Source organism: Mauremys reevesii, linkage group 2 (genome assembly GCF_016161935.1).
Source record: "Mauremys reevesii isolate NIE-2019 linkage group 2, ASM1616193v1, whole genome shotgun sequence".
Classification (NCBI taxonomy): domain Eukaryota; kingdom Metazoa; phylum Chordata; order Testudines; family Geoemydidae; genus Mauremys; species Mauremys reevesii.
In genome coordinates, this window is record NC_052624.1 from 10,087,620 (window position 1) to 10,148,567 (window position 60,948).

At 46.8% G+C, this 60,948-nt stretch overlaps 1 protein-coding gene across 1 annotated transcript; it reads left to right on the top strand.

The window, feature by feature from the left end:
- Nucleotides 1-15,139: 15,139 nt before the first annotated feature.
- LOC120398382 (pituitary adenylate cyclase-activating polypeptide type I receptor-like) lies at nt 15,140-54,006 on the top strand. The gene is made up of 13 exons (XM_039525781.1): nt 15,140-15,189; nt 28,794-28,893; nt 30,891-30,998; nt 33,427-33,536; nt 37,123-37,220; nt 38,424-38,556; nt 39,387-39,540; nt 41,752-41,812; nt 45,023-45,095; nt 46,400-46,491; nt 47,633-47,762; nt 49,724-49,765; nt 53,672-54,006. The coding sequence occupies exons 1-13, from the start codon at nt 15,157-15,159 to the stop codon at nt 53,858-53,860; spliced, it is 1,323 nt and encodes a 440-aa protein (XP_039381715.1). The 5' UTR covers nt 15,140-15,156; the 3' UTR covers nt 53,861-54,006.
- Nucleotides 54,007-60,948: the final 6,942 nt, after the last annotated feature.

Sequence of the window (60,948 nt, forward strand, 5' to 3'; positions counted from 1 at the left end):
AATAAAAGATATTTCCTCACCCAGTTTGTCTCTCTAAAGTCAACAGGAGTCTTTCCAGTCATTTCAGTGGGCTTTGGGTTGGGTCTTTCAGATGTCTATGGCACATGTGAAAGGTAAACCATCTTTTCTGCTGCTGCCTGTACCCATCAGGGCCATTTTATATGACTACGGTTAGGGGGAGATTTTCAAAGGCACAAGGAGAGTTAGGCACCAACTCTCAATAGGCACAGCATAGCTAACTGCTTTGGACCTCTGGAAATCTTCCCCTTCTGTTGTAGTACCTAGAGGTCTCAGCCAGGCCAGAACCTCATGGTGCTAGGCACTGTACAGTCATACAGTAACTGACGGGCCCTGCCCAAATGTCTTGCAGCCTAGGAAAGTCATAGATTCCAAGGCCAGAAGGGACCATTGTGATCACCTGGTCTGACCTTCTGTATAACACAGGCCTTAGGGCGTCTCCAAAACAATTCTTAAAGCAGATCTCTTAGAAAAACACCCAATCTGGATTTAAAAATTGTCAGTGATGGAGAAGCTACCACGACCCTTGGTAAATTGTTCCAAGGGGTAATGACCCTCGCTGTTAAACATTTGTGCCTTATTTCCAGTCTGACAAAAGAAGACATAACAGGTGGATGAGACCAACAAATGGATGGAGGGAAGGTAAGGACAGCATAGCAAAAATCAACAGGATGGCTTAGCACAGATTGGCTAAGAATTGTGCCCAGAGGAGCCAATCCATAACAATAAGAACAACTTGCCACCTGCCCAGCCGATACCTTGTCTTCCATATATGATCCTGTATCTGATTAAGGAATTACTTGATTCCTCAAACTCATAGGTTGGGGTTTTAAGTCACTCACAGGCATCGCCTGACTTACATGCCCCTGGATGATGAAGGAAAAGAAATGTCTCTCAGAAGTAACATTTTTTTTCTCAGGGGCATTATCGCATTACATCTTACAAGTAGCACATCTTTTCATCGTCCTCTTCTTCCCATGAATATATACTGGTGTAACTCTCCATTGAGCGTGTGGCTGACATTAACCCATACACTTGTAACTGTGCTGGCTTCACAAGGCAGCAGCTGCCTTTCCGTAGACATGCAGTGAAATTGGAGGCAGGAATTGCTCCATCTCCTGTTCCATCTCATTTCACTGAGGTAAATGTGAGTGTCTGCCCTTACGTCTGCTACTGTTTTGGCTGGGAACACTTATAAAATATCAGGGCTGGAAGGGATCTCAGGAGGTCATCTAGTCCAACCCCCAGCTCAAAGCAGGACCAACTCCCAAAGATCCCTAAATGATTGAACTTACACTGCTGGATTTAGTAAGCCAATGCTCAAACCACTGAGCTATCCCTCCCCTTTACTGGCAGAGCTGGGATAACAGGATGGAACTAATAGCTCATGGTGATGTTTCCATTGGCTTCAGATCAGGCTGCATGGGACTATCTTCACAGCCAGGGGTGAAACTGGGCTGGTACGGCATGGTAAGAAGTGGTCACCAGTATGGGCCCGCATGCAGCCAATATTAAAGCACTGCCATGGCAGTGTCTAAGGACCCTCTAACATTACTGCCCCTTTTGCCCCCCCTCTGTCAGTGGCCCTGCCAGGAGGGACCCTACCAGCAGGGCCACCAATGGGGGACGGAGCAGCTGCCCCGGGGGCCTGGTGATTTAAAAGGGCCCAAGCTCCCAGCAGCCAGAACCCAGGGCCCTTTAAATTGCCACCAGAGCCCTGGGTGGTATGGACTGGGCAGCGTGGAAGGGCTGTATGGGAGAGGCTGCCTCACCCCTTCCACCCGAGGTCCTGCCCCTTCCACACAAGGCCCTGTACCAGTAAGTGTGTTATGTTACTTTCACCCCCTTTCACGGCACAGAGGTCAGAAGAGCAACTCTTCTGTGCACATCGCTCATGGCAGGGACTGTCCCTTTCAGTGGGTTTGGATGACACCGCCTCCTTGTAAAGGCAAAGGACAACACGGGAGGCCACAGCATCAACAGGGGTTTCGGTTTCAGTGCTCCATGCGGAGGGGCACTCCTGGAGGTACTGTGCCTCTCTGGGACACAGTGCCCTCAGCCCAATGACAGGCAGTGCTCAGAAAGCACAACTCTGCTAACTATATACCAAATCACCCACTGCTGTGGAACCTGGGACAGGCCCCTGACCACCCATGCCTCAGAAACCCTCTTTCAAGTAGGCTTAATACATTCTGTTAACATTTGCATCCTTACGCATATGCAGCAATACCTCCCATTTGAGCAAAGTAAACAACGCATTGAATGATGTTCGAAATCTTTTTCAGAGGTTACTATTAATACGAGTTCATTTATAGCTTTAAACAAATCAGAGGCTCAATTCACCCACGTACAGATATTTTTGCCTTGCATGATATGCATCACAATAAAATGTGCTTTCACCTGGTTATTAAAGGTAGAGGAAGCTGAACTGTGTGAGTGAGTGTGTGTGTGTGTGTGTGTACATATGCTTCTATTTAAGGAAATCATTGACTGAAACCTCTTCTTCAGTCCAAAGATAATTAAAAAAAAATTGGGGAAAATAATGAGACTAGTCGTAAGCAGTTACCCATGGAGCCAGCTACAAATGCCTCACAGAGCTGTGTTGTCAACAAAAGGTTGAATGTGATTGTCAGGAAAGCTATAAACGGGCTGCTTAAGACAGGGGGTTTCCCATTGGAAGTGGGTTCCTCCGTGCAGATGTCACTGTACTTGTGTTTGCAAACGCTGCCTATGATCGATGCTTAGCATGTCAGGGAGAGGCAGTTTGATGGGGTCAGTCTGGGATTTTCAAGGAAGCGGTAGATGCTCAGCTCTCATTGTAATTCAATAAGATATGTGGGTGCCTAACTCCCTTAGTCTCCTAAGTAAATCACAGCCTTGAAGGCTTTGGGTCAGATTCTCTCCTGAGCATCTGGCTCTTTGCTATTCTCTTCCTCCTAACTAGTTTTTTTCTCTGTTTCTTTTTCTGCTTAGAGAACTATAGCCCCAATCAAACAAAAAGGATAAAGTGGTGTCCCAAGGATAAAGATGTGGCAAGCATGGTACTAACAGGTGCTATCACAGACACCAAGACAAGCAAGTTAGAGATAAATTGGCACCATAGGCAGGACAACCCAAGATTTCCCCCTTCAATCCATCCAAAACATAGCTGCAAAGCTCATGTGTCTTGCCAGTTGCTCTGAACAGGTCTAGCCCATACTCATATCCCTTCATCTTCTGTATCACGTTCAGAATCCTGCCCAGTGTATCCCCTCCTGCTTCACCGGACCCAGAACTGATCCCTGCAGACCCCACACATTATGCCCTTCCAGCATAACTGTGAACTACTGATAATTACTCTCTAGGAATGGTTTTCCAACCAGTTATGCACCCACCTTATAGTAGCTCCAGCTAGGTGGCATTTCCCTAGTTTGTTTATGAGGAGGTCATATGAGACAGTATCAAAAGGTTTACTAAAGTCAAGATATACAACATATACTGCTTCTCCCCATCCACAAGGCTTCTTACCCTGTCAGAGAAAGCTGTCAGGTTGGTATGACATGATTTGTTCTTGACAAATCCATGCTGACTGTTACTTAACACCTTATTATCTTCTAGATGTTTTCAAATTGATTGCTTAATTATTTGCTCCATAATCTTTCCAGGTACAGACGTTAAGGTAATTGGTCTATAATTCCCTGGGTTGTTCTTATTTCCCTTTTTATAGATGGGCACTATATTTGCCTTTTTCCAGTCTTCTGGAATGTCTCCCGTCTTCCATGACTTTTCAAAGATAATCGCTAATGGCTCAGCTATCTCCTCAGACAGCTCATTGAGTAGTCTAGGATGCATTTCATCAGGCCCTGGTGATTTGAAGACATCTAATTTGTCTAAGTAAATTTTAACTTGTTCTTTCTCTATTTTAGCCTCCGATCCTACCTCATTTTCACTGACATTCACTATGTTGGACGTCCAATCACTACTAATCTTTCCAGTGAAAACTGAAACAAAAAGGTAATTTAGCACTTCTGAAATTTCCATGTTTTCTATTATTGTTTTCTCCCCCCTCATTGAGTAACAGGCCTACCCTGTCCTTGGTCTTCCTTTTGCGTCTAATGTATTTGTAGAATGTTTTCTTGTTACGCTTTATGTCTCTACCTAGTTTGATCTCGTTTTGTGCCTTGGCCTTTCTAATTTTGTCCCTACATACTTGTGTTATTTGTTTATATTTATCCTTTGTAATTCGACCTAGTTTCCACTTTTTGTAGGACTCTTTTTTGATTTTTAGATCATTTAAGATCTCCTGGTTAAGCCAGGGTAGTTTCTTGCCATACTTCCTATCTTTCCTAGACTCTAGGATAGTTTGCTCTTGTGCCCTTAATAATGTATCTTTGAAAAATTGCCAACTGTCTTCAATTCTTTTTCCCCTTAGACTTGCTTCCCATTGGATCTTACCTACCAACTCCCTGAGTTTGCTGAAGCCTGCCTTCTTGAAATCCATTGTCTTTATTTCGCTGTTCTCCCTCCTACCATTCCTTAGAGTCATGAACTCTATCATTTCATGATCGCTTTCACCCAAGCTGCCTTCCACTTTCAAATTCTCAACCAGGTCCTCCCTATTTGACAAAATCAAATCTAGAACAGCCTCTCCCCAGTAGCTTTCTCAACTTTCTGAAATAAAAAAATGTGTCCAATATATTCCAAGAACATGTTGTATAATCTGTGCCCTGCTGTGTTATTTTCCCAACAGATGTCTGAGTAGTTGAAGTCCCCCATCACCACCAAGTCCTGGGCTTTGGATGATTTTGTTAGTTGTTTAAAAAAAGCCTCATCCACCTCTTCTTCCTGGTTAGGTGGTCTGTAGTAGTGCCCTACCATGACATCAGCCCTGTTTTTAACCTCTTTTATCCTTACCCAGCATCTTTCAACAAGTCTGTCTCCTATTTCCATCTCAACCTCAGTCCAAGTGTGTACATTTTTAAATATATAAGGTAACACCACCTCCCTTTTCCGCCTGCCTGTCCTTCCTGAGCAAGCTGTACCCTTCTATATCAATATTCCAGTCATCGTATTATCCCACCAAATCTGTGATGCCAACTATATTATAATTGTGTTCATTTACTAGTACTTTGAGTTCTTCCTGCTTATTCCCCATACTTCTCACATTTAAGATACTGATTTGATTCTCCGCCCCCGCCAAGTTCTGTCTTGTCTCTCCCTTATCCCTGCTATAACAGCCCATGGTCTCCCCAAATTCAGACCCTTCTCCCAGGTCTTCATGTTTTTGACTTACCTGTGGGCTTTGGTCACCTGCCCCCTTTGAACCTGATTTAAAGCTCTCCTCACTAGGTTAGCCAGTCTGTATCCAAATACGCTCTTCCACTTCCTCGATAGGTGGACCTCATCTCTGCTTAGCAGTCCTTCTTCCTGGAACAGCATTCCATGGTCACGGAAACTGAAGTCCTCTTGGTGACACCATTCTCGCAGACAGGCATTCACCTCCAGGATGCATCTGTCTCTGTCTGGACCCCTACCCTTGGCCAGAATTCTTCACCCTCAGATCTGGGCACCAAATTTAGGAACCACGTTACTTTGGAATTGTAGCCCTTGAGTCTCGCTCTGTCTCTCACCCCCACCTCCTCATGCATCTTTCCTCAGTTGGAAGTCTCTTAAGGTAGGGACTTCATTTACTGTGTGTAAATTGCCATGCACACTAGTCACAAAATTTCCATCAAAACTGGTTTTTGATGGAAAATTGATTTTTTGATTGCATGTTTGTTTGTTTGTTTGTAAGCAGCGTTTGCTTTCTAAGGAAAATTTCCGTTTTTCATTGAAAAGAAAACAAACAACCCAACCTGAAAATATTTTAGTTTCCATCCCAGATTTTTCAGTATTTGAATTTCCACTGAAAACTTGGAATTTTGATGGAAAATTTAGACAAAAATGTTTTTTTGTTTGTTGTAAATTTTCCACAAGGATTGTGTGTGTGTGTGTGTGTTGGGGTGGGAGTTTCAACCAGCTACAGTGAATATATAAGCATGAAGGAATTTTCAATGTAGCCTAAGGGACTTGGGCACCTAATTCCTTTGAAAATCCCAGCTGTAATGAATGATAATGGAATAATAATTCCTGTCCCTTTACCAGCTTCACTCACGTAAGTGGTGAATCTGAGGCATGACCATGGAGATGAATGGAGTAAACACTCAGGGCAGCAGATTTAGGATTAAATTCACGCTTGTGCAAAGAGTAGCACAAGGTCCGTCCATTGTTTAGATCGTCCTTACACCCTATTTTGAAGATTTAACCAGGACTTAAGAGGGGCATAAGCCTCAGGCTGGCACTCACTTTTACAGGAGTAAATTTCACTTAGGGCGAGATTTCAGTTGGTTCAAATCAGTGTTGCTCCATTGACTTCTTAAAGCAAATTCTGATTGACACACAATTAAAGGAAAACACCAGGCTGGCTGAATAATATGATGCATGGAAAAATATTTCTGAGCATAGGAACAGTTAGCTGCCAGCTTTCTGGAGGCTATTATTGGGTATTGAAGATTGCACCAAGAGTCACTGGAAAAAGCAACTTCTCTCAGCTTTGTAGGAAGGGTGAAAAGGATGCAGAAGAAATATAAGAGTCCCACAGACAGCTGAGAAAAATGAGACAGACTGAGAAGATTAGAGCCTTTTACTTTAGAAAGGGGTCAGAAAAGAGAGGCCGTGGCAAGATCTAAGGAATTTTTTTCTAAAGGCTTCTAAGGGTATTTTTACATTCACTTACAGCGGTGTATTGACTCCCTACGCTGGCCGGACCCCTAACATGGGCAAAATATTAGTATAAACATGAGATGCTGCTTAGGTGAGAAGAGTAAAGACACACCAGAACCTTAGGGTCTATATACACTATACCCTACATGCCCAAGCGTGGCCTCCCCCATCTACATTGCTATTTTTAGCAGTGAAGTGTCCCGCTGCCTCCCTGCTGCTGGATTCGGAGCTTTTCCTCACTGCAGGGAGCTGCTGGAGCCTTTCCCCACTGCTTCCTCCTTGCCTACCCTATGCGCCACCAGTGTAGACAAGGCCTTTGTGACTTAGGCTTCTAGCTCCCAGTTTTAAAAGTGACTTGGGCACTTAGCAGCCTACATCTCATTGGGCTTCTAAGAGCCATGGGCTTCTAAGAGCCAGATATTCAAAAGTATATAGGTGCTTAAAAATACTGCTTGATGCCTCATGGGATAATCACACAAGGGTGCTGCTGTAACACACTCTAGAGGAGATGGGTCTTTGTCCTCCCACATAAGAGGTTAATGAGCCTACCAGAGTTAGCAGCTATGGGGCTTATTATTAGCCTATGAATGAGTGGCCCATTCTTTTAACTCTATAAGCCCCAGGATTCAAACCCCACTGTTGGCCCAAGTGAGTTTGCTTATATTTATTCTTTGTGTTACTGTCGTGCTTAGGAGCCCTCATCATAGACCAAGACCTCATTGTGCCAGGTGCTGTACATATGCAGGACAAAAAGACAGTTCCCACCCCAAAGAACTTCCAATCAAAGTATAAGACATCCAACAGAAGGGGAGGGATAGCTCAGTGGTTTGAGCATTGGGCTGCTAAGCCCTGGGTTGTAAATTCAATCCGTAAGGGGGCAATTTAGGGAACTGGGGTAAAAATCTGGCTGGGGATTGGTTCACCCTTTGAGCAGGGGGTTGGACTAGATGACCTCCTGGGGTCCCTTCCAACCCTGATATTCTATGATTCTAGAAACAGACAGATGGTGGAACACAATGAAGCCATACTGGGCATCATGATTGATGGTGGTTGCAGCATACCAGCAGCCTAGCCATTGGTACAATGGCACCGGTCTTCCTCTAAACACCTGTGAGGTTGGTGCTGAAGGTGAGTTTGGGGACAGGGTCAGGTAGGGGTTCTGGAGCGCTGTCTATGTGGATTCAGTGGCCCCACTACACTGGAGGGAAGGGGCTGCGGCTGCTACTCCAGCTCATAAAATAGCATAACAACCATGAGGATGTACTTGTCCAGCAGGCCCCTGTGCTGTCATTGCGGGAGGTGGGAATTCCACATCCCTGCATAGAGCCCAAATATGCAGGTGGAGTCAATTTTCCCCAGACAGACTAAGAAGTAAATCACATAGCTGCTGTGGTTGCCTGGCTAGGTCTGCCTCTGTCGTCCCCTTTCAGGTCTCTCTGAGTGTAACCCCTCAAGCCTTGTGCCTTTACTTTTCTGGGGACGGAAATCATGATCCTTCCACTTTTAGACCAGACTCTGGGCTGCAGTACCCTGTGTATACACCATGCTCACCCAGCAAGTCCAACTGGGTTCAGCACCTGTGGTTCTTCCCTTCAAGAGGCTGTGACGAATGGTATATACAGAGACCCACAGTGGAGATCGAACATAGGATCCGTTGTGCCAGCATATCCTTCAGAAAGTTGCTCCGTCGTGTCATTATTGACCGAGATCTGCAGATGGAAACTAAGACCCTGGTCTACAATTTAGTGGTCATCCCCACTCTTCTTTATGGTTGCGAGACATGGGTGATATACCAAAGCCATCTTAAGCATCTGGAGTGGTACCACCAGCGCTGCCTTAGGAAGATTCTCCGTATCAGATGGGAAGACCATCACACCAGTGGCAGCATTCCCTCTGCAATGAACATCACCAGTGTTGAGGCAAAGATTATGAAACATCAACTTCGCTGGGCTGGCCATTGCATGTGGATGGCTGGTACTCATCCTCCGAGGCAAGTCCTCTTTTCTCAACTTAGTCATGATAAGAGGACCCATGGGGGAGAGAGGAAATGCTACAAGGACACTCTGAAAATATATCTTAGGAAGGGAGGCACTGACCCCATGAATTGGGAAGAGCTGGCTGGCCACACACTGCAATGGCATCGCATCATACACCAAGCCTCTCCCTATTTTGAAGAGAATCAGCTTGCTCGAGAGGCTGAGAAACAACAGAGGAGGAAGGAAAGGATACAGCATCCTGGCCAGCAGTTGTTCTCTCTCCAAGCAATCATCTATCACATATGCAGAAAACCCTGTAAAGCACAAACTGGACTCCTCGGCCATCTTAAGTCTCATCAATGACTTTTCCCCCTGGCGGACATCATCCTCATATTGAGGGATAGCTGCAGCTGGCACTGACAATAAAGAGACCAAACTGACCTTGCAGCCTCCAAGTGTTTGCTGAGGGGAGGGCTTAGCTGAAACCCTTCTTTGCCCTTCCGGGTTTTTCCTTACAGCCCCTAGTAGACTAACCCACCACATACATAGAGTAAACATAGATTTATAGACTCATAGACTTTAAGGCCACAAGGAACCATCATGATAATCTAGTCTGACCTTCTGCACAGGGCAGGCCTCAGAACCTCACCCACCCACTCCTGTAATAGATCCAGAACCTCTGGCTGAGTTACTGATATCCCCAAATCTTGATTTAAAGACTTCAAGTGCAGTAGGGGCAAAAACCCTAACTGGCTTCAAGACTGAGCTTGCTAAGCTTATGGAGGGGGTGATATGATGAGACTGCCTACAATGGCATGTACCCGAGCTGCGACTGCTAGCAGCAAATATCTTCACTGGCCAGCGATGGGACACTAGGTGGAGAGGCTCTGAGTTACTACAATGAATTCTTCCCCAGGTGTCTGGCTGGTGGGGCATTCCCACATGCTCATGGTCTAACTGACCGTCCCAGTCACCAGGACAACACACAGCATTCATAAATTATCACAGAGCAGCTCCACTTCCATTGCAACACAGCAAAGCTCATTGAAGAGATTATCCTTGCCCAGCTCCGAGTGTTCCTCTTTCTGTGCATAATTCCATAACTACTTTGAACAAATCTACAGCAGCACGTTTCTCCAGCTGCCTTCACTTCTTCCTTCCTCCCCTCCCCAGCCCAATGGGAGCACCAACAGATGCAGAGTTTTAATTCTTTTTATACACCCTTCAGTGACTTATTTTTAAAATACCATGAAACATTGTCTTTAATTATAGCTGCAATATGTTGGTCGGTAAATTTCACATTCTGTCTAAGCATCGCATTACGCGCACCCAGTAATTGCAGCCTTTCTTCTATCCTTTCAGTTTTTTTTAATTCCAAACCCATCAAAACACTGGTTAGCAAAGTCACTTGTATTCGACTGATTCACCTTCATGGATTCGCTAGCTTCTAGGTCGCATTGCAGCACCGTTATGGAGTGTCACACTCCTCCTTTTGAAGCTCTGTAAATGTGCTTGAAGGGAAACACAGTTACATTGCTGAGGATTTTTGTTATGGAAAAGTCAAATTAAAATAGAATGAGTTCCAGATGATTTCAAAGAAAGCAGCTCGGCTCTTATTAACATTCAGGGGAGCTGTGTAAATGTCAAGACATTTTAATTAAATCAGCACTGATACACTCAGAACTTCTGGGATATGTGTTAGCAACAGTCCCAAGACATCAGCATTGACTGAGATTCACACATTCAAAGGGGTCACTTACTTGCACTAATAAGACATTTCTACCCACTTCTGTGTAAGCTTGCAGGGGGGTGGAAGGACTATCAAGCCATAAGAAAATTGAGTCAGTCCTTATCTCAGATGTGTTATTCTGTAATTGCTGCAGAAGGGATTGCTTAGTTACAGTCAGTATCAAAGGCAGAACTATGTATTTTTGGCAAGCGCTAGCGCAATCACTAAGGGCAGGTATTACATTATTAATCCTACGCTTAGTTCCCCACGTTTGTTGATTAGTGGGTGTATTTGAGGCACCTAGAGAAAAATAGAAAGGACTGGTTGCAGGACAAAAGGTCCCACGGAGAAAGGCAGATAGTATGGTCAAAGTACTGGACCAGGACTCAAGATGTCTGCCACAGCCTTCCTGTGTGACCTTAGGCAGGTTGTTTAGTCTGCTGTGTCTCACTTCCCTCTCTGTACAATGGGGATAATGACATTCTGATACTTGTTGTCTATTTTTCCCATTTAGACTGTAAGTTCTTTGGGGCAGAGACTGTCTCTGTCTGTACAGCACCTAGCGCAATGGCCAGATTCACGGTTATGTTGATGCAAAGCAGCCATACAGCTGGCTTACGCTGCTATTCATGTTTCTTTCTGTACACCACTTCACAACTCTTCTGATTAACCAAGGCCTCAGGAGGAAGTAACTCTCACTCACCAATTTTACAGGTACGCTAATAGAGAGGTTGCATGGAGTCACTTCAAGGAGAGCTGGGGCTAGATCCCAGGTTTCTAACAGAACAAAGCTGAGTCTCAGCGATTTTGCTCTGCTACCTTTCAGGAAGGATGTGTGAAGTTATGTATTTGTGTAACCCATACTAAAGCAGTGTGGCTAGACCATAGGTGGAGGTTTACTATGGGTCCAATAATGGCTCTCTACTAACAGAGCTGGTTCTTTAGCTCAAAGGGAGGAAGGTCGTGTGTTTACACCCAGAAGCCACAGCCTCTGCGCCTGCAGATGACCAAAACAAAGGTGATATTACACTTGGCTATGTTTTATCTGTAATTACTAAAGCACACTCTGCTCCCAGAGCCAGGAAGAGAAACCAGGAATCCTGATGTCACCCATGGGAACTGTTAGAGATGACATGCAGTAACTACACCCAGAGAGTCATTAAGGGTATCCTCTAGCCCTTTCTGAGCTTCTTTTCCATTGCAAAGGCACTGCACAAAAAGAGGATAGTCCCACAGGTCACGTTGCGGGCTTAGATGAGGTGTTTTCAGCTAAAAGGTTTTTCCCAGCTGGAACAAGGCCTGTGGGTTAAGCAATTGGTTTGGGAGTGAGTCTAATGTGAAATGGTGGAGAAAGACAGAGGCAAGAGAGTTGCACCTGGGAAAAAAGCCGTGGTCATAGAATCATAGAAGATATAGGTTGGAAGAGACCTCAGGAGGTCACCTAGTCCAACCCGCTGATCAAAGCAGGACCAACACCAGCTAAAACATCCCAGCCAGGGCTTTGTCAAGTCAGGCCTTAAAAACCTCTAAGGATGGAGATTCTACCACCTCCCTAGGTAACCCATTCCAGTGCTTCACCACCCTCCTAGTGAAATAGTGTTTCCTAATATCCAACCTAAACCTCCCCCACTGCAACTTGAGACCATTGCACCTTGTTCTGTCATCTGCCTCCACTGAGAACAGTCTAGATCCATCCTCTTTGGGACCCCCCTTCAGGTAGTTGAAGGTGACTTAGTGGGGCTTTCTACAAGAGGGAGGGAATGACCTGAGTGCTGTTTGTTACCAGCTCTGTGCCAGGAAGAAGGACTTGTGTACATTTTCTAACTAAACAAATCACACAATCCCTGACTTTGCCTCACTCATTTTCTCCCCAAATGAAAAAGTGACCGGCAAGGCCCATAAAATCTGCTAATATTTGGCAGAGGGGCAATAAAGTACACGTGGCAAAAGTTAGCATCACTTTGGACTGAACTGAAGACCCTGGAATAATAATTGGAGCTATTAGAGTGAATTTCTGTTGCAAAACACTGCATTCAGAAGAGCATTTGGATGGGATGTTAATATTAGCCTTATGGCATTTTAGTGTTTATTTTTGATTAATGGGTTTATTAATGGGTGGGACACTTTGCTGGAGCTTGTGTTTTGAGGCCGGGAGTGGTGTGCAGGCGACTATGCCTCTGTGCGTCTAGAAGGTGGAATACCCTGCCTGTGCAGACTCCAAAAGGATCAGACCTTGATCTGATACATGTGTCTTTCCATTAAGCAGCCTCTTTCTTGAAGGTGTACTGTTACACTTAGGTGGAAGTTTGATGCCTTGAGGCATTGCTAATTAGCAGGAGAGCCTTCCAGGTCAAAGCCTGCCCAGCTCCAAAGGCATTAGAAATTGTTTCCAAATAGTGGATGTTTGGTGGTCCCTTCTGAGATGAGCCCATGTTTGTACAGTGTCCAGCACAAGGGAAACCTGATGGCGGTTGGATCCTTTAGCACGTGCTCCAGCAGCAGGGGCCAGCGTCGCCTGGCTGGCTATACGTTTGTGAGAGCCGGCAGTGGAGTAATTGTCACACGCACTGGAGGTGAGCAGGGGGAGTTCGGAACTCAGACTTAAAACCCTGGCTTGAGAACATCTCCTGCTTTTTTTTTTTGGCCGAACTCATTATCTTTGGGGAGGGCGAGGGTCTGACTCAGCCCTTTGACGGAGTGTTGGCCAGACTGTGGGACCTCATACGCTGGTGAGCAGGAGTCACTCTGAACGGGCTGGAGGAGATGATTGACTAAGGCTGGATCCCAGGGGTTGCTCCACATACGGCCCTGCAAACCCCTGCCTGGATTCCTCCCTTCCTCTCTTTCTTTTCTTCCCCCATCTCTCCTATTCTTGCCCCTTCCTGGGACTCCTCCTTGATTCAGCGCATGGAGATGGCCTGACATAAACCACACCCGCTGCCTGACTCCCCTGTGCTCGCTGAGCTGAATGCAAACTCCCCTGGTTTGGAAGGGAGGACAAGGTGCAGTTGGTCCTTCTGTTGTCAGGTAGCTTCCCCCGACACACACACACACACACACACACACACATTTTTTTGGCATTGTGGGAGAGAATCAGGCCTGAAGCTCTATTACTTAATGACCTTCTGGTACATACAGCAAGGAGGCAACACCCCTCTTCCCCCCGCCCCCCGCAGCCCCAATTTCAACAACAGAGAAGGGCAGCATTTCAGCATCAGCTTATTCACTTTGATGCTGAATTCTGCACTCGCCCATAACACTGTGGATGAGGATAAATGATTAATGACATGCAAATCGACACTGAAGTCAATTTTATCTTAAAGGGCCCCATACAGCGTGTAGCAGAGCATGGCTCAGTGTGCTCATGTGCTGTGCTACACCCAGTCACAGCAATTCCACTGTAAGCTTCTGGGGTGGAGTGGGGCTGGGCAGGGTGTGTGTGTGGGGAGAATCTTATGAAGGGAGAGGCTAGAGGCATCCTGGGAAGTCCTCAGAGGAGGGAAGTTTTGGGAGCTTAGGATCCTGCAGAAGGGGGAAAGGAGTATCTGGCATGTTGTGAGGAGAGGAGAATTTGGCAGCTGGGTGAGCTTCTCTGGGAGATGTTGGGGCTTAGGGAGGTATTGAGAGGGGCAGGAGGTCATAGGCCCCAGGAAAATGAATAGGATGTGAGAATTTGTGGGCTTAAGGAGATCTGAGGGATAAAGAGACTGGAGGAGTTGGACTAGGAAGGGTGGAGGAGGATGTAGAGATTCAGGGGGCTTGGGTTAAAGCTGGATCTACGTGGATCCTGCCATATGTTCTACCCAAGCCCCTAAATTGTCCCATAAAAGGAGAAATTCTAGCTCCGCTTTCTGTTCCAGACACTCCAGATCCCGATGGAGCCTGGCAGAACCGTATGGGAAAAAACCAGTTCTGGATCCTGCACGCCGCAGGGTCCTGCCACAGTGTTTTGCCCCTCTCCTCCAAATCCCACCGGCGAAATAGAAAACAAAGATCACGATTCCCATTGCTCTGAGACATTCCAGGCATCAGGGCATCTTGTGACAATAGCCTCCCGGATCCCTGGATGGATCCAGCCCTGGGACCCCTGGATGGATCCAGCCCTAATCTTCCACATTTCACTGCCTACAAGCTCAGCGACTCCAGCTGCCCGCTGCAGCTCCAGACCCAGAGGCTCCCTCAGCGCCACCACAGCTGGGATCTGGCAGCTGGCTCCTGCCAGACCCTGCACATTTGGGCCACAAACCCAGCCAAGAGGCCATGAGAACAGAGAGCAATGCATTGCTGTGTGAGCCCGGCCCAACACCTCTGGGGCACGGTGGGTCCGGGACGGGGCCAGGTTCTTGCAGCGCTGCTGTCTTGATATGTGGGGGGGAGCTTTGTGGGGGTCGAAAGGAGCAGTTCCTTGTTTTTGACGGGCCAAGTCGGGGGCTGGGGGATCAAACCTCGGCAGGATCCAGGGGGATCCAACACGCCCCCCCCCCGCCACAGGTTAAGGCGAGACTGGCGAGCGGGCGCTCTGGGAGGATTTGGAGCGGGACTCGCCAGGAGCCCTAGGCGCAGGGAAGGACCCTTGGGGAGGGAGCTGCAGTGCGATCCGGAGGAGGCAGGGGCGGGACTTGGGAGGTGGGGACGGGCTGAGCCCCGGCTCCGGCAGCCAGAGCTCAGAGGAGGCAGCGGCGGCTGCTGAAGATGCTAAGTTTCTCCTGGGTGCTTCTCCCGCTGGTGAGTGCCGTGCGCGCTGCGCTGCGCTGCGCTGGGGAGGGAGGGACGCAGGGCTGCCGCGGGCGGGCGGCGCGGTGGTCTCAGAGGCGGGGGCGCTCACATCTGGATGGGGCATTTGGACTCACATCTGGATGGGGCACTTGCGTTCCGGTCTCCACATCTGATTTTCTCCCACTTGTGCTCACATCTGGATGGGGCACTTTCCCTCTTCCCTACGCATCTGGATCTTCCATCTCGCCTGGGGGTCTGGTGGTTGTTGTACAGATATGGTGTCTATTATCCTAAGAGGGGAGGGGGTGGGGAAAAAAAACCTACCATGCTGGGCATAGGCAAAAAGAGTAGAAGAAAGGAGAGATTCATTTGTCAAATGCTAAAAAAAAATTGACTTTACAAGTTAGAGTTATCCAGTGCTCGACTTCCCCGGGGGTTGGGGGGTGGGAGGGAAAGGGTTTGCATGTGATTTAGGGTTGATAAGGCCTTTGATTAGCTGTATATTGTCCAATCTGTTAAAAAAAAAACCCGGAAAAGTATACAAAGCATCCACATCCCAAGTTCAGGTGGCCTGAAGGGACCCCCGTGGGCTATAGCGAGCAGGAGGAAGAGAACTTTGCTGCAAACCCAGAATGTAACAGGTGTGTATTTCCTTAGAGAGGTGCAAAGCACGTGCAAGTCCATAGAGCAGCGATGCTGTTTTGCTAAATACCTTGAGTGATATCAAGCACCAAGCTGTGCTATACTATGTCTAAATTCACAGAGGCGTTGGCATCACTTTCTCCGTGCCCACACAGTGAGCAGTCACTTGTGCGTTGGATTAGAATCTGTGTTTAGAAACTCTGTTAACAGGACTTGGTTCCCCAGCGTTGGTATTAGAAATTTCCTGTTTCATGTTAATCATTGCTGCAGTGAATGATTACACATCTGACAGTCATTATCTTATCTTTTCAAAATATTACCCCAGACGGTACGGGTCATAACATACTTGTCCCATGGGATTAGACAGGACAGAAATTCCTGCCTGACAACCTGTACGGACTGCATAGCCTTTGGCATCATTTTGTCACTTACACCTGAGCCTCAGACGCATCTGTTAGGAGAGTCAGTGAGCGAAGGATCAGTCATTTTTTTAATGGTTGAGGAGAAACTTTGGATTCTAAATAGGAAATGTGAAAAAAAAAACAAATCCACAAGGTGTTTAGAGAAAACAAAGTGTCTAGCACTCCTGCAAGAGAGGGATAGCTCAGTCATTTGAGCATTGGCTTCTTAAACCCAGGGTTGTGAGCTCAATCCTTGAGAGGGCAAGTTAGAGATGTGGGGTGAAATCAGTACTTGGCCCTGCTAGTGAAGGCAGGGGGCTGGACTCAGTAACTTCTCAAGGTTCCTTCCAGCTCTGTGAGACATGAATTTCTCCATATACTCTTAATGCTCTGCCAGAAGATCAAGTTAGAGTAGAAGAAAAATTCCAACAAGGATCCTCTGAACAAATATTTGTCCAGGCATGAAATTAAACTAGAAACCCAATCATTCAAGATGATGGAAACTCCCTGTGTGACATGGCTCACCCTCAATTCCCATCAACTTCAGTAAGAGTTGAGTAGTCGGTACTTCCCAGGAGATGCTCGTCACCTTGCAAAGCCAGGCAATAAGAGAGCTAAAACTATTCTTTATGCACATGACAGTAGCACCTAGACACTCAAGTGAGATTAGGACCCCACATTGTCAAATGCCTGGCAAGAGACATTGTCTGCCCTTGGGGCAGGAGGGGAGATAGAGTTACAAAAAGGGGATTTGACTTGCACAAGGCCACAGACCAGTTGAATGCCTCATCCACAGGGCTACCCAGGCCTCTTTACCCAAAAAGCCTATTTACTGAGTAAATTGGAATGAAGGTAATTGTTGTAACCAAGGAGGGGTTGCTACTGAGGCGTAACGATGTCTTAATGAAGCAATTCATGGGAAGTTAGACACACAGCATCTACTGACTAAGACACTCCCCGCTGGTAGGACATGCCTAACTCCCTGTATGGTCTCATCCTCCATTCCTTGTGCACCTTAAATTCCTCTCCACAGAGAACTGTGGGTATGCACTGAATACAGGATCAAGCCTTTAATGGCAATGGGTATTACCCATACTGAGCGGGGAAATTGGGCAGGGATTTCCTTTTTAAAGCATCAATGGTAATTAAATGTTTGACCTACTTTGGCATAAATTCAAGTCACTACGTTTTCATTTCTTCCTCCGGGTTATAGTTAGAAAATGTCTGTTGTATATATTTACACACAAACTACAGCAATATGTCCATATATGCATGTCTACAAGGTTTATGTGCATATATAGCCACATATCTATGTAAATAGATAGATAGATAGATAGATAGATAGATAGATAGATAGATAGATAGATAGATCTATGCAGTTTAGATAAAGGCAGATAACTAGATATAATCTGATACAACCAACAAACATTCAGGCTTTTCTCCAACCTTTAAAAACAGTCTCAAAAAGTTATTGCTTAAATGAAACCTGTAAGGCAGACAGTGAATCAGCTTGTCTTACTCCATAGGTAATCAACTTCAGAAAGAGGAAAAACATGGAAAATGCCCCCTAGCCTGTCGTGTTCACTCAAAAAAGACTTCTGAAATAATCTAATTAACAGACTGGAGAGAATGACTGGACACGTGATTACATAGCAGGATTCTGGATCACGTCTGTGTCAGACCTAGCAAGCGACAAAGAGGAATTTTGACGGTAACCCAAAGGGTTGTCAGTAAAAGTTATTTTATAAAGAGAGGCTGTGATCAAGATGCTCACTGCCAATGAGACCCAGTAGGCAGAATGGTTTGGATAAGAGAGAACCACACTGGACCTTTACCCATGTTTAGATCCGAATTTTCAGGGTGGAATCCTTAGGCTGCTTTAGAAAGGTTTGGCTAACTTCCATAGTTTCTTCTTTCTAGGGCTTTCACCATTGGGCTGTTCTACCTTTTGCAATTTCCAAAGCAAGCTGGGGGAAAGGTCAGATAGTTCAGAGAGCAAAGCAGCTGCAGGTTTGGCTATAACTCCTTATAGCAGCCTTCTGGAATAAGTGCAGGCTCCTGACTCATGCAGCAAATAGTGTACTAAGTAAATACCACCAGCATCATTTATACATGGGCGACTCCATTTAGCACAAACAGTCAAGTCTGTGTTTGTGAGACTGTCTCGGCACCAGAGCTGGTGAAAGAGCAATACTAAACAGACTCAAAAAACAACGCAGGGTCTGTGGCGGGGTAAACAATGCCCCACATGGGCTGGAAAGGGTTAATGAAAAGGAGTGAGCGTAATCAGCCTTACCTGCCACACCTGTAATGGGAGTCAGGCCTGTGAAAAGGGGGAGAGCTTGGCTTAATCCTGGCTGATCAGGGGGCCTGGGGCAAAGCGGGGGAGCTGCGGCGCTTGTACTCACCCGGCAGCGGTCTGGGTCTTCGGCAGCATTTCGGCAGCGGGGGGGGGGGGTCCTCCATGTCTTCGGCAGCACTGAAGGGCCCCCCGCCACCAAAATGCCGCCAAAGACCTGGACTGCCGCCGGGCCAGGGCTCGTGGGGCCTGAGGCAAATTGCCCCACTTGCCTCCCACCGGGAGGCCCTGCTCATGGCAGGACACTGTGCTGCAGTTTTCTCAACAGAGTTTCCAGCCTCCCTTTAGTGGCTTATGGCTCAGCCCTCTGGCCAGGCCTTTGTGAAAGTTCAACCTCCCCTCTCCAGGGTAGTAGAGCCCAAAGGCACAGTGGGTCCCAAAACAAACACAAAATAAAGGCATCAGCTGCTTGTGCTTGGGGAGAGCAGCTGGCTTGATCTGAGCTGAGTAGGACTGTGGCTGGTCAGAACTTCCTTGGAGAGAAGGCTGGGCTGGCACTAGACTCTTTGGGTTTATCAGGGATCTGCTGATGGTGTTAAGACAGGCCAAGGTATGGAATGCCCCACCTGAGGAGGAGGCTGGAGTCTGAGAGTTGAGCCCAGAGGAAGTGCAGCTGCATGAATAACATCAGACGGGCTGAGGACTAAGCCCAGCAGAGCCAAAGATGCCTTTATTTTGTGAATACCATGAAGAAGAATGGGACAAGATCCTGTTGACGGTCACGGAACATGGAAACCCTAACATCACCTGCCAGGAGATTCAACTGCTGTAGTCTGGAGCCCAACAGCTCTGCCTTACTCTTGGGTAGTTCCAAATCCCTGCCAAGGACATTCAGTTCACCTTGTGTTATGAGGTGTGGTTCAGAGGAGGAGGATGAGAGAAAATGTAGGTCCTGTGACATTGATGGTTCAGGACCAGAAGTTTCATCCTCTTCCTCTTCCTCGTCTGACTCAAGTGAGAATGATTCTGGTGCATCAGGAACCGGCAGTCCTTCTCCGTGGGGTACTGGGCGTATAGCTGATGGAATGTTTGGATAATGCACAGTCCACTTTTTCTTCTTTGACACACCTTTCCCAACTGGAGGCACCATGCAGAAGTAACAATTGCTGGTATGATCTGTTGGCTCTCTCCAAATCATTGGCACTGCAAAAGGCATAGATTTCCTTTTCCTGTTCAACCACTGGCGAAGATTTGTTGCACAAGTGTTGCAGCACATGTGTGGGGCCCACCTCTTGTCCTGATCTCCAATTTTGCAGCCAAAATAAAGGTGATAGGCTTTCTTAACCATAGTGGTTATACTGCGCTTTTGTGATGCAAAAGTCACTTCATCACAAACATAGCAGAAGTTATCTGCACTGTTCACACAAGTACGAGGCATCTCTGCTCACTTTGGCTAAACAGAAATGTGTCCCTTTGCAAAATCAAACACTGACAAATAAGAGAGCACGACACTGTATGATTTCTAGAGCTGATATAGGGCAATTTGTTCAGCAGAGTGATGTAAGCTTCGTTATGATTGCATCATCCATGACTTCTAGGAATAACATGATGCAATTCATATCATGTATGACGCAATACCAGCTTCAGATTGCATCATTCATTGTTTTGCCTAAAAAACAAGTACTGTCCAAACCCAGTCATAGATTTATTCATAGATCCAGTCAAAGATGTATTTTAGTAATTTCTGGTTTAAATTGAGATCCCTTCCCTTTATAACTCACTTATCCTCCGCTATTCCCAAGTCAAGGGTCGTATATACTGACCCAATAGCATATCTTGAAAACTAGAGCCAATCAACAATTTTAAGCATCATTTTTGTTCTCAGTGACCCAGAATTAGTAAAGTTTGACTACATTTATTTCAGAAGCATTTTGCCTGTAGAGCAGTAATCAGTTAAGGTGGGCTATTGTCAGCAGTATTAAAAAAAATACCTTTTGTATTGATAATCAGGATGGCCCATTTCCAACAATTGACAAGAAGGTGTGAGTAACAGTAGAGGGAATAGTTCTACAAGACCCATCCACTCCCAGTCTGTATTCAAGCCTAATTTAATGGTGTCTAGTTTGCAAACCGATTCCAATTCAGCAGTTTCTCCTTGGAGTCTGTTTCTGAAGTTTTTTTGTTGTAGTATTCCACTTTTAGGTCTTTAATTGAGTGGCCAGGGAGGTTGAAGTGTTCTCCGACTGGTTTTTGAATATTATAATTCTTGACGTCTGATTTGTGTCAATTTATTCTTCTGTGTAGAGACTGTCTTGTCTGGCCAATGTACATGGCAGAGGGGCATTGCTGGCACATGATGGTATATATCACATTGGTAGATGTGCAGGTGAACGAGCCTCTGATAGTGTGGCTGATGTGGTTAGGTCCTATGATGGTGTCCCCTGAATAAATATGTGGACAGAGTTGGCAACGGGCTTTGTTGCAAGGATAGGTTAGAGGTTAGACTAGATCGTCATAATGGTTCCTTCTGGCCTTACAGCCTATGAACTTATCTGACAAAGGTGTCCCTTTTTTCTGCTTGTGAATAATGTCCAGCCAGACTTGGTTACAAATTTATTCAGAACTCTTTGGGTTATGTTGGCAAAAGGACCTGGTGAAGTCAGCTGCCCAGTTTGAGACATTGTACAGGGGCTTGACTTTCTGAGGATAGATAGAATTTATCCCAGCCCGCGGTTCACAGCCCGGCTTTTTTCAAAATGTACTAAGAATTTTTAATGGCCACATATTGTCAGGACGGCTGTGGTATGGCTCGTCTGAAGACTGCATTTTTGGGATCATAGCAGTCCTTGGGGCATTATGTTTGGCTGGGCTGTGAGAGTAGTTGCCAGCTGACTAGGTAATGCCTTCTGAAGTAGGCAGGTGTTTCTTGGTGGTCTCCCATCCAGGCATTTGTCAGACTTGGCATTGCTCAGTTGATGAGACCTGAAAGGATCCCCAACCCAAGGTGATACAGCTTGTGATGTTACTCTTCTGTTACAGACAAGCTGGCATTTCTCAAAGCAAATAAAATAGAGTATCACGTCCTTTCCTATTTGCACAATGCTGGAGTTTCCAGCGCTGTAAGCATTTTGATGTTAAGAATATGACAGATTTACAAGGCCAGACCCTAGTTCTTGAACATTCTAACTTAGGATTTTATATCACACTCATTCCTATTGAAGGTAGACAGCCTCTGTTCGGTGCTGAGTTTTCTGAAGGAAGATGGAAGGATGACCCAGTGGTTAGGGCAGTAACCTAGGACTTAAGATGCCTGCGTTCAAGTCCCTGTTCTGACACAGGCTGCCTGTGTGACCCGGGCAAGTCACTTAGGCCTGGTCTACACTAAGAATGGGGGTCGAACTAGGGTACGCAAATTCAGCTACGTGAATAGCGTAGCTGAATTTGAAGTACCCTAGTTCGAAGTACTCACCCGTCCAGACGCCGCGGAACCGAACTCCGTGGCTCCAAGGTCGACTCCGCCACCGCCGTTTGCAGTGGTGGAGTACCGGAGTCGAACGGAGCGCTTCCGGAGTTCGACCTATCGCGTCTATATTAGAAGCGATAGTTCGAACTCCGAAAAGTCGAACTCTCCGCGTCGAACTGGCATGTAAGTGTAGACTAGCCCTTAGGGGTAGATAGTCAAAAGCTCACATGATACTTAGGTGCTTCACTCCCATTAGGTTTCAGAGCCAGATGCCTTTGCAAATCTGCCCCTTAGTTGTTCTGTGCCTCAGTTCCCCATCCATAAAATAGGACACGGGTACTGTGAGGATAAATACGGCAAAGCTTCTAAGGCTTCAGAAACAATGATAGTAGGGGCCATGTAAGTACCTTAGATGGTTTCAGACCACTGTGAATTGAGGACATGCAGCAGCTTGCAGTCTGAAGCCCTAAATTGTTACTGTTCATCATTTAAGATGAATAACCAAGTATTGTGTAAAGTACAAGTGAGAGACAGTCAGCAACAGCAGACAATGTTCTAGCCAGAAGGGTTTTCTGAGTGCAAAATAAGTTACCTTTTTTTTTTTAAAGCCCGAGGAAGGCCAACAGATTTAACATCATCACAAGTTGTATTTCTAAGGGAAACTTCCCTCTCTTCTTGTATAACCGTGTTTGCTTTCAGGAAGGCTACCCACTCGGTAGCGTACAACTCCAACATCATTTTTGTTTCTTGCTAGACAGGCCTTAGGTAGGGCTGCTGTTGGACTTGTGCTGATTTGCAAGCTCTGACGAGTCACCATGATATTTAACATATGGGATGGTCTGTGTCAAAGGCCACTAGGCATCTTGACAAAAAGAGACATTTAGTCATTTACTTCTGAAATGGGAGCTTAGAACAAGAAACACCTTGTTAAAATTTTGATGTTCTAATTGCTCATAATCTTAGCATGATTGATCTTAGTCAACAGTTAGACTGGAGGCTCCTAGGAGAAATCTTAGACACAGAAAGAATTTGGGATGGAGAAGCACAAGGTGACATTATTCCTGGTAAGACTGCACTGAGCTATCCTAGCATAGTGCTTGGACACTGTTGTTTTGGAGACACTTTCTTTGAAATGAAATGTACAGCTATTAAAGAATTCCTAGGATTTCTTTTTGCAAGAGAAGGGACATTAACACGAAAGCAGGCGGAATATTTTTTTCAATGGAAAATGGGGGTTTCAACCCCTCTGTATTTGTTTTATTTATTGTAAAAAGTGTCTGCTTTCCATGGAAATCTTTGGCTTTTTACTGAAAAACACAAACACCTGAAAACCAAAAAGTTTTTGACTAAACTCCATCAGTCAAAATTTTTTTGGCTAAAAACCAAAAATATAAATTCAGAGATATCAAAACACTTTGTTTTCACTTTTGCTGTCAAAACAAAATGTTTTGATGTTCCTGAATTTAAATGTTTCACTGCAGCTCCGTTTGACATTAACCCACATCCTCCTGAGAAGCTGCTGCGGCGCCTTCTAAGCATTGTCATTCAAGAGCATCATACCTCAATTTTTCCTCTATAGGCTGGATTTACCAGCCTAAATACATCTCCCATGATGCACTTGTGACGGTCTCCTCAGGGAGCCCATAAACGTAAGCCACTATGTTACCTCTCAGTTCTGCAACAGAGAGCTGTGCTGGAGCTTAAATTGTCTGATAGCTCCCTGCCACACCAGGCTGTCTCCCTGCCAGCAAACTCCAGGAGTATCTGCCAGGCTAATCCTTGCCTTGCAGGTAACATTCACTGTTCCCAAGTTACCCAGAGGCATCTCTCTGCAGTGCCCTGTCTGTCACACTGCCCACTCCCAGAAATTCTGAGTCTGCTGTCTCCAACGAGACAGAATGCACCCCAGTCTTTAGTTTAGCTGAGGACCCACACGTCACTTTAATGTACAGCACTGAGGGAGGTTTATAATAGAACGAGAATCAGCTTATTACTAAGGAACAGAAACTTAAGTGATATTAAGCAGAGATGATAGAAACAGACAATGGTTGGAAATAAAACAAACTCAAACACACTTTCTAGTGTCTGAAATTTAACAGATTATAATCCTGGTCTTAGGCAATTTCTCACCTACAGCATCCTCAACCCACATGGTTGAGGGATCCACCTTTCACAGATTCCAAGAACGCTGGCCCATTTTGTCCATTCAGTGATGGATAGCTAAGGGTTCTCTCCCCTTTTTTCCTATAGTCCAGGGGAGATATAGTCTGGCCAGGGATACTCACCCACAGGGGAAAATGAGAGGCTGACGCACCCAAAATACAACTCCCATGAGGTATCATAGCAGCACATGAGGTCTCAGTCTAATACTGAACCAGCCTTGAATCAAAATATTCTGACTTCATTTAACAATCCAAAATATTTCAATTTGGGTCAAACTGACATGAAATATTGTTTTGATGTTCTTGACAAAATCTGGTTTCTGTGCAGAAGCTTTGGATTTTTTAGTTTTTTGATGAACATTTGAATTTGTTTGTGGACATTTTTTGATGAAACTGAATATTTTTATATTGTTTTGTAGAATTTTTCGGCAGATAAAACCCCCATTTTCCTACCAGCTCTGGTTAACACTTGTGTACGGGCCAAACTCCTAGCAATGAAGACCAATGAAGACAGATGCTAGTGGCCAAGGGGCCACAACTTTTCTTAAAATAACTGAACAAGATAACCCTGAAGATGACCTGTTCTGGTAGCAGTGGAATGGGATAAGGGAGAGGAGAAGCAACAGCAGCCTGGAACATAATCAGGTTTCCACCTTTGGTACGGATAACATAGTGACAGCTGCCTTAGAATACCATGCATGAATTGGATAGATTCTCAAATATAGAGCATCTTAATTCTCAAAGACCCAAAGAGACCCACCTAATCCTGAGGATAGACTTGCATTATACCAGAGCTGAGGGAGACCTGTGCAAGCTACTGCACTGGGGAAATCATTGAGCCACTGAGTTTAGAATTCCATCAGGTCAAGCCCCATCAGTATGATAAGGCAGGTTTAAGCTGCATCAACAGGAAAGGGGAATCTCTCTTGCAGGAAGTGGATCAAGTGCTAAAATGCCCAGCAAACCCACCTGATCTCAGATTAATGCTCAGAGTAGGGTGACCGGATGTCCCGATTTTATAGGGACAGTCCCGATATTTGGGGCTTTGTCTTATAGAGGCACCAATTACCGCCCCCCAATCTCCTGTCCTGATTTTTCACACTTGCTAGCTGGTCACCCTAGCTCAGAGCAATAGGAATGGGGGGTGGGGGAGGGGTACTGGCAATGCGGTCATATATGACACACACAACTCCACTTACATCCAGATGGAACAAAGTAATTTGGGTCCTATAGTGTTCATGGTCTGCTCATCAGTACAGGGACTGTTTCTTTTACCTCCATGCAAGCTTTTGGTGCCATAAACATTAAATGCTAAGGACCTGGTTCACTCTTATGCTGAACAGTACCATATTCTGCAAGTAGTCCCATTCCCAGAATTAGGTTCTACTCGGTGTAAGGGGGACAGACGCTAGCCCTATATAATGACGACACTGGCTGCCAACTGGTTTCACTTTGTGATATGTCAGAGAAAGGATTCTCTACGCTAAATAAATTGCATTGCACCAGATTGTACGCCTATGATTTTCGAACACCCAGTGTAAAAATATCCCAACTATAAACAGTTTCCCATTGTCAACAAACAGTTACAAACACTTCAGGAGCTGAAGAAACACCTTATTTCCAGCCAAAGCACTGAATGGTGGCTGTTTTTTTTAAATGTAAATTGCAATTGATTTTCATAGTAATCATTTTATTTCTGCTTCTGAAGTTGTTTGTTGTGCCAGCTCAGTGCAACGCACAATATATTTGAAAATGTAAAAAATTAAAGAAGCATTGTGTTGAATTCTGAATAATAGCAATTCAGAAGTGTGTTCCTAATATGCAATAATGAGAGATGCTATTTTAGGAGGTGATCATGCTGATTTAAAAAAATATATTTAAGGTTACCCATTGTCAAAGCATAATGGGTGAAAATTAACCATTGCTTACAGCGTGTCTTCATTTTCTTTTCACATTAACTCTTTAATTCTCTTTCCATTCTAATATCAGGGCATGTGACCCATCTCAGATGCCGCACATTTAAAAGGCACACGGTCCTCTCAAGCCCCAAATTTAGGTGTTCTTGCAAAGGATTTTTCCAGATGAAGTCTTGTCCTTTTCTCTAGGTGGATATTATTGTGCAGTTTTAACGGTTTATGTGGGCAGTAAAGTTTCCATTCAGGCTAAGAACGGAATCCTGATTTCCCATTAAATTGTGTTGTTTATTGACAGCATTCCATAAGCCTATAAATCAACTGCCTGTGACTGAAAAAAGAAACCCAGTGTAGTGGTACTGTCAGGATTGGTACAATAAAAGACGAGACTGTACTGTACTCTCAAAGTCTTTGGAGGCTTAGGGTGGCTTACAGTGTTCTTCAGAAATGTCTCAGTACATCTTCAGTCTATCACTTAGATGAAATCAGTATTTTCAGTGCTTCTGGGTGGGTTTTAAATAGGCCAGCTTGCAAAAGGCCAAATCGTGTTGCCTTATTCACTCATATGGTGCCAGTGGCTTCAGCTGAATGAAACTTTTGGTGTGGTCAATACACAGCACTCAGACACTCTGGGTCCAATACTCACTTGTTTTACGCTGTGTAACGCCACTGAGTTCCGTGGAGTGTCTCCTGTTTCACACCAGTGAAAGAGAGGGGAGAATCAGGCCCTTTGTCAGGTTGGTGGAGACAATTTGAAAATCCGAATAGGATCAAATTAAATTGAGCACACAAAGATTTGTTCCAGCACCACCATCTGTCTCCCCTTTCCTTCCTGGCCTCCTCAGGCTCTGCTGTAAATAAAAGAGGTGTAGGAAGGCCTAGTGGTTAGGGTAATAGCGTGGGACTCTGAAGTTCTTGGTTCAGCGCCTGGCTCTCCCACAGATTTCCTGTGTGACCTGGGGCAATCACTTAGTCTGTTTTATGCCTCAGTTCCCTCTCTGTGAAATGGGAGGAGTACCTCAGGTGGGGGGGGCACCCATCCTGAATTGGGGGGAACAGTCCCGAAATGCAGTGTTCAAGTCCCTGAATGACTGAATGATTCCGGGACAGCATTTGTCCCGAATTTCTTGCCACGTGGCTCTGTGCCTGCCCCAGGCTTAGGGGCAGCACCAGTCTCTTTCCAGTGGTGGTGGTGGGGTGGGGGCTGAGGTGGGCATTAGCCACCCCTCACTGTGAGGCTCCACCCCCTACTCTTTCTCTCCCCCCCGCCGTGGACCCACCCCCTGGCCAGGCCAGAAGCTGCAGCTGCGAGTAGTAAGAGCTGCCCAGGGAGTCCAGGCCGCTGTGTCCCCACCCTGCCCTGTGTGACATGCCCTGGAGGGTGGGGACACAGGCAGGGGCTTGCTCTGCCCTCTGCAGGGGGCTAGGGCTCGGGGTGGGGGGTGGGGGGGGGAGAGAAAGAGCAGGGGGAGGAGCCACGGGGGGGGCAGGGCTCCTGCATATCTCCTGCTTTTGCCTTTTGAAAAGGTGGTCACCCTAACCTCAGGGTGTTGTGAGGATAAAAATCCATAAATGATTGTGAACTGACATTACCATGGTGAGGGCCATCTAGATCGAGCCATGGCCAAGAATGCCACTTGGTTTCACTGTTCTTAACTATGATTTCACCTCTATCAGCTTAGTAGGAGAACTTCAATGTTCTGAGTGTAAGGACACCCCTCATTTCTCCTGATGTATACACTGACATCATGTTTTTAAATATCTGGAGATTTTTCACTGCATCCCCCTAAGTCTCTCGTTGACTTTAGTGGGAGTGTGGGGGGTCCCCAGGGAAGGCAGGGTCACACCTGTTTGTTATATTAATGTAAAATGTATATCAGAATTCAGACCATAATGAAAAACTCTTCTGCTACTTTACTTCCCGCTGCCCATCTTCTGTGTAAGTAGCACCATGGCCATTAATACAAACACATGCGCTCAGACCCCATGACTTCACACCCTGGCTCCTCCTGGATGGAACTGCAATTGTGGATCATTTGTATTGTGCTGGCCCCAATTGGGATCCCATTGCACTGGGCATTGCACAAACACCAAGCAGAAGGACAGTCACTGCCCCAAAGTGCTGACAGTCTAATTTCATAGGCACCCACTCTGTGGGTGTTTCGGGGCTGGAGAACCCACGGAAAAAAAATAGTGGGTGCTTAGCACCCACTGGAGGGCCCCGCCAATCAGCTCCTTTCCCCACCCCAGTGCCTCCTGCCTGCCACTGAACAGCTGTTTTAGGCATTGACAGACCTGAGTTACATAGTGCTCAATATCCTCCTTCATCTGGGGCCAACAGAAATGGTCTCTAGCAAGATGAATAACTCAGCACCTAAGAGGCCCACATGTTCATGAACAGCTGTTCAGCAGCGGGCAGGAGGCACTGGGGGAGGTGGGGGAGAAATGGAGGTAGGAAGAGGTGGAGCGAGGGCAGGGTGCACTCAGGGGTGAGAAGAGGTGGGGTGGGGGCAGAGCAGAGGTGGGAAGAGGCAGGGCTTTGGGGGAAGGGGTGGAGTGGGAGCAGGGCCTGGGGCAGAGCAGGGGTCGAGCGCCCCCGGGAAATCAGAAATAATTGCATTAAGATTCTTAAGAACACCTATGCGTAGTTACCAATGCGTCAGCAAAGGGGAGAGTTATTCACAATGCAACCTATTCAATCGGACCCACCATTTCTATCTATGTCTTGCCCAGGTTGCTTCTATCCATCCGGAATGCAAGATATTCCAACAGGTGGTGAAAGACCAGGCTCTATGTTTAGAAAAAAATGAAGCTACTTTACCCAACTTAAAAGGTGAGAGACATAGGCCCTATGCGGCAAAACCTGACATGAGCTGTCTTTGTTTGACTTCAATAGGGCTAGCCACATAAGCAAGGACTGTTCTCTTGAGTAAAGTTTCGGAAGGTTTGGCCTGTTTTTTCTCATCACTTGTGCTCTGTAAAGAACTTGCATCTTGCAGCATCTCTTATTTCTTTTTGATTGTAGTGGTGTTTTATGTTGATAATACACTTTATTTGTGCATTGCTTACATTCACAGCCAGTATTATAACCTTAGGTGGGGCACATCCTCTGCGGGGGTAATTTGTCACATGACCATTGGCTTCAGTGGAGCTATGACAATTTATGCTAGTTGTGCTAGCCTCACATCACCCCTGTAAGTAGGCAATTACTATTATTCCCATTTTACAGAATGAAACTGAGGCACAGGAAGTCTGACTAGTCCAGGGTCTCACAGGAAGTCTGTGATAGAGCAGGGAAGTGAACTGAAACAGAGGTATTAACCTGAGACTTAAAAGACCTGAGTTCAGTTCCCTGCTCTGTCATGACTTCCTGTGAGACTCTGGGCTAATCATTTAGTCTTTCTGTGCCTCAGTTTCCTACCTGTAAAATGGGAATAATAGTATTTTCCTACCTTACAGATGTGATGTGAGGATAAACCCGTTAGCAATTTTTCTTGATGCCCAGTTTTGTTTTACTGACTAAAAGAGCTCCTTTTTCAAGATGACTGTACAATTTTAGGATTGCATTTTTCTTGACTCTTACATCCACTTTCTCAAGAAAACAAAAGGTACAGATGAGCTGGAAAATGTATATGTGAGAGACTGTGTCCATGACTGTAAAACAGAAATACAACGTCCCCCTAAATTTGTGGTATTACATGGGATTTAGCACAACCATGCGTCATGCTGCCTGGAGTGGCTCATAACTGAGAGTGCCAACCTTATAGTGGACTGCTAAGAAGCAGGACAGAGATCCCAAATTGGTTGTGTGTTCTATAATTAGATTTCACCCGTAGCAAGCATGAACTCCTAAAAGACTAATACAGTCTTACCATGGAGTCACAGACAGTCCCCTTAGCAAGCTGGACTTAGTGATAGATGGTTGCTATACACCAAAGATCACAAAATATTCAAGTTATTCCAAGTCCCGAAGGACCAGTCACTTGCCCCATATCAATTTGTACCTTCTCTCTCACACCAAAGACAATACTTGTAGCCAATTCTACAGTAAACTATCTAAGGATTTATTAACTAAGAAAAGAAATGAGAGCCTTATTTCACGGTTAAAGCAGGCAAGCATAGATACGAAATTGAGGTACACTCTATGGTTTTACAAGGTGACAGAGTAGCAGGAATCTGTCAGCTCCAAATGTCTTTTAGTTTAGTAGCTCTCACAGGAGAGTCCAGACAGCAAAAGAAATAAAAAAAAAATTCTTGTCAGGGATTTTTATTTCCTTCTTCCAGAATTCAAGCTGATAGGATGAGCCCTTTTGCACACAGTCTCTTCATGGGTGCAAGGGGGTAATTAACAAAGTCTGTGTATTGTGATGGCCCACAATGGCCCATATAGTTTTGACAGGCCTTCTTGTTGTGCAGGAGATGGTCCTTCCTGACTGGGTTCACAGTTTCAGAGCAAACAGTTTTTTTAGTTACATGCAAAAATGTAAATATTTCCTTATAGCAGGTGACAAGGAAAGTATAAGTGAGATTAATGCATACAGCAATTTACAAGCATTTCATAAAGTCTGAAGGCTAAAGACATTGTTAGAAGCCCAATACCCATTTCAACCAGTTACTAACACACACCTAAAGCCTTGGCAAGAGATGGCACCTGGTCTGCCAGCGTCACACCATGCCATTGTGAAACTGGGCTAAGTAAGAACTGCAGCTGAGTCTTGCACTTGGTCCTCTGATCAAGACATGGGCAATCTTTCGGTAAGCGATTGCAAGACTTCTCAAATGCCTCATTCTGTAGGCGTCTCTTTCATTTCAGACTCTTTTTCTTTCCAGGATGCCCAGGGGATTGGGATGGCCTGAGTTGCTGGCCCAAAGCCACTTTTGGAGAAGTGGTACAAGTTGCATGCCCGGGTTTCTTTGAAGAAATCACCAACATACAGGGCAAGAATGCTTTTTTCCCTATTATTAAGGTTTCTAGCCATTTAAAACTATGTATAAGGGCTAAGATACTAAAGCAATCAACATTCATGCACCAGGGCAGAGTTGGATCAAGTTCTGGGGCCCGGAGCTGGAGCAAGTGAGGGGGACCTGGCACCAGAACTGTGGCTCTGCCCTTGTGCCACCCAGGGCCCTGCCCCGTTCCACCCATTCCCCTGCAGACCCTTTCCAGTTCTGCCCATGGCCCCGTCCCCGTTCCACCCCCTCCCCACGCAACCCTGCCCCACACTCGCTCCTTTCCATGCCCCTCCCCACCTACTGTGGCACCGTGACTAGAGAAGCTCTGCTTCCAGGCTGTGGCAGGGGGAGATTTTTCTGGGGGCCCCAAATTGGCTGGGGCCCATGGGCCCAGGCGCCATTGGCATATGCAGTAATCCGCCACTGCTATCAGGGCATAAAGTTACTGGTGCCAGGAAGAATTCTTTTCCAGGGTTACAAACATTCATTAGGTAATTTTTTGGGGCGGGGGGTTCTCTAATGTATCCTACATGCACCAATGTCCATGACCAGATAATGGACTGGATAAACCATTGATCTCCTTCAGTACACAAATACCTCCACCTGGACAGCTCTACCTTCACAATCCCTTTGCCCATTCTGATCTTGTCTGATCAGAGCCATTTGTAAAGAGATGGAGAAAAGTCAGCAAAGGCTGTTTTTTTGCAATCATCTTGGGAATGCACTACTACTTGCAATGGTATTGAAAGTAGTAGAGACGACATGCACAAATACAAAGGACATATTTGGCCCTTATGCACCCTAGCTTAGAAAAAAGAAAATTTAGCAGCCCAAAATTTGGAAGACAGAAGCACTTCCCAGCATGAATATGCTATAGATTAGAATTGCATTTGAAAAGGTTGTGTTTGAATTTGATGTGGAAAATAAAAGGCCCTGACCACCCTGACTCAAAGGAATAGGCCCTTTTAAAATAATCCCATGCCCAATTGTGCAGTCTGAAAGTTGATAACGTTATAATTAAACTGGTGGAAACTAAGAATTTGTGTTCTATGGGAAATTCTCACCTTTCAAATTTAATTTTTGTTCCACATTGGAATAAAAAAGAAGAGTTATTGAAATTTCTCACAAAACTAATTTTTTGGGGAAAAAAATAGTGTCATTTGAAATGTTCCATTTTGATAAAATTGAAATGTTTCGTTCACAGTTTGACTTGTTATATTTGGTATTATCATTAATCACTTCAAATAAAGAATTCAAAATGAAAAGTCATTTTGAAACGAAAAATTGAAATGGTCCATTCCAAGAAGACTGAAATGCTTCTTTTCGATGGGTTTTTTTCCCCGTAAAAGAAATTTCATCAAAATTGACAAATTCCTGCAGTATGTATCCATGTGGATGAAATGGCATTTTTCAACAGTGAAACGTTCATTGAAAAAAATGTTGGCCAGCTCTGGCAGTAATCCAGCTCACCATTTAAAAGCAAAAGCCCAATGCTGTGACAATCAGTGGGGAGTATCTTGCTAACATAGTGGCCTCATTTGTCTGACTGGAAGGATGGGAGCCCAAATGTCAGAGCCCAGATAACTTTGTCTATCCTACTGCAATTGAGAGGATGGATGGTTTTGCAGTGGGATCCTTTGAGCCAGGATTCCTGGTTTTTATTCCCGATTTTGTTGCAGATCCTCGGTGACCTTGGGCAAGCTACTGATGACTGCTAACATACTCCTCTTAAAACTGAACTACATTAAATGTGAACTAGGAACTATTTAGTTTGTGCCCACGACATCCGTGTGGAGGAGTTATAGTGTAGCACTTTGGTGCACCCAGTTATTCACACCCGGGGCAGTGTAGACATAGCCTCAATTTCTTCATCTGTAAAATGGGGATAATACTACCCTACCTTCCTGAAGTGCTGAGAGGCTTAAGTCTTTCAGGCTTGGAAGTGATCAGAAATGATATGTGCTTTGGGATCCGTGGGTAAAAGATATTACAGAACTTCAGAGTATTGTTATTAATGCTATAAAGTGGGTATACAGTGCTGTTGTAGCCATGTTGGTCCCACCTTGTGTGTCTAATCAACTGAGTAGTCATATGTCTCAAGACCCAAACTGGTCCTTAAAGGCACGATTTGGATGCATGACTTAGGTGACGCTCACGGTATGCAATTCCTATATAAATCAGGAAGCTGCTTTGTAACTTTCCCGTTCATTTGAATATTTGTCTCAGCCTTTCACAAGGTAGATAGCGAAAGTAGCTCTAATTCTGTATAGCCAATCTTGCGAAAAGCCGTTGGCACATCCAGAAGTATCGATAAGTAATATAATAGATCTGAGGATTTGGGCACTAAGGATAAGCTGTTTCTTGTCAGTGCTAAACAATATGGGTCATTTGCTGATGTGTTTCACTGTTTCAGGTTTTCTGCAAAGAAACTGTACACAAGAGGCATATTGGTCAGAACCGTACCCCCCATACTCTATTGCCTGTGGATTTGATGAAGGTTCCAGTAAAGGCCCTGAAGATCAGGTCAGTATGGGGGTGGAGATGCACCTAGTAGGAGCAAACCCAGAACTGCCCCCATGAAAACATCCCGAGGAATGCTGAATATACATAAGCCAGATTCTCTCCTTGGATCTGACCCTACACCACATAAGTGGTGCAAATGGCTGAATATTTGACTGTGCTGTCCAGCTGAGACTTCCCTGGGTGCTGGGGAGGAAGCTACCACAAGGTTGGGGGAGCTGACCCCTCCTCCACCACCCCAACCCAGCCCCAGCATAGGTGGGGGTATCAGGGGCAAGGAGGGGACTAGGGCTAGGGGGTATTGCCCTCCGGGGGTTCTCAGCTGTCATAGGGCCCCTTGGTCTGAATGGCATCAGGGCTGGATCTGACACAATGCAGGGTGGAGAATCGGGGAACCAGTTATGGCCCCCTCATCCTGCACTGAATGGATCTTGGCATAGAAGAGTCTGGCCTGCTGTGTTCTGCATCTCTCTGGATGGAGAAGATAGCCTGCTGCCTAACCCTTTGCTTCCATGGGGGAACACTGCATACAGTGAAAGGGGAAGAGTCGTCTTCATGGTTCCTTTGAAATTAGGGTTCCAGACACTTGTGTTCAACAGCCTTCTCTGGAGATAGAAAGGATGGTCCAGTGGTTAGGGTACCTGGGAGACCTAGGCTCAAGTCAGTTCTCTGCCCACGTGGCTTTGAGAAAGTAGCTTAGCCTTTCTGTGTCTCAGTTCCCCATCTGTAAAACAGGGACACAACAGCACTGCCCTACCTCACGTGGTGTCCTGACGTTAAATCCATCAGAGATTACGAGGTGCTCAGCTCCTGTGGTAACGGGGGGTCAGATAAATACCAGAGACAGTGCACAAAACACACTATGGGAGAGCTAGTGGGTAGTGTTTTCTCGGTGCACTCAGAACCCGAGTTCCCTTTTCACCCTCACCTGTTTGGGCTCTGCTGCTTACCGTGCTTCTGTCAGCTACCCCAGAAGGGGAAAGCGCCTTTGGCCCACCCGCCTGCCCAGGCCATCCCTAGCTATTCTGGGGCCCTACGCAGCCCCCTGCGGGGGCAGGCCTCTGTGGTGAGGGGCGCTGGCTTGAGGGGCAGAGGGGAACCACCCCCCAGCACTCACCGGTGGCACGGCTGAGGCTGGGTCCCTGCACTTCCCGCTGCCGGTGAGTGCAGGCCCAACCCTGCTGCAGTCCTCAGGGACGGGAAGAGGCAGGACAGAGGCTGGAGCAGTGCGCAGTTTCCTGGTGCCCTATGCAGCTGTGTACTTCGCGTATGGTAAGGACGGCCCTGCGCCTGCCCTACTGATCAAGTCTCCTGCTTTCCACTTTTGTGTAGCATCTTACATAGACAACGGTAGGGTGATTTCACAAAGTGCCAGGATGATTCTCCGATGGGCAGGTTTACTGCCAATGTTTCTGGGCCTATTTAAAATTGATATTGACTGTCTCAGCCTGGAGTTGTTGGGATCTCTTAAGCCTTTTGATAAACAAGGTTAGGGTTAGGATGAACTGGTGAACAATGTGGCACTTGCATCTGCCCTGAGGAAATTTGACTGACCCAGCAGCAAACTAAGGATTTTGATTCCTTATGATTTGGGCTAAGCAGGTAGCCCCATAGTGAAACTGAAAACAATTTGCACAGGCAAAGCTTGATGATGCTTACTGTTTTTCTCAGGATACATAGAATCATAGAACCATAGAATCATAGAACTTAAGATCAGAAGGGACCATTATGATCATCTAGTCTGACCTCCCGCAAAATGCAGGCCACAAAAGCTGACCCACCCACTCCTGAAATAATTCTCTCCCTTGACTCAGCTGTTGAAGTCTCCAAATCCTGATTTAAAGACTTAAAGTAGCAGATAATCCTCCATGCCCCATGGTGCGGAGGCCTCCAGTGCCACTGCCAATCTACCCTGGAGGAAAATTCCTTCCCGACCCCAAATATGGCGATCAGCTGAACCCCGAGCATGCGGGCAAGACTCTCCAGCCAGACACTCCGGAAAAAGACTTTCAATATCCCAGCATTGACCCTCGGTACTAATTACCAGTGGCGGTAATATGCAACATGTCAAAATGAACTTAGTGGTATTAAAGTGTAATATCAAAGAGGCAATAACACTTCGGATCCTCTGCACTGCAATCAGAGGTGTGACCAGCACATCTAGACCAACCGGAGCTAGCATAACAGTAGCTGTGAAGCCCCGGCAGCATGGGCTGTACAAGCCCACCCGGGACCCTGGTTATATTCTTGAGCAGCTAGTCTGTGCAGCCCTGGTTTCACTGCTATTGATATTCAAGTTAGCTGGATCAAAGCTAGCTTTGGTATGTCTATGCATGTTGCAGTCACACCTCTGATTGCAGTATAGAAATACCCTTAGTAGGTTGAGTTTGGAAGTAGGAATTAAGGACTCTGAATCAGAGCTCAGAAAAGAACCGTGTGATGTTGGGTCACTCTCTTAACTCCATAATGTTTCAGTTTCCTCCTCTGTTACTTTTTGCTTAGTTGTACCTACTTGCTAGAGGCTTAATCCATAGGCCATTCAAGTTCATTAGACTCCTATTAGTTCTGATGGGCCTTGCAGCTGGTCCTAGCTATTGAAAAAATTCGTTAGTGACAGAATTTGCAAGGTGCTGAACGCTGGTGACATGCTGAGTGACTTCACCTCCCATCAGCTTCAGTGAGAGTTGTAAAAGCTCAGCACCTTGAACCATCGGACCCGCACTGAGGATTTGGGATAGGCCACAGCTAGGTGCGTTTATCCAAATACTCCCAAACATTGGTGCTTCAAATAAATGAAGCCCAGCTGTCAGACACCCCTAGTTTTGTGTCGCAAATATAAAACCCAAGCTGCAAGGTTTTGTAAAACCAAGACATATCTTAACAATACTTAGCTCTTAGAGTGAATTGAGTCTTTCTGGTAGCTTCAAGGGGCTTTGAATCGGGCCCATGTAGCACATTTATACACATCAAAGCCCTATACACGGGAGGGAGGGGTACGTGTCACTGTTTGAGGTGGTCAGAAAATAAGGGCAGTGTTCTGCAGAAGAATTTGTCATTTTGTCAAAACATTGAAATTTTTTTTGCTAAAATATGAAATTTTTCTGGTATTGGTTGAAAGCCTTTTTGGGTGTGGAATGGAAAAAAAACCCCAATCTTTCCTTTTAAAATAGACACATCACAAGAAAATGTGTTTAATCAAAAACCCAGTTTTCTGCTGAAAACCAGTTTCAAAGAAAACTTTTCAATGAGCCCAAATCATTAACTGCATTTTACAGATGGGGAAACTGAGGCACGGGGCAGGCCAGTGCCTTGCCCAAGGTCACCCAGAGGATCAGTTGCAGAGCCAACGCTAGAACTCAAGTCTGCCAACTCCCAGGCTAGAGCCCCTATCCACTATAAAGCACTTTGGAGACGTAAAGTATCAGTTATATTATATGGCTGAGGTGACTGGGAAGAGACGTATTCTCAGCACCAAAAGAGCTTCTTTTGTAACTATTTACTGAAGTAAATTGAGCCTTAGTAAAATGGGCACGTTGGGATGAATGCTGCTCATCCATCTCTATTTTTGTATCTTTTCTTCTTCTCATAGAAATCGTATTATTCTGCATTTTGGCATGTCTACACTGCCGGCTATGCGACATCTCTGACTTCACTCATTACAGCTCTCGTTATCTTTGCCATCTTCAGGTAAATGCTCGCAGTGGCCTTTGAGGTATTTCGAGACACTGTTCAGCTTCATCCTAATTCTCATGTCTGTGACTTGTCTCTCCAGTGGTTTTATTTGCCAGTTTTCGCATTTTGTCACAGATGCTATATTTCCATCCAGGGTAACCTATTCTCCATCCCTTATGGTGTGATATTTCCCAGCACACTTTAAAACATAAGACTTGAATGTGTGTGTACTACCCTCTCATGATTCCTCCTGGACTTTGTTTTTTTTAATGGGACCATGGTTTGTGTCAATGCTGCATAACCGTCATGATGGCCTCACAGTTCACATAGGGTAACTACTTTCCCCATGCTTAGCAAGGCCATTCTCGCCATAAACTCCCCGCAGATGTGCCTGAACCATCCATTACAGATTAGAGGACCTGTGCACAGAGATTGAGGGAAAATAAACTGCACAGTCAAAAAATAATTAAATAAATCCATGGAGGATCAATCCATCAGTGGCTATTTGCCAAGATGGTTAAGGATACAACCCCATGCTCTGGGTGTCTCTAAACCTCTGATTGTCAGATGCTAGGACTGGACACCAGGGGATGGATCACTTGATGATTTCCCTGTTCTGTTCATTCCCTGTGAAGCACCTGGCATTGGCTGCTGTCGGAAGACAGGATACTGGGCTAGGTGGACCATTGGTCTGACCCAGCGAGGCCATTCTGATGATCTTATGCGTGCTGAGTTTGGATGATAGGGGGCTGAACCTTTTGATTTTAGGCCACTAGTACAAATCTAGCCCTGGGTGGTAATGAATGGAAATCATTACTATTTAGCATCAACATAGTGACCTATGCAATAAGAGACCAATCCAGTATCCACCGGTGTCAAAAGGGGTGTCTCTCCAATGAGCATTGAATCAAATCACAAATTGTCTCAGACTGTTTTCCAGTGGATAGGCATAAAACTACCACACTTTCCATAGTAATAGCAGTAGAGGCCCAGGAACAAAGAGAATGAGCTAACCTATTGCCTTGCTTCTAGAGATGGCTTTTCCAGTTCAAGGGTGAGACATTGCTGGGGTATGACAGGGAAAGTGTGCCCTACTTTACTTGTTTTGACTCACTGAGTGATGTCTGAAGACAGAATTGATTCCTGTTTGGTTTTTAGATGGGGCAGGCTGAAATTTCTCTTTGAAGAATGTTTTCCCTTTTTATTTTCTCATTTCAGAAAATTCCACTGTACGCGGAATTACATCCACATGCACCTGTTTGTCTCTTTCATCCTCAGAGCCACTGCTGTTTTCATTAAAGATGCTGTTTTGTTTGCTGATGAAAATATGGACCACTGCTTAATGTCAACGGTATCAATCTTTTCTTCTCTCTCACTGTGTTTGATTTTACTGGTTAATCCTTGTTACAGAGGTAACACTGAGATTTCCTGTATTTTGGTTTTATGGGGGAAAAATAGGTCTGAGTTCACCATACTTTAGGTGTTGTTATGTTTATGGCATACACACAGACACATTAGAGTATTTATGTTTTTATCTTTCTGGAGGGTTGCAATGTAGCACTACTTTATTGAATAGAATTTAAATAATTCCCAAAACAGAGAGACAAAACAGGATGCTCCCTAAAACAGAGAGGCACAGCTCATCCCCCTTTACTTTAGGCTGTCTGTCTTCCGACTCACTCTGCTAGGCCCAGATCCCATGCTTTCCTACAGGGATCCCTAGTCTGCAAGCAGGATCAGGAATCACTCCCCCTACAACCCCAAAAAACCTCTTACAATAGCTTGCAATTCCAATATGGCCCTCAATATACCAAAGCAGCAAATCACATCAGACACAGAAAGAAATGCTAAACTCAGCTCTGGTGTACGAGGGCACAACTCTGTCAACTTCAGCAGAGTTGCATCCGCTTACACGAGTGAGGAGTTTGGCCCACAATGGAGGTCTAAATTTTCACTTTCAAACAACTGTACACAACTCACTAGTCGTGTATAATCTATGGGTGTAACCCAAACCCCATTGATGTCAATGATAAATCTATTGAGGTCAACAGGCTTTAGATCAGAACCTGTGTAAGTGCATATTTCTCTTGGTTCACATTTTTCCAGCTTTTTCCCAGGACCTTTAGGATGACTGACTTCAGAGATTGCAGCTAATATTCTCCTTTTCCTGTGTGTCTCTAGGTTGCATGTAAGGTTGCAGTGGCATTCTTTCAGTTCAGCATTTTAGCCAACTTCTTCTGGCTCCTGGTAGAAGGGATGTACTTGCAAACACTGCTGCTCTTGACATTTGTTTCTGATAAACAGTACGTGTGGTGGTTCATTTTGATTGGCTGGGGTTAGTACACTCTCATGTTTTCTCCCTTTGTTTGTATATGTGCCTTCTTACAGTTATGCCTAGAGCGCTGAAAAACATTTGCCGTAAGATGCACTTTCGATGAGCATTGACAATTCATGAGGTAGCACACGTTCAGTGCAACTGCAGCATTTTATTTATTTTTGTTTAAAAATTTCCAGTGGAAATTTTGTCAATTTCTAGACACCCCATGAAGTATCTGGTGGTGTGAGTGTAATGCATTAAGCCAGGGATCGGCAACCTTTGGCACGCCATCAGGAAAAGCCACTGACAGGCCGGGCCAGTTTGTTTACCTGCCACGTCCACAGATTCGGCCGATTGCAGCTCCCCTGGCTGCTGTTCGCCGTTCCAGGCCAACGGGGGCTACTGGAAGCGGCACGGGCCGGGGGATGTGCTGGCCGCCGCTTCCAGTAGCCCCCATTGAAATCAGTAGGAGTTTTGCCACTGACTTCACCGAAGAGAGCATTTCACATTAGGGGTCTAAAACCGGGCACTCAAAGTCTAGGGCAGTGGTCACCAAGTGGTAGATCACGATTGACTGGTCGATCCTGGAGCCTCTGACAGTCGATCGCGATCTCTGATCACTAAAAGTCTGGTGGCACAGCAGGGCTAAGGCAGGCTCCCTGCCTGCCCTGGCCCCATGCCGCTCCTGGAAGCAGCCAGCATGTCCCTGCAGCCTTTGGGGTTGGTCAGGAGACTCCGTGTGCTGCTCCTGCCTGCAAGCACCGCCCCTGCAGCTCCCATTGGCCAGGAACTGTGGCCAATGGGAGCTACGGGGGCGGTGCCTGCAGGGAGGGCAGTGTGCAGAGACACATCTCCCCCCCAGGGGCCACAGGGGTGAGTGCTGCCCAGCAGGAGCCCACACCCCTCCCACACCCGAGCCCTGAGCCCCCTCCTGGAGCCAGCACCGTCTGCCTCCTCCGGCACCCCAACTCTGCTTCAGCCCTGAGTTCCCTCCCAGAGCGAGCACCCCATGCCCCTCCTGCACCTCAACACTCTGCCTGAGCCTGGAACCCTCGCCTGCACCCCAACCCCCTGCCCCAGGCTCAGCCTGGAGCCCCTCCCACACTCTCAACCCCCTGCCCCAGCTGGTGAGAGTGAGTGAGGGTAGGGGGGAGCAAGCGACAGAGGGAGGGGGGATGGAGTGGGCAGAGCCTCAGGGAATGGGTGTGGCCTCAGGGAAGGGGTGGGGTAGATCCCGGGTTGTGATTAAATTCAAAAAGTGATCTTGTGTATAAAAAGGTTGCAGACCACTGGTCTGAGGCATTTAAAATTAGAGACCACTTTTGAAAAGGTGGCCCTCAACCTTTGTGAGCTTCAATTTCCTGATCTAGAAAATGAGAGCAAATATAGTTAGCCGTCTCATAGGGATGTTGTGAGGCCCAGCTAAATAACACTTGTTAATAGCTATCTAATTGCAAGCTCTGATTAAGGCCAGGAAAGAGCAGAAGTGGGAATAGATCTCACACATTTCTTGATACAGTCATTAGATTATTAGAAGGAAGTTAACTAGGCTGGTGCGCTGCCTCTTATGCCCTTCATGATGGAAATATACAATCTCCCATGTGTTCAAAGAGTTGCACTGGAGGAGGACTAGAATCCTCTGCCCAGAGTAGTCCAGAATTGCAATAGCTATAGGTAAGTAAGTGATTTCTGCAACAATACAAAAGCTTAGAATTCATAGGCAGGCCTTCGTCTAGCTCTCTGCCTCAGTGGCTCATCAGCCTTTTCTAATCCCCTCTTCAAATATGTTTTTTTTCTCTCTTGCTTATGCCTCTTGACTTCACTGTTCTTTTATTGAACTGGTGCCTAAATGCGTTCTGTGCAAGATCACTTGACACCGTTGTTTGGCACTTATGCTATATCCCGGCTGCAGTTTTGTAGCCCTGTAAAGCATTCAGACTGGAAATCAGACGTACATTTTTCTTGGGGAGAATAATTAATCCAATTTACCAAGGGTTGTGGTGGATTCCCCATCACTGACCATTTTTAAATCAAGACGGGATGATTTTCTAAAGCTCTGCCCTAGGAATTATTTCGGGGAAGTTCTCTGGGTTGTGCTAGGCAAGCAGTCAGGCTAGATGGTCCCAATGGCCCCTTCTGACCTTGGAATCTCTGAATTTGGGGATCAGGTTTGCATGGAACTCACTGTTGAAAATAAAGCCATGTTGTATTCTACATTGACTCTTCTAGGAACTCCCAGTGCGGTGATATCTGCTTGGATCCTAACCCGAAGCTACAGACAGAATACAGGGTGAGCCAAAATCCTAGTGCGGCTGAGCATCGCATTTGGCACAATAAATGCGATTCATCAAGAAGAGAGAGTTTAAAAAGAACCAAAGCTGTTAAGCATAAAGAATTTGCATTTCTGATCTTTAAAATTCAGAAATAGGCAAATGAGGAAATCGGTTTGAGAACTATCTCCCAATTTACATCTGACTGAAGCGGCAGAGTTGCCAGCTCACGATTTGATCAAAAGTCTCACAATTTTGAGTTATTTTTCTGAAAGCCCCCACTGCTGCAATCATGATATTGCAGGAGAACCGTGGCTTTCATTTTAAAATACGTGTCTCGCCCTTGTGGTTGCAGGGAAAACTTGACAATGTGAAGCAAGCCCCTCCTGCAGAAAGAAGGCAAATAAAAAGTACCAAACCCTTATTATTTTTCCAGAGGTTGTGGAGGTTTTAAGCCAATCACATGACTGGGAGGGACTGGACTCCATTTTTGAACATCTGGGGTTGGCAATACTGTACGTGTGAATTATTGCATTTGAACGATTATGCTGTGTATTGAACTGTCTTACATCTGGCACTCATCTCCTCTGCTTTTCACATAATCTCACCACTCCTGGGGCAAGAGTCTTATACCCTGAAGCTCCTACTTTCTGGAACAACCTTTCTCTATCTCATCAACTTTCTACCTAGCCCTTGTATCAAACAGTGCAAGCTACCCTATAGCACCTGGCTAGTAAGCTTCAAGTCTGGTTTACTATTATTAGGAGTGGAAGATTAGTTCCATTTTCATCTCTATTCAAACCTTGATTTGACCGCAAAGCCTCTCCACTTGAGGGAGAGGGGAGGGCAATATATCACAGATGCTTGGTTACTAGGAGCTGAACTTTACTTCTCCAATTCACTTCACACGGGCCATGAGATAGGAACAATTTCTACTCCTTCCCAAGCTGGGAAAGATTCAGACCAATGACCTCAAGGTGAAAGGCTGTCTAGCCCACCACCACTCACCTGACCCATGCAGTCCACCTTGCTCCATTCATGTTAATGTGTGCTACCCAAATATATCACTAGCAAAATACCCCCTCTTTGTAGTTTGTGTAAATGGTGGTGGGATGTCAGTCTCCACCTTCTCATGGCACATGCTCCTCTTATGTAGCCTCTAAGGTATAAGGACGAATTCAACATCCTTGTTTTCTCTGGATCTCCTCATGTGGAAAGACTGCAAGTAAGCAGAAAAATTACTATGATCCTGCAGTTATTCCATGTGCAAAAATTCCTTTGATTTCAGTGGCAGAACCAAATCTGGAAAGACTGTACTAGTCTTTGATTGATGATAAAAGGGGTTCAGGGAACGGTGATAAGAACAATCAATGGCCTGGAAAAACTCCCCTCTGAAGAAAGATTGAAGAGATTGGGATTTTTTACCTTACAAAGGAGATTAATAAAACAGGACATACAGTATATAAAATACCAAGTACTCTAGAGAAGGTGGATCGGGAGCTTCTCTTGTTCCTGTCTCATACACAAGAACAAGAAGACCCTCAATGAAATTGAAAGGTAGCAAATTCAAAACCAATACAAGGAAATAGCAGTAGATGGTGAGATATGGCTTAGCTGAGTAGAGTAGCACAGGGTGCCCTACATGTCTGAACCCCCAAGGTATAGTCCCTATGCAGGCTCTCTTCACATCCAAGCAGTGCCTCCCATAGCTGCTCTTAGCAATGTAGTGTCCTGCTGCCTCTCCACTGCCAGAGCCTTTCCCCATTGCAGCAAAAGGCCTCTGCAGCGGGGAAAGGCTCCAGCAGTGGGGCCTGAAACCATATGTGCTTGCACTCTATATGCCGCCTTAAGCATAGACACAGACTAAGGGGACCGGTTATCTCAGACCTTCCTATCATTAAATTCTTGCACCTTCCTCTGATGCCGCTATTGCTGGCCACTGCAGGAGACAGGATGCTGCACCAGATGGACACTGTGCCTGATTCAGTCTGTCCGTTCCTACGTTCATTGTAGAGCAGCTAAATCAATGGAGAAAATAAAATCCAAACTGGATACGTTTCCCTACATCCCTGTGCCCACACTCTGCTAGCTGTTAACACCACAGCAAATGCACCTTTTAGATGAAGGCTCCATTTTGGCTGCTGCTCACCTGCCCCAGACTGTGCCGGGTTCCAGTCAAAAGCGCTAAAGTGGAATCCTCAGGAGCTCAGTGCTACTGAGCAGCCTGGTCTGACTGAGTGGCTCAGGGAAGGGATAGCTCAGTGCCTTGAGTACTGGCCTGCTAAACCCAAGGTTGTGAGTTCAATTCTTGAAGGGGCCACTTAGAGATCTGGGGCAAAGTCAGTACTTGGTCCTGCTAGTGAAGGCAAGGTGCTGGGCCCAATGACCCCAGGGGTCCTTTGCAGTTTTAGGAGATAGCTATATATATATTTAGCCCTGGCAAAGAAGTGAGGCATAGCTCTGGATGTACTGCAACTGAATCCAGTCTCTCTTCTTTACCCTGAAATATAGCTACACATGGCAGAGGAGAGAGAGAGAGTATTAATGAGCAGCTTGCAATCAGGATAATGTCCCCTTCCTTGTTTCACTTTGGCTATGTTGACATTTTCAGCGGCATGTAGTGTGCAGCCACGGCAGGTTCCCCTAGCCTGGATATAAATAGCAGAGTAGATGGAGGGGCACAGTTTACATGAGTAGAGTAAAGACATGCCAGATCCTTAGGGTATGTACCCTGCATGGCTCTCCAAAACCCCAGGCAGTGCTTCCACCATATACACTTCTACTTTTACAGTGTAGTGTCCCGCTGCCAGAGCCTTTCCCCACCGTAGTGAAAGGCTCCGGGAGCAGGAAAAGGTTCTGGCAAGGAGGAGGCAGCCGGGAAAGGCTCTGGCAGCCAGGCTCTGGCCTTTCCCCATGACCTCTCTGCTGCCAGAGCCTTTCACTGCTGCATAAAGCTACGCACTGCAGTGTGAATTCAGCCTGTATTTCACTGCAGCATGTAGCCACATGTACCCTAAATGCCACCACCTTTGCCTCTTGCTGGATAAGCCTTCTTTGCATTCGGCTATAGAGCAACCTTCTTGGGAGTGAGAAGCTGGAAGAACTTTTGGGAGATGCTTTTAAATTGCTAATAAGAAGAGTTAATGACAGCCACTTTTCTGTACCAAGACTTGAGTCATTTAATATTCAGCACAAACCAGACCAGGTAATTATTTAGTTTCCTGTTTCAGATGCTGGGATGATGATGATGAGAATACAGCAGTGTTATGGATCATCAAGGGACCCATACTGCTCTCTGTATTAGTGAGTTTTGCCTTTGATCTGTTGAATCCTTTGAAGGCTAAGCACATCGCTCTTTTCAGCCAGACAGGGATACAGTGCCGCATACCGCATTTAATTTGTTTTGAATTTTAGGAAGCTGGAAAGTGTTGCATAACACTTGCTATATTGTGAGTGGAAGAGAGACAAGCAGCAGTGAAACGCGTGCAAATTACAAAGGAAGGGCAGAATGTTGCCCTGGGATGTTTGTACTGTACTCCATTTCAGCCAATGTAAGCTAGATGTGTGCAGCCAAAATTGGCAATATTGGCAAAATTGGCAAGATCACACAAAGGTGATACAAGGCTAATTACTCCGAGTTTAATGCTAGGAACATGCCTAAATAAGGACACTCCTGCATCATCTAAGCATGATCATTGCACATTTGCAAGTACAGGAACATTTTGCCTTAAAGGCTCATTGTGTAGAATAATGTGTAAAATCATCTATTTTCTGTCACTTACTCATGCATCTGGCCACAGAATCCATCTCCAAAATGTGAGGATGTACTTAGATTGTAAACTTTTTGGAGCACGGGGCGTCTTTTTGTTCTGTGTTTGTACAGCCCCTAGCACAACAGGGTTCTGCCCATGACTGAGGCTCCTAGGAGCTACCACAATTCCAATACATAATAATAATAAAGGGCTTGTGACATGCCTGTACCTAGTCCTTTATCTTTCCCCTGTTTTTATTCTTCTGTTTTCTCTCCAAACCACGGAACAATATTGCCCCTCTACCCAGACTCTCATCAGTCTTTTCTCCAATTTTATGCCAGTGCGTTCTGCACTTGAGCCTTGAGGATGCATGTTTAGGACAAAATTTGGCCATTGCATATGCAAGCAGGACTCGTACTGACTTAAATTGTGTTGCAAGATCTGTTTTGTAGAATGTTATAGAAATGAGCATCGGTCAAATTTTTCAAGCATGGGGGCCTAAAGATTAGTACCTACATCCGTCATTAGGCATTAAAAAAAAATTGACCTGATTTTCAGGCTCTGAGCAGGTAAACTTCCTATTCAAAGTCATTGTGGAAGCACATCAAAACTGAAAATCAGATTATGTTTACTTAGGTGCCTAAATAAGGATTCGGGGGGTGTCACTTTAGGCATCTAAGATAGAAAATGTTGCCCTTATTATTTATTTGATTGGGTAAAGATTGGGAACCAGATATTCAGATGGCATAAATTGGCATAGCTGCTTTGACATGGATGGATCTACGTTGATTTGCACCCATTGAAGATCTGGCTCCATCTCCTAGGAAGCTTAGAAATCCCTTCTTCTCTTTGCAGATTAACTTTATTATATTTGTCAATGTGATCAGAATTCTGGTGCAGAAATTACAATATCCGGAGGTCAGCGGCAGCCAGTTTAGTCATTTTGTGTAAGTGATGATATCTTTTTTTCTATTATCTCCTGTTGGATCTGGTTTAATGTATTGTTTCCTGGGGGTGTCCCCCTGTGGCCTCTTCCTCAATAGTGGGGAAAGTAACTCCCAGAACAAAGAAACCCATAATCGAGTTGCTGCCTTGTTTCTAAGGTATGAGCAGGTAAAATTCTGCCCTCTTTTTCTAGAGGCCCCCCATATAAAGTCCTCTCCAGGCTAGGCCACCAACCAGGCCCAACTGAAAGTCCTGCACCTAACAAATTGTAATCAAGTTAACACGCTCTACTTAGGTTTGCTCAATTCTTTGCCACACAACTGGCTCCTCCTCTCTCCCTCACCGTTCTTATTTTATGCACATCAGCTATGCCCTGTAGTTTAATGAGCTCCAGATGCATCTGGTTCCCAGATGTTTAACTCCTCCCATTCTGGTTCCATACCCCCCAGCACATCATGACCTTCCTGAGAGACTCAGTCCTGCCAACCTCGGAAATGGTCTCTTAGACCCGCTTAGTTGGCTCATGGGTTTGGTAAGGCTGGAGAATTTCAATACTAGATTGCCAGTCCAATCCAGCCCAAAAGGCACGTTTGATTATCTATGTGAAACGAATTGGTGCGTCCATTTCCAAATGGACAGATGGCCTCATCAGAAGAACCACCTTCATGGGTACCACAGACTGGCATCCATGCCCGCTGACACAGGAGAGAGAAAAAAGATTGCAAAGGCATAGAGAACGAATGACCCTAGCGCCATTAAACGCACGTTGGCTTTGCACGTCGACGACAGACCGTGCCTGATCTGTAGATAAATGGAGGATTTACGTCTTGTCTACATGGTGCAGCCTAGGGCACTACAGCGGTGTTATTTCTAAAGCGCATTAATTGGTCCGTGTGAATCCTGATGGTGCACACTGAAAGGTCCCTCATGCACTTTAACGATTACACACCAGCAGGGTCTACACACAGACCAATTAATGTGCAACATATTAGTGCGCTTTAGAAATCCCCTCCCCCTCACGGTGTGCATTGCTACGCTGTGCGCGCACCCCCTCAGTCTCGGCTCTGTTAGTTTCCCACCTTCCATTACATTCATTGAAATGTTGTCAAGTCTGTCATGTTCGTGGTTTCTTTCATTTTCCAGGAGACTCGCTAAATCCACACTGCTCCTGATCCCACTCTTTGGAGTGCACTACATCGTGTTTGCGTTTTGCCCAGAAAGCACTGGATTGGACGCTAGACTTTATATTGAGCTGGGCTTGGGCTCCTTTCAGGTATGATAAATAAAGATAGAATTAATGACTGTCTTGGCCTTGCCCAGGCCAGGGAGGGTGACAGAGTGCCTTCCCTGGTGTCTCAAGAAGGCTGGGGTGTGGATCAGAATGAGCTGGCTGACGTTCCGTCCGGATCAAACAGGCGATGAGAGTAGGTTAGGAGAAATGACATCAGTCTCTCTCCTTCCATTGCTAGTGCACCCACCCTTCACTACTCGAATTCGTAGTCTGCAGGTCCAGTTAGCCCAACAACTGTGGCCAGGATTGCTTTCTCAATCTTCTCGTGGCCAGAAGAGTATGGCTCTTCTTTGGCTGTAGACCTTGCTTCTTTCATCCATGCCTCTGTCACTTGGAGTTTAGATGTTTGCAATGCACACTGGATGATGCTACACTTTAAGTATATTCAGCAGCTTAAAACTGGACTGGTATACGAATTGCCCACGCAGTGAACATTACACCAGCGTCCATGCTCTGTGTGGCTACCTGTTGGCTTTGAGACAGAATTTAAGTTGTTGCTTTTGATTCAGGTGCACTTAAATTACTGGGGACCTGCCTATATGAGAAACTACCTCTCTTGTGCCATATTGCTGGGATTGCAATGAGTCACCGTGCACTAGCTGGCACACTCTGGTTCTTGCCAGGGTTTTCTCCCTGGAATGATCATCCTTTCTTGGTCAGAAATAGCCTGAATCTCTTAATGTTCTGGGCAAGCTGCCAGGCACGGACGGGTGAGGGGGGAGGCAGAAGGAGCTCGGGCATGAGACAGGCTCTCTGGCCTACTCTATCATGGCTGGATTTTGTGCCATGGTTTATTGCACAGCTTTGTAGGCAAACTGAACTATTGGCAGGATACACAGGTCTATGGAGAGGCACCTCCTTAGCCTTAGAAATAGAAAGAAATACACCGGAACTGTAATTTTCAAAACTGTCTGAGTCACTTAGGCACGCAAATCCCATTGAAAGCCATTGCTAAGCCACTTAGGAACTGTGGAAATTCCGCCCTAAAGAAATATTTTGCCACAAACAGCATCTATAAGGGAAATTGAAGTTTTTATAGCGTACTAATTTTCAGCCTCTTTTGAATCAAATTATAGACACAGGCTGTGCACATGTACTTACCGGTAAACTTGCAGCCCAAAGTAAAAAGCATGAGATGGAAATTTTGACCCCCCCGAATGTAGCTGTCCTTGTCCCATGGCGTGACTACTCCAGACGCTCTCTATGATAGGCCCCAGGGAGGATTAGTCCAAGGGAGGAACCAAGGGTCAGGGTATGGTCTGTTTGTTGCAGAAAGATATTTTCAGGCTTCTGGGAGAACATTTAGGGGTGTATGAGCAGAAGCAATTGTCTGTTCTCTTTTGGAAAATATCACACTCAGGTACTTAAAAAAAACACTTTCATTACATAGCTGTGATTACATGACAGGTTTCTGATGATCACACTGATGACAGTTTTTGCCTTATTTATAAAGATGCTGTCAAAACCCTGCTGTATAATTATAGCCTTATAATTCATGGCTACATATTTAAAAAAAAACCCTTGGCTGCCTAGGATTTCATGCTATACACGCAGGATTGCATGCCAAAACAGGGCTAGAACTCAGATCCACCTGCTCCAAAAACCACAGATCCTTCTACTTGAGCTAAAGAAGAATTTGGGTTAGCTGCTAGCAGTACAGGGCCCCTCTCACACAGGTGAGCAGTTCTGATTATATCCATTAGCGGTCAGTGGTGCACATATACAATATCAGGTCCATGACATTGTTTAGTCTAAATATGAAAGTCATATGAATAGTGTCACGCCACCGAAATACTGATTGGAAAAATTATGTTATTGTGTGTCCTAATCAAAGTACTAATTAGGCTGATGTCACGCTATAATTATCTGTGCTCCAAGGCCTGCTGTGCTGAAGTTCACCTTTTTTTAGAAATAACCTTTTTTTTTCTCCCTTAATTCCCTAGGGTTTTGTTGTCGCCCTTCTATATTGCTTCTTAAATGGAGAGGTAAGTAGCAAGACATGTGATTGCATAAGACCTTTGAAACTCAGGGGATTCCATTGTTTTCTTTGTGTTCCAATTTCCAGAATAGGCCGTCGTGCATGACTTTGATCTGCTCCTGAAAGCATGAAATAGCCTTATCGGTCTTCCTGCCTGTGTTTCTCTCCTTTTCTAAATACATGTAATTCTGGTCTGCTACAGGAAGGCACCACATCAGCCTGGAGGTAGTGACCCCGTGGCAAGTGGTCAGGGATTCCCCTGTCATGAGAAAGTCTGTTCAATTAGTGTCTCTAGATACATATCAAACCTCTGTCCAGCTTTTATTTCCTCTAGCAAGCTCCTTTCTTCCCCAGGGCAGCCTGTGTGGTTCCAGATAGTCATGTTCAATCTTATGCTTCATGTTCTTTGATTATTGTTAAGACTCTTGGCTACATTTTCCAAGGTACATCATAAAGTGCCATCTGTTTTAAAAAGTGACCATTTCCCAAGGGAAGGTGTGGGATTTTTTTATACTATATATGTGCTTTATGGAGCTTGCAATGCAAATGGCCAGAACTTACCTGAATTTGTCCCGTAAAAAAAGTATTTAAAAGCCAACTAAGGCATAAGCAAATATGGATGTTTCAGGTGGGATTTTTCAAAAGCACCAAAGCAACTTGAGAGCACGGCTCCCATGGACTTCCAAAGTGATGGGTGTTACTAAGTCACAAAAGAGGCAGATTCACAAAGGTACACAGCACCTAGGTGCCTCCTTAGGCACCAGACATTCTCAAAACCGCCACCTAGTTGCCACCTAACCTTGCAGGTGCCTTAAATTCCCACTGGTGGGTAAGTGCAAAGTCGCCAAAGCCCTGGATGCCACCCCACAGCTAACCCAGTTGTCGGGATCGAACCTGGGACCTCTGGAGTGAAATACATGAGCCTCTACTGCATGAGCTAAAAACCACCTGCCTCTTAGCTCAGGCTATAGCAGCAGGGCCGGCTCCCAGACCCCAGCACGCCAAGCGCACGCTTGGGGCGGCGTCCCAGCGGGAGGGCGGCAGTCGGCTCCGGCGGACCTCCTGCAGACGTGCCTGCGGAAGGTCCGCTGGTCCCGCGGCTCCAGTGGAGCATCCGCAGGCATGCCTGCGGGAGGTCCACCGGAGCCGCGGGGCCAGCGGACCCGCCACAGGCACGTCTGTGGGAGGTCCACCGGAGCCGCGGGACCGGCGACCGCTAGAGCGCCCCCTGCGGCGTGCCGCCGTGCTTGGGGCGGCGGAAATCCTAGAGCCACCCCTGTATAGCAGAGTCATTAATCTCTAAGTGGATTTGGTGCCATTAGAGGGGACAGAACACCACACCCAGGGGTTGTGGGGGTTATATTGATACTGCCCTTTAGCTTACATAGCGGCTCACCCTCCCTGGTATTTTACCTCACAATGTATTTATAGAGACCAGCCATATCCCTCCTCAGCCTTCTTGGCACATGCCTACAGGATTGGGCTCCACACAAAAGGCAGCTCCGGAAGTGGGTCTGGCCGAGTGATTAGGCCACTCATAAGGGTCGTGGGAGACTTGAATCAGAGTGCTGGGACCATTGGGCTATAGCATCACTCCTCCACCTCCTCTGGCCACCGAGTGAGTGCCCCACCCCAGAACACGCAATGCAGGCTGGTTGGGGAATGCAGCCGGGATGCAGTGACCAGCGTTCATGTCCGTGCTCCAAATCAGGCAGGGTAGGGATTTGAACTCAGGTTTCCCAGATGAGTGCTTTAGCCATTTGGCTGCTGGCTTTGAGGGGGTGGGCGCATAGGTGTTGACTTTGTAATGTGCCGGGGGGTGCTCCCCCTGGCTTCACCCCAAACCCTGCCCCCACTCCACCCCCTTCACCCAAGGCGCTGCCCCCAACCTCCTCATTCTGCCCCCTTCCCCAAGCTTGCCCCACCCTTGCTCCTCCCCTCTGCCCCCTCAGTATCTCCTGCACACCATGAAACAGCTGATTGCGGCGGGAAGGAGGCGCTGGAGGCGAGGGGGAGGCGCTGATGTAGCACCAACCATTTTTTTCCATGGGTGCTCCAGGGCTGGGGCACCCACAGACTCAGCGCCTATGGATGGGGAGGGGTCTTTTGTGAGAAAGGGCTGACCTGGCTTAAGCGTCTAACTCCAGGGGAGCGTTCACAGCTGAGAAGCTCAGGCAGAGAGAGGCTCATAGGGGCTCAGATCAATGGGCGTTAAATAACTAAATAGCTAAGATGATCTAAGCCTTATCTCTGTGTTAGCCAGCTCCTGGCTAGCTTAGGCGGCTCCCCACTCGGAATGATGGCTTCTGAGAATCCCTTTTGTAGGTACCTAACTCTGCCCATACAATTGATGGGGAGCCTGGATACCAATTCAGGGCTTTGTGAATTTTGGAAAATTCCATCCTGGTACGCTCCAGTTCAACCACAAACTATGGGCTTGATGCAGGAATTAGTGAAAGAGGTTCTCTGGCCTGTGCCGAGCAGCTGGTCACACTAAGTAACCGTAATGGTACCTTCTGGCCTTAAGTTTTTTGCATTTCATTTTAGGTTACACTTTACATGGGATCACGCTAATACTGGGACTATAATTAAGGCTACGATTTAGTCATGGGTACTTTTAATAAAAGTCACGGGCAATAAACAAAAATTCATGCCCGGTGACCTGTCCACGACTTGTACTATAAATACCCTGACTACATCTTAGATGTGGGAAGCCGCTGCTCCATGGGTCCCCTGCTGTGTGGGTCTGGGGGAGCCTCTGCTCTGGGGCAGGGTGGGGCAGCTGCCGGGGGCCACTGAGCAGCAGCTGATCCGGCCACCCCTGGGGCCGCCCCCTGCCGCTGCTCCAGCCACCCCTGTGACCACTGCCAGGGACTGTCAAGCTGCGGCTGCTCCTGCTCCTGACACCCCCAGGACTGCTACTCAGGTGGTCCCTGGGGTCAGCCACACTGGCCACTGCTCGGTTGGTCCTCAGGGTCTGCTGCCCAGAGCCGCCTGAGCAGTGCCCAGTGTGTCTGGCCCCAGGTTTGGCTGAGCGGCCTTGAGGTCAGTCACAGTGGCTGCTGCAGAAATCACGGAGGTCGCAGAAAGTCACGTGACTTCCGCAAACTCCATGACAGACATGGAGCCCTAGTTATAATGTATCGAATATACAGAGACTATATGAATAGTATAGAATCTCTGTCACTGGAGGTTTTTAAGAACAAGTTAGACAAACACCCGTCAGGAATGGTCTAGTTATTACTTAGTCCTGCTTTGAGTGCAGGGAACTGGACTAGATGACCTATTGAGGGCCCTTCCAGTCCTCCACATATCTGTGATTCAGTGTTATTCGTGGCATCCACTGCAGACATATTCTTGTGGCTATAAGAGAGGTGTGTGTGTGTGTGTGTGTGTGTGTGTGTGTGTGTGTGTGTGTGTGTGTGTGTGTGATGGCAGTACCTACAATGTGCTAGGCACTATCCAGACAGAGGTTAGGGGAAAGGGGGCATAAAAAGACTAATCCACTCAAGCCAACTCTATTGATTGTAACAGGGCTGAAATGGGTCTTTTCAGACAGACTTCGATTCGGACAGGCTAAGGGCCTTATGGATGAGCTCCAGCAGGTGTTGCCATAAATTAGGGGCCCCGTGGACGAAAGCACAAAAACCATTGTGCTAGGGCCTGACCAACAGAGGGGTGACTGGTGGAGGTGGGTGGTGGGAGCCCCTAAAAATCAGTGAGAGCTGCTGGGTCCTGAGCGCTTTTGACAATCTATCCACTTGTTTAGGGGCCTAGATTTGGATTTAGAAAGCTAACCTTGGGCAGGTATTTTTTTGACAATCTTAGCCTAAATGTCTGTGAAGTTGGAATAGCCACATTCATTCTATGTCCAATTCTTTGGCTCTTCTCCCCTTCCCTCCATTTTCCTTAGGTTCAGGCTGAATTAAAGAAGCGACTGCGCAAGTGGCAGTACCAAGAGTACCTGCACTTCACCCGCAAACCTCGGTGCATGTCTAGAGAAAACAGCCCCGTTAATTATGTCACTCAGTTATCACTGCTTGAAAAAATCAGCCCTAAGAGGAAAATGTCCCTCTACCGGAATGGCACATCCTCCGTGTGAGCCTCCCAGAGCAAGCTGAGCTGTTGCAGTATTGTCTCCTGAACAAATAATGGAGGGATGGCCAATATGGAGTCTCTGGAGGGATGGCCAATATGGAGTCTCTGGAGGGTGACCATAGTTCCCTATGCTGAATACGGGACACCGGGTAAAATTATTCATATTCAAGCGAGTTCAATGGCAATCAATCAGAACTATGCAGTATGAATGTTCAAATTAACATCAAGCTGACTGAGCCCCCGTTAAAAAGAAATACTGTGGAGTTGGATTCTTTTTATTTACCTTCTTATCTTTAAAGCTCTAGGGTTCACACAGGGAGGGGTGACTGACACACCCCTCCCCCCACACACAAGGAGAGGTGACACATATACACGCCCATACACCTCTCTCACACAGGCTGGGTGACTGACTGACCCGACCCTCCCTGCCTGATGCGCTTCGCCTGCCGTGCCTGGCTGGGCCCCTGGGACGGACCCGCCTCTTCTGGTACTTGGCGCCACGTCTTCCCAAGGCAAGACGTGGGGGGACACATAGGGTCACATGCCCCCTCCCCCCCAGATTTCTCCCTGGGTTCACACCAGAATGTGGCCAGCAGCAGCAATTCATCACTGTGCGGGAGGGAAGGGACAGGAGCAGGGGCGGCTCCAGGCACCAGCACGCCAAGCGCGTGCCTGGGGCGGCAAGCCACGGGGGGCGCTCTGCTGGTCGCCGCGAGGGCAGCAGTCAGGTTGCCTTCGGCGGCACACCTGCGGGAGGTGTGCCGAAGCCGCGGGACCGGGGACCTCCCACAGGCAAGCCTCCGAAGGCAGCCTGCCTGCCGTGCCTGGGGCGGCAAAATACCTAGAGCCGCCCCTGGACGGGAGCTGCTTCCAGCCGCAGGGCAGGAGGATTGGGGGAAGGGATGACCTGGCCCATGTCTTTGCAGAGCTCATCGCTCCTCTCCCCTCCGTGGCTGGAAGCAGCTTGTCCTTTCCTGCCCGCACAGTGTCAAAGGCAGCTAACACCTCCTGGCTGCTGCTGGCCACCAACATAACCCAGCTGCCTCCTGTCCTCCCGCCTTAGGGCTGGAAGGGGTTAAGCCCTAAGGATGCCTTGTGCACCAGGGCCCAGGGAACGTAACTGCGGGGCCTTCAGCAAACCCAGCCAGAGATGTGGCCCAGCAGGGGAGGGTGCCTAGGAGCACCCTAGGGGATGGAGCAACCCTGCGTGCCCTGGGGGCAGGACCCAGCGTGTGGCAGGGTAGGGGAGGAAGATGGTGGTAAGCCCCTGCCTGGGGAGCTGCTGTGGAGCCTACAGGTTCAGGGTGTAAACAGGCTGGAAATCACTTCCCCCCACTCCAGAGCTTAGCTGAGGGGCAGAGAGGCTCCCCCCTGCCAGCGCTGTGGGGGGCTTTGGCACATGCAGGGCTCGGGCTGGAGGGTCTTGGGCTCTCCCAGGGCGCCAGCCCAGCCAGAGGCAGTGGGGGAAGGAAGATCCCTGCCAGCCGGGCTGTTGGTGAGCTGAGTGCTCCGACAAGGGGTTGGTTCTCCGCACAGCGCTGGGAGCAGGACACGCCCTGCTGGGGGGGATATGGAGGAGCCACGGGGCTGGGGGTGGGTGAAAGGGAAAGCAGGGAGAGGACAGCGAAAGGGGGAGCATGTAAAGGGCCAGTGGCTGGGCAGCAGAAGCAAAACATAACCGGCCACTGCCTGGCACCTGCCCACACTCACCAACCACCACAGCTCACAGCGCGCAGCCAGTGCCAGCCGGAAACGGGACGGGGAGCTGGGCCTCGCTGGCCACGAGCCGGCACGCAGCAGGGGCTGCGCTGATGGATCAGCAGGGGGAGCGGCTGGACCCACATGCTGCATCTTCGCCCCGCCACCAACTTGAAGACCCACCCCCATCATTGGCCGTGGGACCCTCCCCATTCCCCACTGGTGGGAGGGCAGCTGGTGAGAAGGGATCCAGCCAGCAGCAGGACCCACCAGCACTAATGGGGTGAGACAGAAAATACGGAACAATTTTCCCATTTTTAAGAAAAAGTCAGGACACTTGCAGGAGGGCTTAAATATGGGACTGTCCCTTTAAAAACGGGACGTCTGGTCACCCTAATTCTCTGTGGAACTTCTTGTACTAAACATCTCCCACTCCTCACTGCTGGTGCAGAGAAATTAGGGACCTGATCTTTCATTCCTTGAGAGTTCACTCCCTTAGGTCCGCTGACCCCACTCCGAAACGACTGTACCTCAACACAGGGCCACTGAGGTCAATGAAACTGCACCAATTTACACGAGAAGGGGAGCTGGCCCCACCTAGCTACATGATTGTGGTTGCTCAGCTTGAGATAACTTAAAATAGGAAATATCATTGCATTTCAGAAAGTACAGAGCATCCATCTCCTGCATACTAGTCCCCTTTTACATGGCACATGATTTTTAGTAACATTTACAAATCTTGGCCCTAGACGGTTCAGACTCATCTGTTGGGGAGATTCTGCATTAGATCAATCATTAGTTCGGTCCATCATGGCAATTTCTATGTTCCCGGTGTTGTTGTGGTTGGCATTCTCTCAGTTTGCTAGGTTTCAGCTGAAGATTGGTTCCTGTTTCAGAGTCCCCAGCATCCCACAGTATCTGTGTTAGTGGTATGGTCTAGCGGGTAGGGCAGGGAATCGGGAGCCAACAAATCCTAGTTTAGCGATGGCTTCATGGGGTAACATTGGTCAATCACAACCTCTTTGCTTTGATAGTCCTCTCTGTAAACAGGAGGACGGTGCTTTGGCCAAAACTTGAGGCCCTTATTCAAGGCTGGGTTGTCCCCTTCCATGGTGAAACTCCCAGGATTAAGCTAAGGGGAAGGAAATCTACATGAGGATTTCCCTTGGAGGGTTCCTCCCCCATGGCTCAGTTGAGGGTAGAGTTTTATTTTCAGGACCAATATGCTGCAAGGCCTGCCCCCAAACCTGGCTGCAGGAGCCCGTGACCATTTGGGCAGATACCCGATGCATCTATGGAGTGAAGTGTGGTCCAGTGTTTAGGGTTCTAGATGTAGGAAGCCTGGGTTTAAGTCCTTACTCCACCACAGCCTTGCCTGGGTGAACGGGCCTCAAGTAACTTGTCTGAGATTTTAAAAGGGGTTTAGGTGCCTAATAGGAACGTCAAAAGCACCTAACAAGCACTTAACCCTGACTGAAACTGATGGGAGTCAGGTACCCTGGTGTTCTCGGAAATCCCACTCTACATCTTTATGCACCTCAAAACCTCAGTTCCCCACCTGTAAAGTGGAGCCAATAGCACTGCCCTGCCCTACAGGGTGGTGGTGAGGATCAATACATTAAAGGGTGTGAGGCTTTCAGATAACGGGCTAATGGCGGGCGGAGGGGCTAGACATTCCTCAGATGTGGTACTGTTCCCCCAGCATCCCTCCCCTCCATTTCCTGGTAGTGCAGTTCCACTTTGGCCCCCTCTGAGAGGATTGCACCATCGTGTTGGCTCTGTGGGTAATGTCATACAGGCCCAAATAAGCTCTCCAGACTGAATGACTATGAGCAACCCCTCCCCACCCAAAGCAGGGCCTCTCAATCCCTAACCCCAGCCAGCCCCCTCTCCATCTCCTTCTCACTCCCATACAGAGCCTGACTTCACAGAGCGTCCTCTTCCAGAGCCCAGGGAGGTGGTGGTGGCTGGGGAGGGTGCTGTCTCCTATTTCCATGTAGTTTCCTTCCTCAGTGTCCCCCTTCCCAGCTCTGACACCACAGAGCCTTGCCTGTGTCCCTGTTCCCATTCCTGCCCCCTTAGTGAAACATGATTCCATTTCCCCCACCCCCAGTCCCTGTTCCCATTCCCTCCCTTACTTCCTGACTGACTGCAGACTATATAGTAAAACTTGAGTTCTGCTTAGCTATACCTTAACTAATCATTTTACTGAAATTTACCTAAGTAATCCTAACATTTTGTAACATAATTCTCTAACCAATTATATCCCACTACCCTGATTAACTTACACCTCGCAAAATTAATTATACAGCAGACAGAAACAATTAGACAACCAGACAGATTAACAATAGAAAAGTGGGGGCCATAGAGATAAAAAAATACAGAAATGGGGGTTTCACAACCACAACTAATGAGAAGTGATTTCTTTCCAGCACGGATGCTGTCAAACTAAGTTTTCTTTAACCATCTTTATCTGGTGGTGATGGGCACTCTCAGGACAGGATTCTATTCCTACCAGCCCAATAGCACCTTGTTTCACTGTGACTGGTTTGGAATGTGAGGATGTGACCATTCGCTTCCCAGCTTACGGCTGCCCTTGCTGCTTAGCCAAAGGCCTTAGCCTAAGAACAGGGCCTCAGACTGTCATAGTGAGAGAAGGCCCTTTACACAGGCGACAGTGATTTTGATTCTTTTTTTTATACCTCTATAACTAGCTAAATGATAAACATATACCTCAATTCTTAAAGTACAGGCCTTTACAAGCAGGCCTGCATATCTATATCCTAACCATGTGCACCCACTTGTAATCAATTGCAGGATTGGGGCCATATGGCAGACACCTGGCTGCATACATAGGACTGGAAGAGACCTCTTGGGTCAAGACCAGCCCCCTGCTAATGCCATTGCAAGCAACACCCTCATATAATCCCATTCATAAACTGACCAAGCTCCTTATTAAAAGGAGTTTGGTTTCTTGCCCTCAGTACTGCAACTGGGAGGCTGCTCCAGAACCTTGCCCTTCTGACAGTTAGAAACCTTCAAGTTTCCAGCCTAAATTTATTGATAGTCATTTTATCCCCATTTGTTCTTAAGAGCACCTCTGAGAGTTGAATCCAGAGCTGTGTAGACCTTACATGAGTCAGCCCTCTACCCCAACATGTGAAAGTTCACTCAAGTAAATTAGGTAAGGTAATAATTAGAGATATACCAATCTCCTAGAACTGGCAGAGACCTTGAAAGGTCATCAAGTCCAGCCCCCTGCCTTCACTAGCAGGACCAATTTTTGCCCCAGACCCCTAAGTGGCCTCCTCAAGGATTGAACTCACAACACTGGGTTTAGCAGGTCAATGCTCAAACCACTGAGCTATCCCTTCCCGTTAATTAAGTGTTGCATTAATTTGTATAGGGCTGCTCACATGAGTCAAGTTACCCATGTGCCCAAGTGTTTGCGGGACTGGGCCCTGATGGCCACAGAAGTTGAGGGGAGCTGTGCCCCCAGTTTCATATGGACCAGTAGTGGGCTCTACAATAATAAATCGTCTGAGCTTTATGGGGTAACATTCTCCCCAGAGCAGTTTTCCCCCTTGTTTCCTGGTCTTTCCCCTCTTCTCCCACCCATGGCCTGTTACACGGGCTGCCAAGTGTCAGCCATCTTGTGTGACACACACACCCAAGCCACAGTAGTGCTCACGGAACAGAAAGCTTCCCTGCTGGAGCCAAATACGGAAGGGGCAGGCGTGGCAAGCAGCGTTGGTGGCCATTGGGACAAGATGAAGAGGTCCTTTTCCTGCACCCCGGGCCTCAAGCACTTCCTGCGGTGTCCTAGGCAACCCCAACACCATGTTTTAGCCCTAGCTACTCCCCCCCAGCCACTCCCACCAGCCACCCCTCACCCAACTTCTTCCAAGAGACTGCCACCCTCCCCACCAGGATCCCCAGTTCCCCAGCCTCCCATCCTGCTTCCCCAAAGATACTGCCTTGCCAACACCATTCTTGCCCCAGCCACCCCATCACACTTCCCCTGCCAGCCCCCCCTAAATACCCAGCAATGGTCTTCCTCTTCACCACAATCTACCTAATACTTCCAGACACGCTCCAGCACCCCTCCCCACAGATGCCAAGTTTTGTGCACCTCTGTGTCCTACCCCTGGCACCGCTTCAGGTCAGGGTTTATTGACCATACGCTGAAGTTTAGGGTTCTATGAATAATTGTTTGCATCTATGCAAACTACCTGAATATATAATTTGCATCAACTATCACACCTGGATCAGTGCAAAACTTGCCCCGACTGTGTTAACATCTATGTGACACATCAGGGAGCAGAGACTAGCCTATGATTTTAATGGCTGCTGGTCCCTTCTTCACTGGGGACATGAAGTATCATATCAGAGCCTGAACAATGTAAACAGGTTTTTCATAGAGGCTAACACTGAATCATAGAATATCAGGGTTGGAAGCGACCTCAGGAGATCATCTAGTCCACCCCCGCTGCTCAAAGCAGGACCAATTCCCAACTAAATCATCCTGAAATGTGGTTCCTTTGTGTGGGGAGGTGCTACCACCTTGTGGTGTCTGTTTGTAAGCAGTTGTATAATATGCAAAAATACCGGAGACCAATACACCAAGGTAGTCAGCCACATTTGGAGTGCCTAAATACAGAATGTGCCTAAAAGGCAACAGAACATTGGCCTTGGCATACAGCTGATACTTCAGCGGCGGGGATGCTCACATTTCTCACACCTGGCTTAAATAAAATTTAAACAATTTCTTACTGTGAGTCTGTCAACTGGTGGGTTGTGACTCCTGGGGCAGACCATAAAATGCAACCGGGCAGATCACAGTGTTGAAAAATCTAAAGCAAAGAAACTGTTGCTCGTCCAGTCCTTCAAGGTCAAGCACTTTTTGTCAAGCTCTCCAATCTCTCTTGCACACACCCACCCACCCCTCAATTACATAGGGCTAGCATTGTTAACACGGCGCATTTTCATTTTCATCTTACTTTTATCACAACTGTAAGAGGGACATGGTGATGTTTGACAGCGTAAGGGTGTGCCCAGCTGAACTGGTTGAATAACAGCCTGACCTAAGTCTTGTGCTGTCTCCGACCCCACCTCCATGAGGTGAATTTCACCCCTAGCCTTGTGGGCAAGCCCTCCTGTCTGACCCAACAGCATTTTCACATTGAGACGAGGAGTTACATGTTACAAAACTGGTCCCTTTCCATCATGGGGAAAGGTGTGTAGCTAAAAGATAGCACTCATGGGCCCATGGCTGGGCTGTGCTAAGACAACTTTGCCCAACTCTTGCCATGTCAAAGCTGCTGTGAAGTTGGCTTACCCAGCCACTGGTGCCTGATCCTTAAGAGAGGGGTCCTCAAGCTGTGTGTATATTCA

Coding starts and splice junctions, on each gene's coding strand:
- LOC120398382 (XM_039525781.1), top strand. CDS start 15,157: ATGCTAAGTTTCTCCTGGGTGCTTCTCCCGCTG. Junction 47,763..49,723: donor TGGGCTTGGGCTCCTTTCAG/GTATGATAAATA, acceptor TTAATTCCCTAG/GGTTTTGTTGTCGCCCTTCT. Junction 49,766..53,671: donor ATTGCTTCTTAAATGGAGAG/GTAAGTAGCAAG, acceptor CATTTTCCTTAG/GTTCAGGCTGAATTAAAGAA.